The following is a 72,089-nucleotide window of genomic DNA, read 5'->3' as shown; positions in this document are numbered from 1 at the left end:
TGCAACACTCTTGGTGCATGAGCTGGTAAAAATGCTATGCATATCCCAGCCTCCCGACTCCTCCCAATCCTACTTATGTACTAAACAAAATCTACAGTTTAATTTATTAAAATACATTATATAGGCTGAACAAGTTACATGGAGATCACAACTGAAGTCCACTACTCATTCCAGTACTATGATGAGGAGCTGTCATTGTTGAGGGTGGTCACAAGTCATCTCGTTTACATTGTAACTGTTCAAAATCTACACGAGGGCACACATGTAGATTAAAGCCATGGTGTTTTGTTCATGTTATAGGTAGTAATAAGTAGGTTTAATTTCCTGAAACCCTCTACACCCCTGCTTACTGTGTGTTTGTTTTAAGAGGGTATTTAATAGTCTTTCTACTATATTAGTTGGTGGTGAAGAAGCTGCATGCCACAAATGCAGCATTACTGGTGTATACAATTCACAGGCTATACTTATGTTATTTGTACACTTAAGCAGTCAGGATTTTCATGTCAGAGGATGTATACTGACATAGGGCACATCCCCCAAATAGAACATATAGCTTCAATCCAGGCTATACTTTGAGATTTTAAACTAGCACAAATTGTTCTATTGAATGACTGCATTGTATTCAGTTACAAATCAGTAGCTATATACTTCATTATTTCATTGATGGTCATATGCTATTAACTTGATACAATTAAAGCTCATGCAGTGGCGTAGCCAGAAAAAAATTTTTACCGAGGCAAAGTTTATACATAGACATAATTGAGAGGGTCTGCTTGTGACTCAACTGATTCGCAAACACTTTCAATCATGGGTGGTACAGCATTTGCAGGTTGATTCTCTGGTTGGACGGAAGAAACTGTTTCAGAAGACTCTGAGCATTTTTCTACATGTCATGCTCCAGCTTAGTTAGTGCAACAATATACCATGCTTCAATTATTAGACTAGTTCAATTGTACTCAACACAAAAAAATCTTGACTTACTCCAGAGATATTTTGAGTGGTCAGGCCATCCATGGACTGCAACGGAGGTCATAGACATGCACACTATACTTTTTACTGATCTGATGGGATATTTAAGTCATCAGAGATATCTCTTTCATAAAATAGTCAACTGCATGTGTTAAGTATGTCAAGCTAGGGAGTCTGGGGGCATGCTCCCTCAAGGAAATACTGTATATGCTTTTAAATGGCATGTGGAGGTTATTTCATGATACACATGATCAATGGGCTCAATGCAATGCCATACAGTTGATTCATTGGAACACTTTTGAAAAGTAATTTAAAGACAATTAACAATGTAAATGGTTTAGATCAAGCAGTGTAAGAGCACTGGCTATAATTTACACTGAATGCTCCATTAGAGTATATTACGATGGCTGCTCTATTAGAGTATCTCGATCTGTTCCCGTATACAAATTCAAGTAGCTGAAAAGTGGTTCAGGACTGTGTCACCATGGGGTCCGGCCTGCTTAGTACTACAGCCATAGATTCTATTATGTGTGGTACAGTAATGCTGCATAGTAACGTTTGACTCTGAGTAGAATATTCGGGGTGCCAAAACTCAGGCCTGCGCAGCCTGAATTGTTGAGTATTTTTTACCGAGGAAGCTGCCTCAATGGTAGCTACGCCACTGAGCTCATGACAATGATAGCTATGCACATATTCCAGACCTGGCAGCTTTCTCCCAATCCCATTAGCTATACAAATGATACAAACACTAAGCAGGCAAGCAGGATTATGTGTTGAAGTAATTTCATAAGCAATTTTACAATATGGTTAGTAAACAAGTAGCTATAGTTACAAGGAAATCAAAATATTTTACATGTGGAGGTACATTAATTCCAAGTGTATCATATGTGCAAGGAGCTGCTGGATAGAGTCAAAATGCTGTCAGAGGGTTCAGGTCACGAGTCCTTCCTTTAAATTAAAGATCCTTCGTTAGCATTTGGTTTCTACAGTAATACATGAGGGCACACGTGCATGCTGGTCAGGTCAACTGAGCTATTTCATTCTCTGCCTAACCTTTAGTGTGTACTGGGGTCGTCTTTTCTGTTGTACCTTCAAAATGCTGTTGCTCAGCTGGTTTCGTTTCTACAGACGACACAAAAATGCTCTCAGTAGCTACATTCTACTCTTATGAACTCGGTAACTCACCCTCAGAAAGTACCACGATCTCAGTCAGCGAAGTAGCAGCCGTTGGCTGGCCTGTCACATCTCTTCGCGTTTTCCAAGCTGTGGCCTGCACGGCATTAGTAGCGACACTGCTTGATTGCTCTTCTCCTTCAGTCTTCCTATCCTCAGAGGATGACGTGCTGACAATCGAAGCAGGAAGGTCACTAGAGCAGAGTGAAGCTGTGTCTTCAGAGCGCTCGCCACAACATGTACAGCGATCCCAGAGCCCTCTCGATTGTCCTCCTTGAGCCATTTCTTCTCTTTCTCTCTTCGTTATCACCAACTAAGTTATGACTGCTACAAGACCATCCAGTGTTTTATAAAGGACGGCATCTCGACCTTGCGCATGCGCAGGATTTTAATTCTTTTAACACTTGTTCTGACACCTTTGTATTATGTAATGTTTACTTCTTCCAGTGGTGCCAGCCGGTTGGCAAACTGCAAAGTTTTCTTCCTTTCACTTCTCTCGTTCTCAGCATGATAGGAGTCATAGGACTCCACAATGTTTAATTTAGAAGATGTCAATCAATGTACAATGTAGTAGGGATGGGCAATACCCGGAATATTTGTTTTGTCATGGTATTGGTGAATATCAATATTGATACTGAGTACTCTTGATTTTTGTGCCAATTAGTGAACCTCACAGTGCTGAAACTTTCTCAGTGACAGACTGGTGGGTTGAATAAAAGTTTGCAATTTAGTACAGTAATGGCTGAAACATTCCATTTTTTAGTGTTTGCATCTGTAACACATATACAATGCAAGCAAAATATCACGTGATCACCAAGTATCGAATTTTCCGATTATTCATAAAAAGTACTTGATACCAAAGTATCGAACATTCTGGTATCGATATCAATATTTTATTACTTGTATCACCCACCCCTACAATGTAGTTATGCTGCAGCAGTGATGACGACCATTCCATCATTGCAGGATAATTATAATTGTAAATTTTGGATAGAGACATAGCCTGTACATCCAAATCATACAGTAGTTATACCTATTAAAAATCATACATTATATTACTATAGTGTCTGTCCAGCAGATTCTTAAATTGATTAGGATTGGACAGAATCTCTCCATAGATTGCAAATGATAAACCCTACCGTGTTCAACCGCCTGGTAATGAATGAGGTCTGACTAAAAATGATAGGCAGAGTGTTACTATAGGAACGTTCTACTGCTACTGTATATGTGCCATGGACATGAAATGATCAATCCCTATGTCACTTTAACATGTTTCAAGACTATAGGAGGGTATAACTGATTAATGATAAAGTAAATCAGTTAATTCATTTACACGTTATGATGCCCTTCACCATACAAAAGTGTTCACTTTCAATAGTAGACTAAATATATAGGACCATGGAGGGCATGGGCAATTGACCTGATTATCAAGGAGTATAGACATGTCCATCCCTGACTATTGTTTCTTCTGATCTACACAGGGTCAGTCAGGTCAACTAACCTGTTTGTTATTTCATATTCCATATTTGTAACATGTCATGTACTTGTGTGTAGAGTACACAGGTAGAATATTCAAATTGTTAACACTACATTATGACCTCCACTGTAACCCATGTAGCTCCTGGACTAGTATCTCCCTGCCATCTAGTGGTGATCCTTTACTACTCACTATCTCACTGATACTGTGTGACAGATCCACACATATTCTCAATGGGACATGATGGGTTCTTGTAAGTGTCCTTCACCATAACATATCAGCTAATGACACATCAAATTCCTTGTGAGATATACACTATATCTGATAATGAACATCAGCAAATTATAATTTAATGACAGTTATTATCATGTAATGTGTCTATACAAGGAAGGTCTGGGCAATGGTTAGTAAACTGAGGTGACTAAACCTTCAGTGACTATGCAACTGAATTTTCAAATTAACAATCACAATTATGCAAGTATTATACAAATAGTACCAGTGGGAAATAAAACAGCCAAGTTAGTATTTTAGCACATAGTAAGATTTTGGGAAAGAAAGGAGAAAGGCTGAATAGCTTGTGTTAATGCACCTATCAATGTCATGCCCCACCCCCACCTCTGGGTAGGGTGGGGGAATACAGGCGATTTGACAAAGTCTAGTGTCAAATTCCCTAGTACTGAGGCTAATAAGCTTGTCAAAACCCCACTATGTCCCCCACCTCGTTCTATAGGGGCTTTGATTTACCTATTTAAATAATTTTTGGTTCAACAAACTGCCACCGTCAAAAGCCCCAGGAGTGGGGCAAGTGTAGATGTTAAATACTCAGTAGGTGTATGAAGACACCCGGTGGTGGGGCTTGATATTGATAGGTGCATAATTGGTAGGAAGGTCATCGTTTTTGAAGCAATCATTTATGAAACCTACAAAATTGCTTAAGAGATATAAAAGCTGGGAGACCAACTCCATATAATACCTCTCAAATAGCATAGCTTGGATGACAGTAATCCACCCATCCAGCCCAACACTAATTCACTTCCTCTTTACTAACAGCTTGTTTGCAAAACTGTCCCAGTAATGTAGCACAATAAACAGTGAAAGGGAGACACAACACTCCTCAGTAGTGACTCTATTATATACTTACACCGCTTCATTTCAGTTCATTTTTTGATTGTTCTCAAAACATCAGAACAGTGACCCCAAACAATTGATCACAGAATATCTCAGTGTGATATAGCCACACAACTCAGACTCACAAAACAGATAGTATACTGAGGATTACCAACATCACCATGACACACAACTGATAAGGTCATGTATCACCTCTAATACATCAACAATGGGATACTGTCATAGACCAGATGAAGTGACACAACTTCATAGCAATTTCTGCTTACACAATTATTTGACAATTTGCCAAAATTATTCCTCATCAGTTTTGTTTTTCACACTACATGTAAATCATATACATCCATTGTAACACACAATTCACACCCCCTACATGTCAGTGTGACTTGTCAACAAATTCACCATAATACAGTGCAACACAACACTTTGCTTAGCAAACTGGTACAGTAATGTGACAATATATAGTATGGCACAGGAAAGGGACACTTTTGTAGTTGGATGAAAAAGTTTGACAACAGTCAGCACACCATATAAGGTTACATGGAATCATAACAATAAACATGTTACAGAAGTTAAATATTAAGATGGTGCAAGAAGTTACACAACTCTAATAGAACATACACACATGAAGTCATGATCAGAGGAACATGACATGTATCATACTGTTGGTAAAAAAGAAAGATATGTTTACAGGAATGTGTTGTGTTTGTTGTAGTAAACATGTGGCTTCCCTGTAATGGCCTCTTAACACGGATGTTTCTGTAAACAATTCAGTATTTTGTACATCTTCACCAAACACATGAAATTAAATGTCATTATCTTAGGAGAGTTCATCACAAGTACAGTAACACCTTCACTGGTCACTGATTTCACACACAACACTACATGTACCAGTCCACCATGAGCTGACAATGAACTTATAAAATTGTCTGGGATGTGATAATGAAGTACAAGTAACACATTCTCTGTACTTATTAGTTACCACCAATGACAGAGATTTATTGCCAGATAAAAATACCTTAACAATTTCTGCAGATTGTGTTAGGCTTGTATACACTTTGCAATGTGCTAGTCTAACACTAATACAAGTTTAGTCCTTGTTGGTTATGACTACAGATACTTATAAGTTCTTCAAAAACAATATATCACTTTCAAATGTTGGGATGTGCAGTAACTTGGTTTCCACTGACCAGTTCACCACACAACTCTTAAAGTACAATATCTACCTTAACAATATTATTTTGTGCTCCATTTGAAATCAATTAATTGTGTATACATGATCATAAAGACATTTAATAGTGACAAGTTTCCATATCAAAACACACACACTTGCACTTTTGTTTGAAAACATCAGATTTCAGACATATGTATTGGCTTCAATGAATATGACTATTTAAGGGTCATGATCAGCTTTGCAATTATTAGTGAAATATACAAGAAATTTATCGGGTGCACATTAGCATGTTGATCAATTGCTCTAATAAAACAGTCAGTAAACCTGATTAATATATTCTATTTGAGCAGTCACTTCATTGCAGTGAATTCCGGACTATAAATATTACCAGCTGGATAACATACACTAAGTGAGGTACTAATTCCTCACTATCAGGAGATACTTTTTTTTGTTGCCAATGTCACTTGTGTCATGTGATCATGGTCGTCGTGGTGATGGCACAAAAATCAATCCACAGTGGCAGAAGCTACGATATAATCGTGTGACCGATCCCCCTTCAGCTTGGTATCCTCGGAGTTCGCAAAAGGCAAAGCTAAGCGTCATTTTGCCATCACGTGATTACAAGTGTAATCTAGACAACTGAAGAGTCCTATAAGTAATTAATATGGAGCCAGCCCTGCACGTGAATAACACACTTATAGCTATGTACTACAACATAGCTACGTATACTTGCACAGACACAAAGTAAATGCAACACATTAATATTTTTGATGATAAAAAATAATAAAGCAGTGGCCTCCACAACAGTTAATACATATATAGTATACCCTCTGGAGGGCATACTATATATGACAAAACAGACCTATGATAATTGAATTGGTAGCTGAACCCTGGGAGCGAAGAGTAAGACTTGCCCTGCTAGGATTCTTTAGTGGATAAACAACCCCAAAGTAATAATCACCAAGGCGGCCGCAGATAGCAATGCATGTCTTAGTTACTTAGACAAAGGCTTCTGGAACTGGAATTTTGTTGGTAATTCACAAAGTATGCAATTTGTTTATCAAAGTTTATGGCTAGGTGTCTTACCCAGTAAGACACCTGTGTACAGGTCTTACCAGAATAAAATCCCTGCATGCTTTGCAAATATCCAAATGCCATTGTGTGAAGCTTGTGTTGAAGATGATCCAGTAGTGAAATTCTGTCCCAAGTGTGTGTTGTTCGTGTGTCGATCATGTGACAGTCACCACAAGTGTAGCAGGACCACTCAGCTTACCAACATGTCATCATACCACTAACTGATCTTCACTCCAAACAGCAAGACATCAAAGTGAAGTCAAAGAAGCAGGTTGTTGCATGTGTGCTCATGTTACCCATGCACAATTGAAGGTGGTCCTCTACCTCTGCAACTGGTATGTCCATCAAGTTTAGTCCTTGTAGGTTGAGACTATATATAACAATCATGCCAGTTCTTCAGACTGGAAGTTCCAAATTAAAGGTGAATTTAGGTAGGGAGGGAGTGCTGAGGTTTCAAGAAGTTGATCAATAGTAAAAGAGTTAATTTTTAATCATGTTTGATTTTGTTTTTGAGGTTTTTGCTAATTATTCCAAGCGCAATTGCCTAAATAGGTTCAAGCATGCAGAATAAACTATATAAATATTTGCTTGTGATAAAAGATCGATACACTCTAATACATCAATCAGTAACTCCAATAGAACAGTTAGCTATAGGTGTTTGAGAATTGACATGAATGTTTATTAGAGTATGCCAAACTGAATGTAACAATCATACTTTGAAACATTTCAGCTTCTCATGATCAATTGAAGTAATGTGCGTAGGAGATGTACTTGCATAAGGCTACAACTATTGATGAACGGCTCAAAATTTTAAGGACATGTATGCCAATGCTAGAATACATGTACAACTACAAATAATAATTCTAAACAGACCACCAACTGGGGCTTATTCTAAAACTTTATAAAATCAGTCAAGCATTGGCTTCCCTCATTATCATATCATCAGTCAACAATTATTTGGGTGAAAAGACAGCTATGCGCGTGCCTGTTACAACCTAAAATATACACAGGCTATAAACTCAGTTACAAAACAGGTAATATAATTGACAAACTTGGCCCATGTAATGACAAAAATAGAATGACTTACGAGTAATCAAAATATTATTTGATGCATCTACAAGAGATCTAACTACATAACAACAATATTAGTATAAGATCACACTCATTACCAATAATACATGTAGGACCCATGGCTATGTTCTTGTCAGTACATGCATGGATATGAAATTCAAAACTCCATGTCATTTCCCAACAAAAGAGCTGCATGCTGTTCTTACTTCAACTGATGTGTCAATACATGCATATTGACATTTGAATTAGCTATATTATAGACACCTCTATGGTCTGCTCGAGTATATCAAACTTTCTTCCAAGAGAGCTCGATCATTCCACGGAGTTTCATGTTACTAGCTACATAACCTGTAGTAGCTAGCTACTTTTAACCTTTAACAAACAGTGAAAATCATTTCATACAAGTGAGGTTTTGAGAAACCTTTTGGAACTTATTTCCCTGCTTACTATAGCTATGTGTTAATTTTCTCTAAGAGGGTATAAATAATTGTAGACCATCATAGGTTTAAGAAAAAAAAAAAAGTTTCACCCTAATAGAACAGTCATACTCTAATAGAGCCGTCATTTCCGTAGTTCGGTTAACTGAGAATCCGGATAACTGAGATTCCACTGTATGTCCCACTAGAATGTAGTGCACTCAAGTCACTGCATGTGACGTGGGTGCACACATGTAGACTTCAGTTTCAGTATAGCCAAAAGAAAATACCAGATCTACCCGTAATGTAACACTGTTGGTGCAAAGAGCTGGGTAATATGTCATTCACAATCCTGATTGTGTATACTAAGCCCCCCACTCCCAATTAGTTTACATTTACATGGAGGCTAACTTATACATGGTGCATGATCATAAAATATTGTACAAGTGAAGATCCACAGCATTACACATTCCAGGTGTATTGTCAGTACAAAGAGATCATTGTTGAGGGTGCATGGAGGTCATGAGTCCTTTCCTTCACTTAAAGATCCTTTGTTAGCATCTGGCGACTCTGAGGGCACACGTGCAGCATGTAAAGCTAATTCAATTCATTTTCTACCTAACTTTTAGAAATTGTCATATCCGCCTTGTCCGTTGTACCTCCAAAATGCTGTTGCTCAGCTGGTTTCGTTTCTACAGACGACACAAAAACGCTCAGTAGCTACGTTCTACTCCAGTAGTCTCGCGTGGCCAGACCACTTTTTTTTCCTTTTTCAGTTGAGTGATGCCGGTCGGCGGAAAATCACTCAAAAAATGGAAAAAAAATGTGGTCTGGCCACGCGAGACTATACTACTCCAGTAACTCACCCTCAGGCTGTGCCACGATCTCATCAGTTGGCGAAGTGGGACCAGAGTCAGTCGCTGGCTGGCCTGTTTCATCTCTTCGCTTTTGTGTTTTCTGAGCTGTGGCCTGCATGGTATCGGTAGCTACGCTGCTTGACTGCTCTTCTCCTTCAGTCTTCTTCATGCTACTATCCTCAGTGGATGACGCGCTCACAGTTTGGTAGTCTGAAGGAGGAACTTGAGGAGTAATGCCATAATCAGTAGAACTGCAATAAACGTCTTCGGATCGTGCGGGCTCCAAATCGCAGCAACGCCAGAGCCGCACACAGCAGCAATTCCAGAACTGCACATAGCAGCAATTCCAGAACCGTTGATAGCAGCAGCAGCAGAAACAGTATCCTGCTTGAGCAAAGAGGCAGTCTCCTCCTTGAGCCATTTCTTCTTTCTCTCTTCGTTATCACCAACTGAGTTGTGATCGCGACTGAGGCACCCAGCGGCTTATAAAGGACAGTATCTCAGTCTTGCGCATGCGCAATGACTCATTTCTTTACTTGTCACCTTTGTTCCATTGCACTCTTCCAGTGGTGCCAGCCGGCTGGCCTGGCAAACTGCGGATCTGCAAAGATCAAAATGTATTCCTTTTAACCACTTCCTCTCACTTTTCTCCCGTGTGTATATCCTGGGTGCTTGTGCATGTTTGTTGGTGCAGCTAGCCCAAGGTACAGCCATAGATTTATAAACCCCAGGGGTTTATAAATCTATAGTGCGGTGGATAACTAGGTTCCTGAGCCATGGAGCAGATAGAGACACAATTTTAAATTCAGATGTTGATGACCATTGTTGCAGGATTGTATTGGTAGAGCTTGCTCATTTGTCCATAGAATGGTAAAAGTAGGAATTTTCTAGTCCTATGTGACGTGGACATGATATCATCAATTTGTATGTCACTTTAATGTGTTCATGTGTTTCACAAACTAGTCTGACTGTGAAACTATAGGAGGGTGAACTAAATAATTTACACTTGATCATGCGCCCTTCATCATACACAGGTGTTCACATTCAATGGAGATCATCAAGGAGTAGACATGTCCTTATTAGGAATAGTTTCTTCTGAGCAGTCAGTCAGGTCACCTAACCTGTTTGTTATTTCATATTCCATATTTGTAACATGTCATGTAGTTGCGTGTAGAGTACACAAGTGGAATATTCAAGTTGTCAACACTCCATTATGACCTCCATGCACTGTAACCTGTGTAGCTCCTGGACTAGTCTCTCCCTGGCGTGACAGATCCATGTACACAAATTCTCAATGGGACATGATGGGTTCTTGAAAGTGTCCTTTACCAGCTGAATGGATGTCAATGACAACCATTCAATGACACATCAAATTCCTTGTGAGATATACACTATATCTGATAATGAACATCAGCAAATTATAATTTAATGACAGTTATTATCATGTAATGTGTCTATACAAGAAAGGTCTGGGCAATGGTTAGTAAAGATGGCTAACCCTTCCTTCAGTAATTGTAAAATATTTTCAAGCAATCACAATGATGGTTGGAATACTACATGCAACTGTAGTGTGTACAATTTATTGATTTTGAACAAAATAATTATCACAATACCAATTGGTACAACTTAGCACACAGTAAGATTATGGGATAGAACTTTTATGATGTGAACAGCTTGCATTAATTGGAAGGAAGAGCTTCTAGCGTTGTGTCTTATACAGTTCTTACTATAGGTCATCGGTTTTGAAACAATCCCTTATAAAACCTAGCAATTGGTTATAGAATTGCTAAGAGATCAGCAGGCGTAGACCAGCTCCGTATAATCCTCTTGACATAATTGGTGACAATAATCCCTTGATCCAGCCCAACACTATTTCATTTCCTCTTTACTAACAGCTTGTTTGCTAAAGTATGCAAAACTGTCCAGTGATACATGTACATAGCACAATAAACACAGTGAAATGAAGACACATACTCTTTGGTAGTGATTTATATACATACACCTCTTTTACACCTCACTTTGACTTTGACTGTTTTCCTCCTCAAAACATCAGAACAGTGACCCTAATCAATCAACATTGGTCACACGATCATTGATCACACAGAATATCTCAGTCTGATGTAGCCATACAATCCAGACTCACAAAACAGATAGTATAGGAGTACCAACATCACCATGACACACAACTGGTTCATGTATCACATCAAATCATCTAATATATCAACAATGGGATGTCATTTAACATAGACACATTAAATGTCATTAACTTAGGAGAATTCACTACAAGTACAGTAACACCTTCACTGGTCACTGATCTCACACACAACACTACATGTACCAGTCCATCATGAGCTGACAATGAACTCAGAACTTGTCTGGGATGTGATAATGTAAACAATTTACAGCCTATAAGTTACCACCAACAACAAGAGAGATTTATTGACACAGAAAATACTACAAGCAACATGATCTGCTTGTCTCACATTCACTGACATCTCCACAAGTGGTAACACAATGCACAAATAAGTGGGTCAACTCAATGATCAGTATTTGCAACACCCACCTCTGCAACAGGTAGCTGTTTAATCCTTGTATAGTGACTTGTAAATCTTCAAAAACAATATCACTTTCAAATGTTGAGATGTGCAGTAACTTGGTTTCCACTGACCATTTCACCTCACAACTCTTAAAATACAATATCTACCTTAACAATATTATACCAACTCTGTCGGTCTCCACACCATGACTACAGCTACTGTAGCAACACATTTCCATTCAGTCATATTTTATGGGATACTGTCTCCTCTTTTATGTTCCATTTGAAATCAATTAATTGTGTATACATGATCATAAAGACATTTAATAGTGACAAGTTTCCATATCAAAACACACTCATCTTGTGGATTAAAACTCTATCTTTGACTGATTCACTAAAGTCTATTGTATCCATGAAATTATTTCATTTTGTTTAATGCAAAATTAGCCCCTAGGCCTGTAAGATAAAAATGATCATAGATGACAAATATACTGTTATTGCAAGGTATATAATCTAAAAATTATATTCCTGGTCTACAACCACTCATGTTCTTTTCTGATATTAAAAAAATACTTGGCAAAACTAATGTAAGTGTTAGCTTATAAAACATCAGATTATACTGGCTGCAATGAGTATGACTATTTAGGTTCATAAGCAGCTTTACAATCTTCAATCATAAATATTATATACTACGGTGCATAGTATACGGGAAAAAAAAGAAATTCATCAGGTGTAAATCAATTACTCTAATAAAACAGTCAGTAAACCATTAAGATACTCTAATTGAGCAGCCACTTCATTGCACCAAATTCCACATTTACAGGACTATAAATATTACCAGTTGGAGTACTATAGTAACAAACACTAAGTGAGGTACTGCTTCCTCACTATCAGAAGATACTTGTTTGTCAACATCACTTGTGTCGCGTGATCAAGTTATTAAAAAGTGTCGTCGTGATGGCGCAAAACTCAATGTACAGTCTACGATAATCATCGTGATTGATCCTCCTTCAGCTTGGTGTCCTTGAAGTCCATGTTAAATGAAAGGCAAATCTGAGCATCATTTGAATATTTACAGTAATTAATTTCAGTGGAGCCCAGCATGTGAGTAGCATACAAGTACTACACACATACAGCTATGTAGCTACACAATTTACAATACAACAGCATAGCTAGCTAGCTACTTGCACTCACCCAGCACACAAAGCAAATGCAATGAATTTATGTTCTGATGATGACATTGAAAGTAAAACAGTTGATTTCCACAAAACCATAGATAATATACCCTCTGGAGGATATATTATCTATGACAAAACAGACCTACGATAATAGAAACCTTTTCCAAAATTGATCAATCACTGTATTTTGTATTTACATTAATACCATTTTTTTTAAATGAACAAGATCAACTGGTGAGGAAGACTGGCAGTCGTGGTGATGGGTGCTGGTCAGTTTAATAAATGATGATAATTTCTTGTATGTGGTGGATAGTTAAAACCACAATGTACAGAAAAATTTGACCTCACTGGTCACTACATTCACCAGTTTGGGAAAAAGGGATCAAGTGACAAGCAACTGCATAATCCAGCTGCCATCATAGTACATCATAAGGCGTACATTATATTACAGTATATTAAACAGACAGTACCTTCTGCTTCTCATTTGGATCACAAAGTGATGGACCTGGTCAGTTTTGCAAGCAACGGGATGTTGTTGTTGCTCCTGACAGGGTGGTCACTGTATCCAGTCATTTCAACTTCCTAATAAGGGTCAAATGAACTTTCCATCATCTTTCACTGTTTATCCTTGTGACAGAAGAAAACAACCACCGAGTGTCATTCTCTTTAAATTCACTCCATTGGCTCCATGTACAGGATAATCTTCAAGCATTAGTTATTGCCCCTAATGGAAATGTCTACATCAGTAACTGGTATAATAAGAGGATCACAACGTAAGCACCTTACATTAACAGTTTCGTCAGCTATTTTTACAGACACATCTTTTATACTTACATCCACTGAAGTGTTACATTCATATTAATAAGTTGTGATTATAACTAATGTTAACACTCTAAACTAATGTTAACACTACATTAATACGAAAAAACTTTCACTTTCACCTCAGGTTTTTAAAATCCCCAAAGATCCTTGTGGCTGGACTTAGGACATACTTTTACTTTGAAAGCACTATATTAAATAGTTTTCTATATGGAACGAGATGTACAGATATGTACATATACTCTCAGATTTTGTATAGCAATTGATAGTATGAAATGTGATTATCTTAGGAGAGTTCATTACAAGTACAGTAATACCTTCACTGGTCACTGCTCAGTATAAATGTGAAGTATCTGTTGCAATCCAGTGTAAGATTTGACTGAGAGAAGCGAACAAGACAACTATATATGGAAGATAAATTTATTACATTTAGAGCTTCTAATATAATTGCAAAAAGAGTATGGATGTGTTTTTAAGAACTAAGACAGGCCTGTAGCCAGGGGGGGTTCGGGAGGTTCTGAAGAACCGCCCTCTTGGAAAAAAGGTCCACAATTTCAGTAAAAATGTTCACAATTTTAGCAAAAAGGTCCATAATTTAACCAAAAAGGTCCACAATTTTAGTATATAAGTCCAAAGTTTCGGAAGCAAAAGTCCATTAGCTACAGTGTACCAGATATCACTAATGAGAAGTTAAATTCAGTGCTTGTATTAAATGCAATGAAAGATCGAGATACTCTAATAGAACAGTCACAATTACATTTTCTTTTAAAAGCTATTTGTAGATTGTCTAAACCAAGTTTTCATTAAAATATAAGATTATGGTTGACAAGCCCCTCTATCTATGCTTCAACTCCATGCAATATGTAAATTTCATTGTTTAAGACACCCTTTGTTCTGTTCCACTGCCCCACTGCCCCTGTTGATCATGGGAGAGTGCCCATTCTTATTCACTGTGACATTCCAATATATTATATTTAGACACATGCATGTGCAGATGGTATAGTTACAGTAGCAGTAGAGATATTTTTTCAGATATCATCCATACAGCTGGTCTTCAGCTTACCTAAAAAATTGCTATTTTTATTGACTGAAATGCCACTAAATTCAACCTTTTAGCATCTATTTTCAAAAAATTTCCTGGGGGGGGCATGCCCCCAGATCCCCCTAGTTTCAGCATGCTTCACATGCTGGGTGTGCACACCATAATATAATCTGAATCATGTCATATAAAAATAGGTCCACTCTTCTTCTAAAAGAACCTACCTAGATAAAAGTCTGGCTACGGCCCTGTAAAAAGGTGCAAACATGTAAATGTGCAACTAAATCAATACAGCTTTCCACTTTGTGTGGTCTACTCACAAATTGTTCCTATCCTTCATACATCCTGGTCTGCTCCATAGTATGTGTGTATATGCATGTTGTACATTCACAGGTAAAGGACAGTGACCAGCAGTTGGTCATGGAAAACTGCATCAGATTGGAATAACTTCTCCACTGTTGATGTCTATTAGTATATTCTCTTATATTTCTGTATCCATATTGGCAGTCTGTTTATACTTATCATCTCCTACAGGTGGTAACACATCCATTGATAAATGGGTTAACTTCATGTCACTCAGTATTTCCCATAATTGAAGGTAGTTCTCCACCTCTGTAATTGGTATGTCCATCAAGTTTAGTCTTTGAAGGTTGTAGCTAACGATCATGTCATTTCTTTAGTCTGCAAGTTACAGGAGTGGATTGGCTGAGGTAGATCAAGTCGTTACTTTTGAGGGATAACACAAACATATACAATGAGAAGTTCAAGACTTGTGGCTTGTAAAATCAGCAATTCAACATAAATGACTGGAACATGTATATATATGCAGGCCTTAGTCAAGCATTGGTCTCTCACATTGACAACAACACCACTCATTATACTGAGCAATAATTCAGTTGGAAATGATGAGATACTCTTGTTAATTGAACAGTTACTCAGTTACAGCAGCAAGTTTCAGCATTTGAAAATTTCTGCATATGCCCTTGCTTAAATCTCCTCCTACTTATAGAAGCACTCAAATGGTTATTTCCTCGTACTTTACTACTGTCGTCCATGCATGACTCCAACACAACAGGAAATCCCCCGTACATGACTAGTGTCCTTTACATTAGCATTGTGGTAAGATGAAAATCAGTCACCACAGTTTCTTGCGATTTGTACAGTATTATTACAGTTGAGAATATTTGTTCAATGTATAGCTGCTTGTTTCTCTGAACTCCAGCTGAAACACAGTAGTGCATGCAACAATGAAGAAGTTCTTTTGTACTCTGCTTTAATTGGAGCCACAGCATGCACATTAATTATAACCAGGTAGAAATCATTTGTGGATTTGAAAATCATCTACTTGCACAATATGGAGGATCAGTGTTTATTCTAGGGCTGTTAGGGGGGAACTTTCCCCCCCCTAAAATAAAATCTCAGACTCACCCCCTAAAATTGAAAGTGATTGCTACATTATTAAATGACACAAAAATGGTATTAGATTCAATCTCAGTGTGTATAATATGTAAAAATTTCCCAGGTTAAAAATTACAAATGCAACCTTAAAATGCTCTCAGATTCAGTATCAGATCATTTGATGTTTAAAAATCTCCTATCAGGGTATACAACTAACAAAATTATAATAGTGATGGCTATTTGATATAATTATGTGAGCCCAAGTTTACCTAGCTTCTTAGTTTTTTCTATTCTTAACTATCAAAAATCTCCTTAAATTCAATCTCAGAAAGTGTGACTTTGTAATAATTTCCAAGTCAGTTTACTTTCAAAATGGCATAGCTACAGCCAGCAAAAATACCCCCAAATTTAATTTCAGAAAGCCTGATTTTAAAAAATTTCCAAAAATAATATGGAAATATATCCTATTACTTTGAGTAACATTCAATTTTGTGGTATGTCAATACTCAGTTATCCAGCTCAAATAAATTGTTTATTCAACAGATTCTGAGATTCAATATATTTATGTAGTGCACTAATAGATTATTGTGCACATGAGGTGCACATAGATATAACATCATTATGTCATCACTACTATACACTCATGCATCAGTCAAGCTCTACTAACCATAGAATCTGGCTGCACCTATGATCATAAAATCAAATTCAACACTCATGACGCAGCCTTAAATGCTTAACTAGTTTCACAACTATACTTCAACTGTTTTACATTGTTGTGAACTCGGACAACTATATGTAGATTTTCACGTGCACCCCCAAATTCCTGATTCTCCCCAAAGTGAAAATCCCAGAATAAACACTGTGGAGGATATAGTATAATATTATATTGCCGACAGCATTTGCTTTTATTGGCTCTAGCAATGTTTCAAGTAATCTAATGCACCATCCTTGAAGATTCCACATTAGTTATAGCTTATGCAGTATATAATGCTGCATGCTTGTAGCTATTTGTGACTATTAGCTGTGCCAACTTTAGCCTACAAATTAAAGAGGTCGTGGTTTGATCTTGCCATACTATGACACTATAATTATAGGAATATGATTGTTGCCACAATACAATCTGCATAGAGCGCATACAAAATCTCATGGAATCACACACTATTGGCTTCAAAGGAATATAGTTAATACTTGGAATGATGCAATTATGGCTAACCAGCTTGTTCTCTCGCAAACTCATGACTGCTCTATTAGAGTATTTGTGCATGTAAAGTGACTGTTAGCTATTATCCACATGCATACAGTACAGAAAATGAAATAGTTCTGACAGCACAAGCCAGGCTCATGGAAAGCAACAACAAAATGCCATAATGCGAGTGCATATACTTTCCAGCCCTGCAAAATTGTCATCAGTACTTGTGTTGGCCAGCCAGCTGGATAAAACACCATGCATTTATGTCCCAGTGCCATGACAATTCCATTTGTTCAAACACACTTAATGTATTAAAAGAAATCAAATTTTTTACACACAATATAAGGAGAGATATGGCTAAAACCGGCATTTATATATTTAGATCATAAATTAGTGAGGAGGTCCATTGCACATTCCAGATGTATTGTATGATTTGTCATTCAGTGGTGAGGGTGGTCATGCGTCACTTTCTTCACTATCGTTGTATAGAGTCTCTGTAGGAACACACAGCAGCTGAGGTATACATGCATCTCAGGCACTCTACTAACCCGGAGTTATCACGCGTCTTGGGGTCACCTTTTCCACCATGACTGTGATTGTATCTCCTACTTGCTGTTCAGCTGGTTCCTCCGTCTCTGTAGACGAGACAGCGTATTTACGCCTTGACTATCGTTCTTGTCAGCTCAGTAACTTGAACTCACCTTGTGCCTTCCGAGTAGGCGAAGTACCTTCAGAGCTAGGCCCTTGCTGCCCTGTTTCATCCCTTTGTGCGGCTATCTGAGGTGCTTCTTCGCTACGCCACGGTGTCATCTGAGGAGTTGCTGGCATCGTATTGGTACTGACGCGCATCAAGTCGCTGAGGAATTGTTTCTCTTCTCCTACGCTCATCTTTCTGCTAACGCCGGATATCACACTGACGGATCCGCGGCTTGAGAGTTCTGACTCGCCACCACCACAGCAACCGCAGAACAAGCCCCATGGTCCTCCTTCAGCCATTTCTTCTCAGTTCTCTCGCTGTTACCACCAACTGAATTATGATAACGAGCAGGCCAGCCAGCGGTTTATATAGGACAACATAGCAGTGTTGCGCATGCGCACAGACATCATTGCTCGCCAGACCGACAAAAAAAGAAATTAAATTGAAAACTCACTGAAGAGTGTATGTTCTAGTCCTATTGCATGTCAGGGTAGAGATAATTGAGCACAGCCAAATCTGTATGTCCCTTGAACACACTGCAATTTAGCTACTCAAAAGTTAAACCAGTTTAGCTATCATATATTTGAACTTACATGTCATATACCTTTCACCGTAAACCACTTAGTGTACACAAATAGGGACATAGACAGTGTAGTTCCATGCACAAGTGTGTCCACTTTTCAAGGTATCTATCCTTTTCCTTCACTGTTACTGAACTAAGGGTCATGCAGTCAGGTCACTTTGCTGCCCTTACATTGTAGCTACTGCTTGTTTTTTTTTCATGTTCCATATATGTAAGGTGTTATGTACAACTTGTAGTTGTATGTAGAGTACACAGGTGGAATATTTCTAAACTGTCAACAATATCTCTGTAACCAAGCTCCTCCAGTGTTATGGTCCTTTATGCAGTAAGGCAGGGTCCACATAGCTACTTTTCAGTGGTATGTCAATGTCTTACATATCAGCTGAATGGAGTGTCAATGACAACCATTCAATGACACATCAAATTCCTTGTGAGATATACACTATATCTGATAATGAACATTAGCAAATTATAATTTAATGACAGTTATTATCATGTAATGTGTCTATACAAGGAAGGTCTATCTATGGCTACAATGCAATGGTCAGGAAAGGTGAAATAGTCAAACTTGTACTGGTAAGAAGAGCTTGTACATAGAATAGTAGTTGGTAAGTATACCCAATAGACCATATACTTATCAAACATGCATTCATGAATATTAAATCCACAAGATATACCAACAGGTGTAAAAACTAGGAGATACGTTCCATGCGATCCTCTCAGACATAATTGTGCATAGCTCAGATGTTATGATCCAGCCCAACACTTCACTATTGGTTTTCCCTCAACTAACAGACATAGCTTTCTTGTCAAACACTACAAAATGACCTTGTGCTCCAATGTACCACAACAAAGGAGCCACAATAGTTTAATGATCCTCAGCAGTGATCACGCATACTTACACTTCACTGAAGTAACTAGCTACTCCAAGACACAACAAAATGAGAAACATAAGCAGGGTCCTTATCAACAGGCCTATAGGTGTAGAGTCAAAACATCACGAAATTACTGCTGATTTGTGAGTGAAAAAATTCCCTGCCAGCTTACAATAACAAGATAAGTCGATAACACATGGTATTGTTATGTCAATTAAAATAATGTGACTTGCTAACAAGTACCACTACCTAGCTCTCTAGCATACAAGTTGTAATGTACCAACAGTATTGCACCCTCACACCTCTGTATTCTTATAAATTTGACATGACATAAACTTTAATGCTTAGACTAAAAATGTAATCTGTATAATCAAACCATGGCAGTACTATATTATACAATGCATGTTGGTCACTGGATGAAATTTTACACACAAAGGATTACGGAAGAAAATAGCTGCAACCCTTGCAAACTCTAGAATGAACTTATGTCATAAATTCTTAGCTATATCTGTAATATCATAATCAGATGAATATCGTACAATGTCAGATGACTTGATATTCACTATTTCAGTACAATTGATGTGTACCATTCAGCATTGGATTAGACGTGTTACGTACACCCTATGGCGTGTTATGTACACCCTATGGCATGTTATGTACACCCTATACAATGTGACACATGCACTGTCACGAGCAATAATTCATTAAAGATGACCAGAATTTCTTCAGTAAAAACTAGAACTGCCACACATTCAAAAGAAATTCAGTCTGTATACAGTGAGTCACACATTGCAATAGATACAACATTACAGTAGATAACACCCAACAATTGTAGTATTGACACTAAGGTAATGTCAGTATTAAATCACATGATGATAACTCTAATAGAACATACAGATAAAAGTTTCAGTCACAAAGATTATCTTACTATCAGAGTCATGATTTATATGTGGTATTGTTGTGTTTGTTGCAGTAAATGTGTGGCTTCCTTATAATCATCCACTTCAAACAGATGCTTTGGTAAACAATTTTTTTCCATTTAAATTTTGGAGAGTTCATCACAAGTACAGTAATACCTTCACTGGTCACTAGTCGCTGTATGTACTTTTGATAAAATTCTCCAAGATGTGACTCATGTGATGAGTTAAAGAGTTATAACATGCTGTAAACAACTTACAGCTGCTACAATAGGGTACACACATGGAGACTGGCAAAATACTTTACATTCATCAATATTAACATAAGTACTCAAAAATTTTGACCTCCCGATATCACTGCAAGTTATAGTGGACTGTTAGGCTGCTCACAATTGAGCAATATGATCTGCTTGCATTGTCTCACATTCATCATGGTAACAACATACACAAATGCATGGGTCAACTTCATGTCACTCAGTATTTCCCATAATTGAAGATGGTTCTCCACCTCTGTAATTGGTATGTTCATTGAGTTTAGTCCTTGTCATTGTGACAGTGACTAGCAATGGTAATGGACTGAAAATTAAAGTTGATCAAGCTTCCTAATGTTGTAGCATATATAGTTACCACTGACTATAGTTTACCTCACAAGTTTTCTTTGTACGGTTGCTTTAGCAACACATTTCTTTTCTGTAGATGCTCCTTTTTACATATGAAGAGGTTTTACATGGAACGGACATAATTTGACTTAATCACAGAACACTGTAATTTTCGCAAACTAACCTGCAGAACTAATTCATAGTGCTTTTGTTTCATTGTAACACTAATGAAGTGAAGGTTAATGGTTGTCAAGACATCGAAATACCTCGTAGCATTCCCTTCCAAATATCCTCCATTCAATTCGCCATAGAAAATGTAAGTGATTTTCAACCTTAAAATGACGCGCTTAAATTTCCTCTGATTTCCTTCTGCTATAGCTCATCTTAATCAATATTCACTGCTCTTTCCAAATCTGGTTCGGAATCTGAGGTATCTATCACGTGTCGCGGGTTATTACGCCTTTTATTGCAGGCCCCCGAAACACCCAATACAAAATGTATGGGGAAATTTGCTACACCCGATCGGTTTAGGCCATTTTGACGCACCTAAATTTCTGTGAATTGGACTTTTTTTGGTATCACTGTACTCGCAGAGAGTTTCTCTACATGTATCAAATTCGGAAAGTTGCTAAACAGACTCGAGGTAGGCGGTACATGATAATTAATTTAATTTTTAATGGTTTTTCAATCAAAATGTATTGGACATGCCTGTTCCAGCTGGCATTTTTGCCATGGACAAAAGTATAGCAAATGTCCGCAAACTTCTTCATGAGTAGCTAACAAGTTTTATTTTTTCATCAAACATGCAGCAATGCCTACATGTTAAGTGTATTTCAGTATAACAACTATTCATCCAGTGATCAAGTGTATGTTGAGGTTGTACCACAAAACTGGTACGGATGTGTCTCATTACAACACAAGGGATAAGGATCTTGTATATACATTCTTATTAATGAGCTCCGCTATTGTCCTATCCCATGCATATGCCCCTACAGTACCACATTTCGTCTCCCTTTGATAGTAAAAGAATTGCAGTAACTTTCAAGTATACTCAGCTTTACTTTAGCTACCTCTCTTGTGCAGTGATGGAGAGTTTGTATACACCCACAATGCATAGCTATACATATGCCTTGGTTAAAGTTTGTACTGGCTACATTGTACGTACCTCAATGCAATCGTTTTGCACACCTACAACACTAATATTTGCGTGTACAGTGACAAAGTTAGGTATTACTTAACGTACCACTTACTTGTACACAATTTGTTTGGTCGCTGCATTCGAATTCATCAATTTCATCTCTAGCTTCACTAGTATCACGTGATCAGGGACTTGAATCAGTATGACCATGCACCGGCATCATCTTTATAATGACACAAAACTCGTTCTACAGTGACAATGCCAATCATCGTGACCGATTTCAGGGTCTCTTTCACTTTGCATTAAAAAAAGGGGCGGGCGTCACTTCGGACGTCACTTCCTTATTGCGTGATCCTGCACCTCACGTGCTGATCTGAGCCCTATAAATTCGCCACCTTGACTCGACCCGCCACCAGAATACGGTAAGGTCGCTGATTCCACTTTGAGTGTAATTGGTAGCAACCGTACGCCTATTGGAAAGGACCTCGCCAGGTTTGACGTTGAGTGAATCCGTTTCATCCGGCTGAGTGCGACGTTTCCAAGTATTAGACTCGTCTGTGGCCAGTGGGTGAGTATCTATCTTAACTGTTGTATGTACGCGGCATGTGCAGTCCTTAAGGCCAGAATGGCTTAACAAAACCCGGCTTCTATGTCTTGTAGTCAGTCTACTGTCGATATGACATGGCTCAAACGCTGGACTAGCCGCACTTCATGTCAGAATCGTTAAGGTCGGCGTAGAACCATGCTAGAAGGTGCATGCATGTTCACGGCTAGATAAAATAGTAGTCAATGCCGTCTGCCTCATGATTCAAGGTGTCTTCAGTGCCATTTATAGCAGCTCACAGCCAGTGTCATTCGGCTACTATAAGCTCAGTAGAATGTTGTATTAGCTTAAGCGGACTGCGCTGTAGCTATCAGTGAAAAATTAGCTGATGTATGCATGTTGTTTATGAAAACGTGAAAGGTCACTGTTGTTTGTTGTGACAATTGGAACGTGTTGGTTATCAACAACAATCTTTAGACATTAAGAATACTTTAGGCTAGGGACCCGCCGATTATGCTGGCATAATTATGAGCATAATAGGTACCTGAAAGCATTGAGCATAATGCTAGCATAATAGGTAGAATATTTTGTAACAGTACGAATCCTTGCTTATAAAAATAGCCATCACAGAAAGATTGATATACTCTAATAGAACAGTCAGTAACTCTAATAGAACAATCACATAGCTGACTATTCTATTAGAGTATTTCGATCTTTTCTGTGATATGCACTTTGACAAGTAAGTTTGTGCTGCAGCCACTTATTATTTATGGAAATTATTAGCAGAGCATGAGAACTGAGGCATAAATAATTGGGCATAATTTGAGCATAATAGGTAAGTATTGAGCATAAATTTAAGCATAATAGGTAAATTTTTGAGCAGTGCAGCATAGCATAATAGGTAAAATTATGAGCATAATCGGCGGGTCCCTACTTTAGGCGACTCCAAATAAATTCTCTGTTTCCCGTCCACCGCCCGCATCTGGTTACTGTCAGCCCATTATTCCGTACTTCTTCCATATTTTCTGGTTATTCTTGCATACTGACAGGCTCAGAAAAGCCATCTTGAAACAGTGTCAGCTCACGTGTCAGCAGTGCTATCAAGTTGACACAAACTTCACGTTTGTACTATTTTTGCAACTTGAAAAGGAAGGAACAAGCTTAAGCATGCTCTTATGTAGCTTTCATGGTTGTGCCAGGTAAATAATGGCTTTAAAAGCTGCCAAACTTATAATGAAATAATGGAAATGGACCGCCCGCCCACATGCAAATATGCTTGACTCCAGGACGGGAAACAGAGAATTTATTTGGAGTGGCCTTAGGGTACCCCACATCAACTCGTCAGTCTTTTGTGAACCATCATGACTATCTAGAGGTTACTACAGTACTACGTACATATTATAATGTGATTATATTGTTTATAGGAATGTCCAGATCCCCATCGCCCACAGGAACTGGTGCAGACGGCAGTAGCCGTGCACCTGATCCCACTGGTGAGTTAAATCTAATGTGTGTGTGTGTGTGTGTGTGTGATAGTTAATTGTATTGTGGGACAAGCATATCAAGAAGTTTGCGGACATTTGCTACACTTTTGTTGATGACAAAAATGCCAGCTGGAACAGGCATGCCCAATGCATTTCGATTGAAGAATCGTTAAGAATTAAATTTATTATTGTGTATCACCTACCTCAAGTCTGTTAGTAACTTTCCTAGCTTAATACGTGTAGAACAACTCACTGCAAGTACAATAATGCCAAAGAAGTCCGTTTCACAGAAATTTGGCACGTAAAAATGGCCTAAACTGACCCGGTGTAGCAAGTTTCCCCATAAATTTTGTGTTGGGCGTTTCGGGAGCATGCAATAAAGGGCTTAATAACCTGTGACACATGATAGATACCTCAGATTCTGAACCAGATTTAGAAAGAGCAGTGAACAGTGATTAAGATGAGCTATAGCAAAAGGAATTCAGAGGAAATTTAAGCGTGTCATGTTAAGGTTAATTGAAAAGAACTCAACTTTTTCTATGGCAAATTGTATGGCAGATATTTGGAAGGGAATGTTCTGACCTATTTCAATGTCTTGAAAGCCATTAACCTTCACTACATAATATTACAATGAAACAAAAGCACTGTGAATTAGTTCTGCAGGTTAGTTTGTGAAAATTACAGTGTTTTGTGATTAAGCAAAATAGTGTCCGTGCCATGTAACAAACTTCTTTATATGTAATTTTTTGAACCACATTTCAATTAGAAGCAACTAAGTGGGATTAATCTCTACATGTTAATACAGACAGAATATGGCTTTTAAAGTTGTGCTCAAAGTTAAGTTGTGTTCAAATTTCTTATAATATTAATTGTCATTTTGGTAATATACGTATGTACTGTTTTACTATGTAGCCCCCACTGTGACACGTAGTGCCACCAGTGGTAAGTTGATAAGCTTTACCTATAATGTACTGTAAGGATATATTTTCACCATCATAGGATCGATGACGTCGTCATCAGGCAGTGGGATCCATGGTATGTTTAAATGTTTTCTCTGTCCTGTATTTGTTGTGTGTACATGTACATGTGTTTGTGTATGCATGTGTGTGTCCTTCCTTATATGTGGATGTTTATTTATAATGTGTTGCTTTACTATGTTGTACTTTGAATGGGAAAGTCTCAAAGTGTGCTATTATTACACTTTGGGTTATAGACATGTCCAAAGTTTAGGAATAGGGATTGCTGAATAAATCCACAGATCAAAAAGAGATGGCTGGAAAGATCAACAAGTATTGTGGTTATATCAAGTAAACCCAATATTTAACTTTGCCAGCATATGTACTTTGGTACTTTTGATGACACATGATCCTTGTTGGTTTATGAATTTTTCAGTTTCATAATTGTTACCTGCTGAGCAAAACCAGCCGTTTTCTTTTATTGCTTCTCTGTTAGCTATAGTAACAAAAGAGTGGACAAACAAAGTTTCAGCTTTTAGTGATGAATAGTTTTGCGAGTTATAGTGCTAGACAGTTGGAATAGGAATAGGCTTGATTTGTACAACACAGTATGGCAAATAAATTGCAGGAACTCATTTAATTGATCATAATTAACTCAAGACTGAAACAAGCTACAAAAATGGGGTTTGGCTTGGTATGTTCCCCATGAACTGGCACATCGGTCAAGGTAAGTGTTTTTCCTGTACATTTACATGGAGACAAAGAAGAAGGCTGTTTCAACAAGTAAATGTGACCGGATTTGCGAAAAGGTACCTTTTTTACACACAAAATTTGACCCATTTTTTTGGACTTTAAATCTTCATAATTTTTGATCATGGCATATAATTGCTTGAAATTTTCAATGAATGTAACTACAGTATTTGGCTACATTTTGATACTAAAAGCAAGTTAATTGGTATGAGGAGTTAAATGTTACATCATTTAGTTTGCTGGTATGTCAAATGTGTGGAAAAGGTACCTTTTTGCAAATCCGGTCACAAATAATGATGGTAAACTTTTTACTACCACATCATAAACAAGCACCCATAACTCACACACTGTGCACTGTGTATGAGCAAGAATTAAAAATAAAGATTTTCTTACTCCCAACAAACAGGGGATTCTGGTGGCATGTAGGTTTTATTCATTTGAGCTTTGTTTCAGTGCATATAACGAAGCTATTGAAAGTGAGTAAAATTTTATGTAACATACGTATTTTTACCCAGTTTATTTCAATGCTTTTTAATAGCAAAATAGAAGTTTGCAAAAACGGCAGTTTTTGCTCAGCGGTTCATATTTTCTAATATATATGACCAGATTTGTGAAAAGGGGTCTTCCACACACATACATTTCTATGAGCTTCAAAAGTCATAACTTAGCGTTTAATAAACATATAAACCTGAAATTTATCCCATTCACAAAGCAATGTTGGAGCTTACCACTGAACAAATTTTAAGTTAATAGCAGCTTTCAGTCTGAAGGTTTGAGTTGTCAAAGTTGGCATATTGGATGTGTGTGGAAGACCCCTTTTCACAAATCCAGTCACATATGTCTATATTGTTTGCATTAATGGATAAACTTGTTAGACACTTAGCTTAGTATAGACTTCAATTTCTAATGAAAACATTAGGTTGAAGATGTGCAATTATACAAGTGCAAGAAAAAATTTGGGATTAAAGTAGGGATTAAAATGTAGTCATTCAGTTGTGTTTTGTCTCAGCGGCTTGTTTCAGTGCTTTTTATTGCTGCAGTCCCTACTCATATGGAAAATTCCTATTTTTTTCTTGTACTTGTTTGTGTACTTTTTTGTTGTAAATTTTTATTGAATAACAGTATTTAGTAATTCCCCCCCTCTGCAATTCTCAAAATACACAGCTAAACATTCCTAAGGATGCGGATTTTTAACAAACCGCTTTAAACAACACATTACCCACAGAAGTATCTTTTCAACTGTTTTATAGTGTGTCTACAGTATTATTTTCCACTAATTCTCTCAACAAAGCCTCAGGGCTGTTCTTACTTTTAGTTCGTGTAAGTACGGGTCACGCCCACTTTCTAGATGATGAGATACACGATACTATGGTGTTTTTCAGTTGTAGTACGCCTGAAAAGTGCTCTGGGAAAGCTACCCATAGAGTCTGTAGAGAGGCACCATATACAACCTGTTTTTAAACTCAGAAAAGAAACCACCTTCAAGCCAAAGCAAACACTCTAATCCTTACGTGTGTAGTGGCAATGTTGAACAGGCAGCAGCATATCCCGAGGTGTATCCCAACATTAAATCACGTGCTTGCTACATTATACTACACGTTTATTCCAATATGTTGGGGCACTGTGGTGTGCGTGTTTTGATGGAAGCCGTACCCATGAGAGATGGCCACGATAAAGAAGGATCAAAGATAAAACAGTAAGACAGTAGCGCACACATTGTAGGTATTTAATATTGTGAAAGGTTTTTCTCCACAAAATTTGAAGTGTTTCCGCCAAAGAAGCAAGGCTGTAGCTGTGGGTTAACAATTTGCATACCAAACTTGTCTGGTTTGCTTTTGGTAGATGGTTTTTTCAGATGGCCTGTATAACCACGCAAGACTTCTGTGTAGGTCTGGAACGTGGTGTCAAGGGCTCAAACACACTGAAAATGAGCAGGTAGCTTGAGTGTGCTTTGTGAGAGATTTCAGCTTACGGTATCTGCCTCTTGACTGGGTGTTTTGTGGTCAGGTGGTGCCTTCAATTATCATGTTGTAGTCAATCTGTTGCCCATCTTGCCCCTTATTGAGCACTCGTGATACAGCAGCACTGGTGAAAAGCTGGCTCATAAGCTCCAGTATGTACACATCATTAGCTGGTCCTCAGTAAACTCAGAGCAACAATTGCACACTATCAGCATTATGTCTGGATCATGTGATCTCACACAAGACCTATCTTGTCTATTGTATGTTAGCAAAATCATGCAACCATATCCCAAACTGAGATGACACCAGCATGAGGTTGTTGCATTATCAGGCTAATAATTCACATCAAACTTGCCTTCTGGTCTGCTTTTCTATGTAACCACTCCAAATGTTTGTGCAAGACTATGAACACCAGGAATATGGTGTAGAGGATTCCAACACTATGGAAGATGAACAATTAGCTGAACAGCCTATTTCCTGTTTCTGACAGGCTGTTTTGTGGTATGGTGCCTTCAATTATCATCCTTGTCCATTATGTACGTAGTCTAGCTATCTTTTGTCCACCCCCTTGAGGAGCAACGCTCTACAAGGATAAACTCGCTTCATCGATACATGTAGCTACCAGGACTGGTGAGTTAAAACATTAAAATACCTTTTTCTATGAATCAGCACTGCAAACATGGGAAATGTTCCAAAATTAGCATCCCTGTTGTGAAATAATAGTGCAAATGTGGTGGCGTGTCAATGATTTATAGTGTACTGTCAAAATTATACATTTAATTATTTTCTGCCTCGTTGTATTATTGTGCTTCTATCATACAGTACAGTGGGTCCTCAGTTATCCAAACAGCTTTGTTGTTATAGTTGGCCAAAAGTGTTCAGATAAGTGGAATTGTTTGGATAACTGAAGCAAGTGAAATTGTTCAAATGTTCACTGTGTTGCATTAAAATTATGATAACACATTTACTTAATCAACTATTAATTATTTAGATTAATGATTATGATATGTGTTGTGTATGTACAGCCACCACCTCAGCAATGCCAGTCCAGTTTGTAACATCTAGTAGGGCTGGTGAGCGCCGTCTTGCGGGTACGTTCAATATTACTTTAGTAATTTTACAAGTATTGTTTGACCTATGCAAGTACAATTACATATGCATGGATTATTATATTTGTATTTATCATAACAGACTGCTTCAGGTCGACTAGAGAGCTGCGTAGAACACCACCTGGTACGTTTATTTACTCTTGTTAGTATGTACACAAAAGTAGGGATTTTCAACTAAAGTAGGAACCTGGAACTTTGATTTTTAAAAAAGTACCCAAGCTGGAGTGGTGCACGTGTTATTTCCTTACTGTGCTCAAGAAATGCACCGTGGGGATATAACACTTATTGTTTTACTGCTTTTTTCAGTACTTTTTTATCAATGTACTATGGTTTCTACCAAGAGTTAAAAATAAGAGAGGGGAGTGTCTAATGCTGTATAGTGCTGTAATAGATGATTGTGCAGAAGTTAAATGGCTTCGTTTCCGTGTATCGTATAGGCTTCTAGTATTTGTTCGTTTCCTTACCGCAATTAGTTTAGCCGCACCGTGATGAATCCTTGAGAATATTCGAAGACTGAACTAAAGACTGAGCTGTATGTACAGGGAACAGTGCTCCTTCTATTCAAGAATGCTCAAAGGTAGGGTAACATGGCGACGCAGTGAAAATCCAAAGTGATACTCCACTTTTGGTTCAGTGTTTATTGGTTCTCAGACGCTCTCCCCCAGAGTTATCTTCGAGGTTAACAACCACACTTCTTTACGCAACAGAGCAATGCTCTTCGTGGTGAACTGGAACATCCGAGTTGAACACACGCCCTTGTGTCTGGGATAGCCTTTGTGGTTAAATGCGATAGTATACTAGCCAGTCTGTACGTTACGTGGAAAAGAAGCCATTTAACTTCTGCGCAATCATCTATTACAGGACCATACAGCATTAGACACTCTCCTCTCTTATTATTAACTCTTGTTTCTAGTTTAGTTGAAAATTCCTATTTTTGTGTACTTGTTTATTAACTTTTTTTGTAAAATAGAATTATTGTGACTGGTGAACCCATGCTTACTCATCAAAAGAACAGTGTTGCGTGTCCTTGCTACCAATTATTGTCAGAAAAGTGAAGCATCTATTACGCTTCGCTGTCAGCCATGTTCAACCTGTTACACAGCATTACAAATCAAGAACTGTTAGAAAAGCACCTCTGCAATCAATGGAAAAAATACTATCCTCCTTTATGCGCCTCATTCATCTTTGCTGGCAGCGAAAAGTGTAGATTTGGCAGTAGCACTTGATGGCTTTCCTTTGTAATAGAAATCATCCGACATGGGATATATGAAGATGACATTGCATGTACATGTACTGTGGTATGCCAAAAGGCACCTCTCGAGCCGAAGCGATGTCGAACAATGAAAGAATCTGAAAGCTTGTTTGGGCTTAGTTTTACCTAACCAATACTGCCTCACTGTTGTCAGGGAAAGTTGAGGCTGGCTTTTGGATGATGTTTTTCATGGGTCATGCCTACTTCTTTGTGGCCCCTACCATACAGTACGATATACTATGCAGTGCTATCATACTGTATGATATCCATTTATATTGCACAAGCATTATCACCAAATTTTAAGGCTTTTTGATAATTTGGGATATGTACCATTGTAGTGTAGACAACATTACAAAACATTCCTTTTAATATTCTATGTCAATTCGCCATTGCACAATGTAATGTCTATATGTGGAAGGTTTGGATTTTTCTGGCCACTAAAATCACCCTATAACCGGTCTCATGCACCTTCATGGTGCCTTAGCAGTAATGGTTCGGTATAACCATAGATATACGACTCTTAATAGGGATTGGAAACGGTGTCACACACCCAGTATACCACCTGTACAATTGATGTCACTCTTTACTGTAGACTATCAGTGTAGGTTTAGCAGAATATGAAAGTTCTCTAAGGTTGAGCGATACAGGTTGCTTTGGTGGAAGTCATTGAATCGCCTTTCCCACAAAAGAACTCATCATATCGTGCCATTTGGTATTGCTTTGTACACCAAGATATGTTTCTGTTCCTATAGCAGCTGTGTACACCTTCTGGTATAGACGATACGTGGCTTTTTAGTACCTCTTTATAGTCATTAGAGTTGAACAGTATGGTTTGTAAGCCACGCCTCTATTTTAAACGCTGCATATTTCCTTGGTTACAACTTAACTAGGTCTGTCGTGTTTCTGTTCTCCTAACTCTGCACAACTGCTGTCTAGCGTAACCGTTTGTCTTTCAAGCTTTAATCTAATGCCAAATCTGTGGAACAAAGCTAGCGGGATGGTAGCACACTTCGCTCTTAGATTCTAAATCACTCTCGCAAAACCTTTAAAACTTTATTAGGGGCTAATTAAATTAGTATATGATACAAATTATGGAAACCGCCTGTAACATTCGAAACAAGCCTATTTCTGATGCATGACGCCATTTCCAATCCCTACTAGGAGTCGTATATCTATGGCATAACCAAGCACAAAAGTACTTTCAGTATGACCTGAAATGTTTCCAATAAATAGCTACAATTTTTTAAAGAATGACTCAGTGCATAGAACCTTTAGATAAACAAAACCATAATTTGATAACAGCTAAGGCTATGCGCTTGATTTTTCCACTCTTCGGTGTCACTTCACCCTGATTTGTGACCGAGTCTGGCTAAAATAAAAGGAAATTCACAGCAGAGGTAATTATTCAACACCACGGATCTATACAGCCATCCCCAGGCTGACCAGAGCTCCACTAAGGTCCTATACCGCACGTACTGATCACCACTGGACTTGGGAAAAGCAGCCAGCAAAACCAGACCACTTACATCTAGCTGATTTTGATTGAAATTAGATAGTTTGTTCATGTAGCTCTGTGTTCTGAGTGAAAAATCGAATCTGCTGACATGGGTGATAAGACCGGTTTCCCAGGCTGGGCCACATTTATGGGTTTACTCAATGTAGCCACGATCCTTCTTGGTTTACTCCAGTGATCCCTTAATTTTATTTTATTTTATATTACTTACATTTTAGAGCCCATTAAGGATAAACTTGCTCACTTAGCTTAGTAGTTGTCTATAGACTTTAATTTCTATTGAAGTCATCTACAAGATGTTATAGATACAAGCCATGCAATTACATAATGGTGTTCAAGCAGGCATGCAGTCAGCTGTTTACCACCATATACTAGCTCTTCAAACCAACTAAGTGATGTTTTCTGACTAGTGTAACTTTTTTATGGATGATACTAGGGGCTTGCTTTAATTGTCCTAAAGTTTCTTTTTGCAAGGTGCATGCATGTTAACAGCTAGATAAGATAGTCAATGCCATCTGCTTGATGATTCAAGGATTTATAGCAGCTCAGCCAATGTCATCCTGCTACAAAGCTCACTTAGACTACTGTATCAGTGAATAATTAGCTGATGCTTGCATATTGTTTATGAAAACATGAAAGGTCACCTCAGTGTTTGTGACAATTTGAACATGTTGGTTAACAACAACAACAACAACTGAGCAATCCTTTGACATTACGAACTTTAGGGGAAAATTTTACCTTGCATCAATCAACTCCTCAGTTTGTTGTGAACCAACATGGCCATCTAGAGGTTACTACAGTAGCTACTACATATCATAATGTGATATATTATTTATAGGAGCCACCACTAGTGCAGACGGCAGGAGCCATGCACCTGATCCCACTGGTGAGTTAAATCTAATGTGTGTAGTAGTTAATTGTATTATAATTTTTTGAACCACGTTTATACAATCAGTAGCAACATACTTTTAAACTTGTGCCCAAAGCTAAGTTGTGTTCAGATTTCTTTTGTTATAGCCTTACTATTGTACTTATAATGTTAATTATTATTTATGTACTGTTTTACTATGTAGCCCCCACCGTGACATGTAGTGCCACAAGTAGTGGTAAGTTGATAAGCTTTGCCTATAATGTACTGTAAATATATTTTCATCATCATAGGATCGATGACGTCGTCATCAGGCAGTGGGATCCATGGTATGTTTAAATGTTTTCTCTGTCCTGTATTTGTTGTGTGTACATGTGTGTGTGAATGCATGTGTGTGTGTCCTTCCTTATATGTGAATGTTTATTTATAATGTGTTGTACTATGTTGTACTTTAAATGGGAAAAGTCCCAAAGTGTGCTATTATTACACTTCAGGTTATAGACATGTCAAAAGTTTGATCTGACAAGTGTGACTTATGACTTATTTGCGACTTCATGAATTTTGAAAAATCTCCTATATGTTTACATCATTGATTCATAGAAAAAATTAATGTTTTAACTCACCAGTCCTGTTTGATCCACCTTGCATTAATACATTATTTACATCAACTATTAATCATTTAGATTAATGATCATGATGTGTTTCCTATAGGTATACCAATGACTCAAGCAGCCAGGTTCATTCATTCTGGTGGGAGCCGTTTGGCAGGTACGTTTAGTATTACTTTTTTATATAGTAGTTGCACAATGAGTACTGCATTGGGTTAAAAGCTGTTCATATGGGTAGAAAAGATTATTAATGACTTGGTCAAAGGGTGATTTCCCTATTACAATCTCTTGTGAATCTTCAGGCCTGAATTAGGTGTCGTTCTAATTACTACAAAGGTGGCCTTAATGGTAGCTATAAGCCATGCAAAAGATACTTGTTTATGTGGAGCAGTAATTTTATATTGGCCTTTGCAAGTATAATTACATATTATATTGTACTTTGCGTGGGAGGATCAAAGCAATGCCGCATATCGTATTGTCCATATGGTACTGATCAACTGCATAACTGTACTGTATGAGTCATACAGTACAGTTATGCAACTAATTGGGCAAATACAGCACACTTTGGCAAATACAGTACAGCTATGCAGAGAATTTATTTAAAGAATTTTATGTAAACAACACACTGTAAATCGCCAAAACCAGGCAAAGTAATTCTATGAGTTCATTCTATGGCTAGGAATAGATTGTATAAACACTTACTGATCGTCTGATCACGAAGCTTTTTAAACCCTAAGACAGCATGATTGATCACGTGCATGATGTTGTAAATTGCTACAACTAGCCAAATTAATCCTACTAGTTGTTCTACAACTAGAAATAGAGTAAACACTTAATGATATCCTGATCACCAAAAATTTCAGCAGTTTGAGTACTAGAGAAAGTCACTCCAAGCCAGATGACCAGGAAGTACAACATAGCAGTTAAAGCACCGCCTAAACTTGTGTGCAAGAAAAATACAACACTTGGGGTACAGCACTTGGGGGTGCAAATACAGCACTTGGGGGTGCAAATACAGTACTTGGGGGTGCAAATACAGCACTTGGGGGTGCAAATACAGCACTTGGGGGTGCAAATACAGCACTTGGGGGTGCAAATACAGCACTCGGCTTTGCCTCGTGCTGTATTAGCCTCTCAACTAGCCCCCTCGTGCTGTAATTTCCGTACATTTATGTGGCGGTTCTTTGACTATAAGTATCAATCTTTGTATTTGTATTTTTCATGACAGATTGCTTTATCTCACAACACGAGCTGCAAAGGACACCTGTTACAGGTATGTTAGTATGTATATATAATTATGCAATATCCGTTAGTACTAGTATGTATGTAACAGTTGTATCATGTACCCGAGTGATCTGCCTGATGGCCCTTGAGCTTGGGTGTACATGTTAGGCAAATCACGAGGGGATGTGATACAACTGATATGATACAACTTATATGTGCCATGCCAATGCAGGCGCCTGCAGGCGACTCAAACCAATATGAAACCATTAGACCAACTTGTGAAATTGTATTATGGGACAGCAGAAGCTAACGTTGTGACTACATTTGTTAACATGAAGGGGAAAAGTCATATATAACAGTATCACCGAAATTTTCAATTAAGCGATTTTACAAGTATTTTAAACTCACTGCATGATTTTACAGATTACTACATTTACTAGGGGTAAGCTTTGCTGTAGAGTGTTTATCTCGTGTTACTTGAAAAGTGGGCCTCTCTGTATTCAAAATGTGGCAAATCACTTATGAATATGCTAAAATACTAGTTCTCACCTTAAACCAACGTTTTTCAACTCATAGGATGGCAAGTGTGACAAATCGCTTCCATTTGAGTGCTGTAGGATGCAAAATCAAAGCATGGTTTTCATCACATGACCAATAATAAATTCCTACAATTAATTTCGGCTTGAGTTCACAAAGAATTTGGTGGTACTGCTCAAGGCCATGGTACATGTAAAATATACCATCGCCAGCCATGGTTTACAAGAGATGTATCCTGAAATTTGCCTTTGAAGGTAGGTGGCTTCATGGTACATAGCAATGATAAGAGTTGTACACACTAGTTTAACAATAGCCTTTTGTGCTTCAATATATCATTGTTTTTACATATGTCTAGGTGTTGCAACAACCGTTGCAACAACCTATGCTGATGCAGTGAGAGGCATATCTGGTAAGCATACATGTATTGTTATAAATGTATTGATTACATGTGAAATATATGAGTACATACACTCCTGCACAGGGAGTGTATAAGACTAATCATGCATGCATGCATTGTACAGGAGTATAATCATATAATATTTACATGGTATACTGTATACCTGTAGTACTAAAATAGTAGGAATTGCAAAGATTTATGTTTCTCTCCCCACAAAAAAAAGAAAAGGAGCCAACTTCATGGCATGTAGAGCATATCCAGCTAAGGTGGTTTCCAGACTGTGTAGTGAGTGCAGGTTTGTAGTAGGGATGCCACGATAGTCGTGACATACAGCATGTCATGACATAAAGTTCCATGGTGTGATAGGACATTGGCTTCTTTATTTTGTGGCACAATTGTCTCCTAATAATGCACACTTTTCCATTCATTTTGATCAAATTTGATGCAATAAATATGAAGAAATTTGACAAATAAATATGAGCAATTGTTGGTTGTTGATGTCATATCATACTTAATATTACTGATGTTTAAATTCATATTTTTGCATGTTTAATAAAAATAAATTATATAAGTAACAGCTTCAGTTTTGAAACTTAAGAAATGCTTATGTCGTGAAATACGACATGTGACATAAACATTTCTATGTCATGGCATCCCTAGTGCGTAGCCGGGGCATCCACAGCAGTTAAGATAGTAAAATTTGAGAGGGTTCTGGAACTGGCACAGTACAGTATCATGAATTGAATACAATAAATCCAAACACATCTCAATGAGATATTTTATAGATGTAGTTGTAACATGGGAACGACTGATTTGCTTGATATGTGTGCCTAAATCCCAAGGGCTGTGGGTATACATATCAGGCAAATCAGGAGTGCCCATGATTCAGCTATCATGAACCACGATAGTGGGTTCATAATAGGAATCGCAGAAGAATTTTGAAAATCCTAATAGAGCAGTCACCTAAAACCAGCCTTAGAAAGCAGACTCGGGCATAAAACAAAACACTCAGATGGCTTATTATCAGACACTGAACTCAGACAAATGGTGATATAGCAGTAAAAATGGCCTAAACGAAATTTGGAGACATTCAAAAATTGCGAATTTTACGTGAATTGTTCATATTATTATTCATAATATTATTATTATTATTATTCCTAGGACCATGTCACATACAACCAAGTACATACCCCAACACGACAGCCCCCCGGTGAGGCTATTAGGTGGTGAAGGCACGATCCCCAAATCATCTCAATACGTATGTCACAGTAGTGACAGATATAACACAATAGTGGCATCGTAACTAAAGGCCACCAGTAGCTAAGTGCCAGTACATCATTGGTGTGGTAATGGCACAGTGATGTGTACACAGTATATGTATACAAAACATACAGGAGAGTACTATACATTATTGCAGTATTGTATGCAGCAATGCATTATAGGCAACATCACCAGATCAGTAAAAATTATTAGCCAATATACAGCACAGTATATCAACATCAACTAGAGCTACATAGGGTTCATCAGTGGTATAGCAATGGCACAGTGATGGGTGACACACTATAATTATGCATACACAATTTGCAGGAGATAGCTACACAATACTGTAGGAGTATGCAAGCCAGATGAACCAGGTAAAGGAAGACAGCCAAGCTAGCCATAACCTAGTAGCTAAGCCAGGTGAAGGCAAAAAGGATTAAAGGGACAATGTGCTGTTTACAACATCTGATTATTTTGGGGCCCAATAAAATCATGTGATGCTTGTACTTTACCACCTGCAACATGAACTTGACAAGATAACAATGCAACCAGCTGGTCTTGGACAAGGGTTTAGTGGCTTAGCTTCCATACATCAAAACACAGCATGTAAACAGCTCATTGTCCCTTTAAGCATGTATTTAATTGCCTGACACCAACACAAAAGGAAGTTTGCCATGCCAGCTGCACAAGACAAGATTGTTTACTTGTATTTCATACTGTAAAGAACGTGGCATGTGTTTTAATGTTTTCTTGTATTGTTAATTAATTAGCTAAATATTTTATGTGACTGGCAGCTGGCATGGAGACTTGAGATGTTACAAACAGAAAAACTTACTTGTAATCTTCTTGTTTATGTGTAAAGTGGCCTCACCCTCTCCTGAAATCGTTTCACAGACATTCGCTAATCTTCTCGTTTGCGCATTCTGTAATTAAGCAAGGGTGTAGTACTGGGCATTATATAGAATTATACGTATGGTCAAGTCATCAGCACGAACAGGCGCAATGATTATACGTTTGTGCCTTCATTCACAGGTGAATCGATCCCCAGTTAGTTCATGTCTCTAGGCCTCGTAGTTTTCTCAAACATTAATTATTTATTTATTTAGGACGTAATTTTAACCGCGTTTCATATTATTCTTAGTACTTGGTTGTATAATTATTTTGTTTCACTCGTGTACAGCCCAAGGCTTCCATTTTTCGCGATAAAAACACAGCCTTACTCACTGAGTCCTACAGATTGCTAACCGGCCTCCACCTTGATAAATTTCTAAGTTCTTTGCCATTGCCTGCTGTTCCATATAAGGAAGAAGCCATAGAAGAACAAAATTACAGGATCTTGTGTGCTCTGGGATGCATATTGTTCAACTATAGCCTTTATAATGTTAATAGATGGCAGATCGAAGTTGTGCAGCACTCTTTTACCTTACAAGATTGCCATAATAGGGTCTCTAGTGAGCTGCTACGAGAAGCCATTCAAGTGTACATGCAAGGTATCCAGTTTATTCTTCTTCCTGGCCATCACAGTGAGTGCTTTGTTTGTCCATTATAGGTGGAAGATAAATGGTAGTGCTGATATCATGGCTACTTTTCACACGCAAAAAAGGTTGGGTGGGGTGTTTATTACAACCCTACCACTTAAAAATATTTTGTGGTCTAACCACATATCATCAACAACCCTCCCATATGGTACCGTATAGCCTAAATATTTTGAGGGGGGAAATTTTCGATGATTTCAAGGTTTTGGGGGTTATCAGCAAAAATTTTAGCCTTGAAATATTTAGACCTCCATATAGTCTAAAACATTTTGGGAGCATTTGCAAATCCATGAAAATTTTATTCTTAGCAACACTGCTCAACCTCGAAATATTTGCCCCTTGAAATATTTAGGCTATACAGTATCCATGTCAAACAACTTACAGTGTGCTTATGTCACTGTAACTAGCTACCGTGTACTTATTCTAGCACATTCTCCGATCAGCTAGTGACATTGACAGTTGCAAACATTTAGCTATGACCACATGCTAACCAGACTTTGCTGACTATACCTATGGTGTTCCACTTTTTGACACACTGTTGTTAGCAGGCTACACCTAGGCTTTCCAGGGCTAGAGCCCAGTTAAGTCCCTGCAATTGGAACTCAATATGCCAGTTTAAAGTACTCCTGCATGCATGGGTAATGACTGCCAAATCCCTGGTAATCATGCATGTAAGACTGGCTACGCCACTGGCCACTAGTAGTGACATTGTGATTTGTACATGCAGACACCGGCATAGGAAGACTTTTCGGCCAAGCCTAGCCATCTCCTATTTAGCTTGATTAATACCAACTCACGTGGTTGCTGCTGCATTCAGCATTGTTCACACATGCATTTATACAAAGGTGTTGTAAAGCGTCATCGCTACAATAATAGCACTACAGCTACAATGTATAGCTATCTCTTCACTACCTATTCTGCTACACAACTCTACACCTATAATGCACGTGCTTGATGTATGCATTGTTATATCACGTGAAAATTTATCTTCTCTTTTGAAAAAAAAGTGAACTCTACAGGAATTATAACACTAACAGTTACCATTCTTAAAACTTGTATCGTAGAGTTTCATTCTTGTCCTTCTGTTAGAATAAACACCTAAGACATCTTGTTCTTCTTCAAGTCTCCTGTGCTGTCATCAACACTGTCTCCTGTATGATAGGTGCACAATCAGTAATTCTTCTGACAGGTAGGTAGCTCATATAGCAGTGTGTTTTCAGCAATGGCACCAAGTGTGACGATGATGATGACTCAAACACTGAGTGTAGACTAGGAATTAATGTATCCTGCCTTATATTTTGTGTGTGTACAAATCAGGATGAAAATATAGTCTTTATCATAGATTACAAAATTAATATTACATTAAGATATCTAATGAGTTAGCCTTTTAAACTAAGGAATCTCTGTTAGCTTACTACAATATAATGTGTCAGTTAACTTATAATCCGTAAATGGATTTGGAATAAAGTACACAAACTAGACATATTAAAATTTCGCTGGGATGGTAATGTAAACCACAAATCCCTATTTGACTCTCTATAAATACAAAATTAATAATACGTTAAGATATCTAGTTATTAGTGTTGCACCGATAATCGGTTGAATTATCGGTAACAGCCAATATTAGCTAATTTTACAAGTATCAGTATCGGCTACAAAGCAGAAATAATTTGCCGATTAACCGAAACCCACAATCAATCGTTAAATTTATGGCAATGAATAGGTGAAAGTAAAGAAGGTGGTGAATATAGCAGTAAGTGGTTTGCTGTAAATAGTTTGTAACTGTTTTGGCTTGTTTGTTTGCACAGGTATGGTTGCAAGGCTATAGAAAGCTGTGTATATTTATCGGCCGCCCACGCAATTAGTTGATCACTCTTCACAAAGGGTCTGTAGTCCCACTAAAAACACTGTTTGATAAGCTGGCTTAACTGTTTTATAACTACTTGGCTTCCTTTTCCATGAAAGGAGATAGCAGCAAAACCGTAGAAAACATTGTAAAAGTTGGCTGCCCACGCAATTAATTACATTATCGTTACAAATGCAGTTTATACACATAAACTTTAGGTGATTTTCTGCTCCTCCTCCACTGTTCTGAAGAATTGAAGAATATTGGTAAATATCAGCATATCGGTTACAAGAATAGGCAAATAATTGGTATCGGTAAATGCGAAAAAATGCATATCAGTGTAACACTACTAGTTATTGAGTTAACCTTTTAAACTGAGTTAGCTTACTGCATTAATGTGTCAATTAACTCATAATCCATAAATGGATTTGGAATAAGTACACAAACTAGACATATTAAAAGAGCAGAGTCAAAATAGGGATTTGTGGTTTACATTACCACCCCTTCTTGTTTCGTGGCTTTTTTCAGTGATCCCTATTTCTTATTTTAAATTTTTAATATGTCTAGTTATATAACACTTAAATTCAGACTGATAGCCTTTATGCCAATACGAGTGTAACCACTGGATTGTTTTATCTGCTTGTCTGAAAGATTCAATTATGGTTAGGCGGCAAGTAACATTGTAGCTAGGATTGTTATAACAAACACATGAGTCCTATGGATATCATGGAAAAGTCAAGTAGGGCAAATTTCAGAGAATTTACAAGTGTTTTAATGCTTTCATGTTGTTTAAAGGCCAATCACAATGCATATATACTAAAGATCTAAAGGGGTAAGCTTTGTTAAGAGTGGCTAACTCGTGTCATCCGTAATGTGGGTGTGTCTGTATTCAAAAACATGTGGAAATGCTTGTGAATGCACTGAAATCACTTTTAAGTAATGTTTCCCAACTTGTAAAATGACAAGGATACTGAAAGACCTTCATTTGAGTGCTTCCTGTGGCAACACTTCAATTTGTGGTAAAAGTCATGAGAGCATTAATTTATTCCCACAATTGATTTCAGTCTGAGCTTGTATAAAGTGAACAGAGGGCAGTACCATTACCTCATCCACATCAGGACCATACTTGTTTTGATGAAGTGGCTTGCTCTTTAGAACTGGAACCACTTTCTGGGATACATGTTGATGTACACTGGTTTAGCTACATTTAGATGTCTCAGGTATACATGGCAAATGTATCCTCTGGAATTTTTTTGATCTGAGATGTCTACATTTACTTGTGGATAACTAGTGTGTGACTAATGAAGTACTGTATGACACACAGAGGATCTTATACCGTATATCAATTAAATTTGGCGAATTGGCGATTCGTCACTAATCCGCCAAATTTAAATTTCGTCAATATATATATATATTTAAACTCGTTGATGATTTTTTTTTCACATAAACAAACACATTAAATAGATACAAATAAACCTTGGGCCAAGCAGTTGTTGAAGTAGGTCTTTTTACAAACCTTCGTGGATACTGCTGAAACTGGTAAATTAGCGTGTTTCCATGCATGCAAATGGGTGTGGCTTACTGACTAGACTAAAAATCATACTCGATTAGTGGGCGTGGCCCCCCGTAAGGTTGCAGACAGCAGCAGACATGAATTCGTGTGCAGCCATTGATAAATGGGCGAGTATGCCTACAGACATCAAATAATCCTGCAAGTGGGTGCGACTACAAAATAAATTGGCCAGTACAGCATCGTGCTTACGTCATTCGCCAATTTTTCAGTGAGTGTCTGTAGGCATACTCGCCCATTTATCAATGGCTGCACACGAATTCATGTCTGCTGCTGTCTGCAACCTTACGGGGGGCCACGCCCACTAATCGAGTATGATTTTTAGTCTAGTCAGTAAGCCACACCCATTTGCATGCGTGGAAACACGCCAAATTAAAATTTCGCCAACTGCAATTTTATAGCAAATCGCCAAATATTAGCTTCACCAATATTTGTTGTCATATGGTATTTGAATTGCATTTACAGTATATATATCTTACTGTACATAGGTCGTAGTCCACCACCAATCCCATCGTTAATGACCGGTGCCTCTAGTGGTAAGTATATGTATCACTTGACGGGTACATGCAATATAATATTTTGTGGTTATAAAGTAAAACATCTTATAAATTTTATGCATGATTTATGTATGTTTTTTATTTGTCCCAACCGATGAACCGACTGCCCAGTATGTTGGTGCCATGCAATATAGCTGTATACACACAGCTATATGCATTTTCTACCTAACCAGAAGCCTTGGTTCTAGTGGTTCCCCCTGCTGTTGGAATGGGGGCATTTCGAACCTCTAGCATTACCGAATTATGTATGTTTCAGATGGCTTGGTCTTGCACACTGTGTGTCAATGGGGTATGCCTTCTCAAACAGGTAAACTGTAGCTTTCATGCACCTCTATTGCATAACAAAATTCCACTGTCATACCCATAACTCAGCCCTTTTCTTAGCTTGAGCATGTATCACATCTCATGGCAAAATTGATCAATTTCATCAGGGGAAATTGAAGAAGGATAACTTAATACATGAGGTGACTATTACCAAGAGTATATAATAGAGCCAAGAGTGTCGAACGGTGTATTAATGATTGTGTAAAGTGACACGGATATTTCAGTAATTGTTTGTTTACGCAAAATGGTAATTTGAACTCAACGGGTCTTTGTATGCTAGTTTTCCATGTTATTCAACCAAGAGTTATTTACAAGGAAAGTGTAGAAGGACCCAAGATAACCCCAGCTCACTAAAACAACGATTGCACAAACGAGCATGTTGCCAGGCCTTCAGGGATCAGCTTGGCAGTGCCAGAACTTTGACATTAGCCAATTCCCTTTTATGCTGTCATGTTTAATACAGCTACCCTTAGTGGCAATAGAAACCGTGTTACTTTACGCAGTCATTAATCACAGGGTATTACATCCATTCGATACTCTTGGTTACCATTATATACTCTTGCTATTACTCACTGTCATTTTTGAAGCAGAACAACTAACCATCACTTAAAGCAAAGGAGCTTGTAAGTACTGTAGGACCACAACGAATGTCAAGTTTAGCATCCAGATATTTGGACGTCTTAACCAAACTATGCCAAAGTGCTAGAATTCAGCCACATACGTACATGGCCACTTTCTCTCTGAAATATATGCAAAGTGGTTGTCCTGATAATCAATTTTAAATGGCAAAGCAGTCCATCTTGTAGAAAAATAGCTGCATGGTCACCAACACCATTTCAACTGTAAACACTTATAATTAACAGATAAACGTAAGATTGGATAAATCGAATAATACAGTACTTGTTGCAGCCCTACTTGTACAGTAGTTTAACTTGGTGGGTAATTAAAACTTCCATTTTAAAACAAGTACCAATTAAGCTTTTATGCATGCTTTGTGCTTTTCATTCAGTAATTCCGCTGACCGCAAGTGCAATTGCTCCATCAACATTGCCTGATATGTTGGTTTTATGAAATGTACAGTAGATATATTTGTAAAATTGATATTTTTATTAATTTAGTCCCATTATATATACGTATACCTGTTTACTAAGAATAAGTTTAATATTTTGCTGGCCAGAATCCCAAGTGTTAGCATCAAGTTTGGGAAGCAGTTTGACATCTCCTAGTCAAAGATTGTTCTCTTCAGCCAACTACCTTACTGATTTGGTAACCTGTAAATTATTAAATATGTTCTTGGACCTCATTATTTTGTACACTGTAGTTTGTGCCATGTTTCTGTTTGATTTACATAATTTTGATGTTTCCCGAAATCTTTCCCTTGCAGTAATTTCATAGAATAGGCATACATTCACTACCGACTTTCAGGTTTATTTACTTACATTTATATTACAGGTCTGCCATTGTTACCATCATTGACTGTACACAGCTCTCCTGGTAAGTTTAAAAACTGTGTATTGGAATCACAAAGGTTAACCAAACAAGAAACCGACCCCTATCATGGGATGGAGTTGAAAACTTCCAATTAGTGTAGATATTTTCACTGTAGATTACTTATAATTCACTAACCAGCTTATATACTATTGTATTTGTGACCCACTGAGCAACCCAACTAGATTGCACTTACTTGAACTTCATTCCATTGGGCTGGTAAAGCCTGGTGAGTACTGTTTTGGAGTTGTAACAATAGACAAAAAAAGCAAAATAATTGACTTGGTCAGTGCCTATATGAAAATTAATCATACATACTGTATGACACTAATGCAACAGTGTATGGAGTTAAGACTTGTCCACTCGTGTCACAACCACTTGTAGCCAGAGCCATTTATAAGTTAAAGATCAGCCTCACCAATAGTAAAATTTGTAACTGTAGCTACAGCCAGGTACTGCTGAGGCCGTGGAGGTACCATAATTACTTTTTAAAATCTCAATAGGGCTATATGTAATCACATGTTTAAAAGCTTGTGGACATTTACAATAACTGTTATGTTTTCGATACCATCTGTAGCTGCTATGCCACCAGCAGCATTAACAACGACAACAACAACAACAAGGACATCATCGAGGATATCACCTAGGACGTTGCCGAGATCCACCAGGGGTTCTCCTTATAGTGGTAAGCTAATCTGTAGTAACTGTAACATGAACCAGGGTGATTTATATGATGCAAGGTGATTTATATGAATGCCAGTCTAGTGGTGGGCAACTAAGATACGTACCTTGGAATTAACAAAGTTATCCACATAATACTCTTATACTGTAATTTACACTTTGAAATACTAAACATCTGCTAGTCAATACCTAAGCCATTCCACTTCCATGAATCAGCACTTTGGGCTGTCAGGAAAAAGGAGTGGGACACAAAAGAGAATACATGCATTGTACATATTGCGGTATGTAAAAAGGCATATCTCAGGATAAAGCAATGCCAAACAGTGAAAAATCAAACCCATAGCCATAGAGTTTATTGAGTTATGCTTGTCTGCAGGCATCGGTCAGACAATCCATCAGTCAGGCGGTAGAATATTACACCGATTAATTGTGGTTGCTGTTTTTTTTTAAAAATTCCGTAGCAAGTTTTTGGAAGCATTTCAGGTCATACTGAAGGCACTTCTTGGCTTGGTTATGCCTACCAAGGCACCATGAAGCTGGTTTTAGGGTGATACTTTTGGTCAGAAAAGCCCAAACCTTCATGATCCCTAGTATACAGTACACTGTAGATTGACTTTCTATATTGTACAGTGTTTACTATTATATTTATCTCTAGGCGGTAGTCCACTTAGGACATCTGATGGTGTTCCAAGGAGTTCCCCTGGTAAGTACAACGAATCATGGTTGCAAGCTCAAGTACCCAACTGCAAAATAAAATACCCAATTTGACCTTTGAGTAGCTTGAGCATATGTTATTAATGCACATAACTTCACCTTCTTCATATAGTATAGTTCTAATTAAATAGCCTATAATAATTTAGTCTTCTGATGATGTAAATGTGCTGACTCTGATTTGGCTGCTTACAGAGTTTGGATTAAACTGATTCCCATACCCTTTGTCTCATACTTCTCTACTTGTATAGTTGCCAATAGGACGTAAGCTTCTGATCTTTTAACTGTTATATATTTTTTGCATTAGGTGGTGTGCCATCTGTGGCAACGCCTAGGTCCTCAAGGAGGCTTCCTAGTGGTAAGTAACTGTGTAGTACAATGGAACCCCCTCTAAGAGGATATCCCCTGGATTGTAGACAACCTTTTTATAATTGACATTTTTTTGTCCAGGTACCAAATAAACAGTACTAGTAATTTGTACATGGACACTTCTTTATAAAGATCAGAAATTATTCCTTATAGAGGTCAGATGTTAATTCCCTAATAATGTCCATCTTAGAAGGGTTCCACGGTAATTGTAATATGAGCCAGGGTGCACACTATATGTACTATGCACCCTGTATGTATATGTAATATGCAGCGTTCTATTGCTGGCTAATAGCCAGTGTTGAGTGACCAATCACCTAATGCAACTGTAACCATTGCATATAAGGACATGTCTTAAATATTCCTAATAAATGTTCAGTTTAGTGATTTCACAAGTACATGTTTTAACAACAGGCTGCCCTTTTGTGAATGGTATGTGCCTCTTTGAAGTCAACTAGTAATAATAGCTTAATTTCACCACTTTTAAAAACTTTTTTTGATATGTGTATTCTAATAGATTTGTGCTACCATTACAGCTACATAATGCAGTTAGATTACTACAATTGATTGTGTATGCATTATACAAGTAGTTTAATTCAGTTTCCTACAATGTCCATGTTACCAATTTTTGTCTATGCAAATTTTTAACCTTCTAAGTTGTTAAGAAAGCTACTGAAGCTTCATGCTTAACCTTCTCACTGCCACTTAGATTGTGAACGCCTGTAGCATTACATTCTAAGCACTCTGTAACTTTAGTTGAGCATTTTAGTAGCCACTGTCCTTATCCTGTAGTGGGCATGCCCTTAAGTGAACGGGAACAGGGATAACCAGTCTCTTGTGCACTGTCACGCAGTTAGATGATGCAATCGCATACTTTCAGAATGTCGATAACAAGCATTGTAGAGAATTCTCCAAAGACTACTAATAAAGAGAAACAGTAAGGAGAGGGATTATATAGGTTGGAGTGGCGTGTTAAACAGCGTTAGCCTGTAAAGGTGTGAAAATTCATGTTTGGTTTCACTTAGATCAATTTTTGCATTCAATGGTTATATAATGGCTTTGTGGTTGCTCCTGTGTAATTAGCAACTCAATAAATGAATTCCTTGTTCTATAGCAAGTAATTTGATATACAAGTGGAACAAAAAATTAGGAATTTTCAATATGAGTAGGGATCAAAGTAATAAAAAGTACTGAAACAAGAGAGATTATCTACCACCTGAAGTCATGCTAGTACACACGTAATCGCTACTTCAGTTGCCAAGATTTAAGATATAATGGCACTGAAGTAGGGATTACGTGTGTACTAGCATGACTTCAGGTGGTAGATAATCTCTCTTGTTTCAGTACTTTTTATTACTTTGATCCCTACTCATATTGAAAATTCCTAATTTTTTGTTCCACTTGTTTGTGTACTTTTTACAAACATTGCATGAATCTTATCTTTTATGTGCATGCAGTTTCTATTACACAGGACACTAAAGTTACTATTTCTTCAATGTCCATGCATGGTTTGCTAGCTATGTTATAGACAACATTACCTGTGTTTAGATTCTTTGCACAGTTTCTCAATATTAGAAAAGTAGTACTTGCTGGTTGAGGATCTAGTAGCAGCACAGGATTTGGCAACATCCTTGCGGTAATGTTCTTTAGTGCTCTCTGCAGAATCCACACGAGACTTTTCCAAGTCTTGATGGTAGTGTTCCATTTTCTTTTTTGCAACTTCAGTGCGAGACTTTTCCAAGTCTTGATGGTAGTATTCCCTTTGCCTTTCCGCTGACTCAATGCGAGACTTTGCCAAATCTTTGTTAAATGATGTTTTAGTGACTTCAGCTGATTTCTCACGCGACACTGTTACATTTTTGTAGTACTCATTAGCATGACGCTGTGATCGGCATTCACTGCTGTACTTGTCCTTTCTCTCTGAGAGTATAGACTCTCTATGAGCTTCATAGTACGCCCTGTTATTCTCCTTCTTTCTACTCTTCCGCGCCGCTTCCTTCGAAGGCATTGCCGCACCAAATATTGCCTCAGAGAAAACACACAAAGCAATAATAACCAAAATACCCTTAGCTAACGCTATTTTGCTACGAATTATTTCTAATATCGCTCAAATACTTGAGGTAGATACGTTGTTTACAGCAAAGAAATGCGTTTACAAACGCAAGCAATATTAATTTTGCCGGTTAACTTTGCCAGAAACAAAAGAGATAAGTCGCTAAATATATTCACTTACACGTACAAAGCTTCCCGATTGTGAACAGCTCGCTCTTCCTGCTCAAAATCAACTTCGAACTTTCAACCACGTTTATTCGAATATTTTACCGTGAAGATTATGATTACTCTATTTAGCGAGCACTCTTATTGAAACGGGTGGCGCCGTACATTGAAGCCATTTTGTGGAGTTATTAACACTACCTGTAGTGAATCCAGGACGATGGCGACATTAAAGAACGATGAAAGGTAAGACCCTAGCGCAAGGATTGTATTTCTATCGGTGTAGGAAAGGTTTAATCTATAGGCAAAGCGAGCCGTTTTCATGCAAGAAGTAGGACTGTAGCTGTTGCCATCTTCCCGCTAGGCCTGGCTGAAGGCATCAGTTAGGGAGTCAGTCACTAGAAAATTCGATCAGATAGAATTTTTTTTAAATTCGTGGAAACTCATAGGATGCATTTCGTGCCGTTTTGAAGGCGGAATCGTGCTTCACTTTTGTAATACAATACTGCTGAATCGCCGAGATGGTTTTGCAAGTCTGCTTTTGGTGCGTAATTTTTTGGTGGGAAATCGTGAACCTTGACGATCCCTACCATTAAGTACTACCGTACTTAATGATAGGTTTATAGGATTATATAATATGATAAGTTACAGCAGTTTAGAAGCAGTAGATTGGAGCCTCTACAAATTTGATGGTGAGGGGTTTTAATTAATTATGTTATGTGTTAGTAATTACTTTGATACAACCGTAGTACTGGCTGTAGTAGCACAACTGCATACATGAATGAATCAAAATTTACCAAGGTTAGTTGCATGCTTCCTGGAAGCACATGATCTCCCTACTGATATATACACCTGTAACAACGCTATAGAGTGTAGCCATCAAATAATAGTCAGTGTTGAAGCCGTGTACCTCTCCTTCAGTCGGCAAAACATTGTATGCATGATGGATGTTCATGGGTTTAAATATTTGTACAAAATTCTCGTGAGTGTGTAATATTGTTTCATTTTACTATATAGCTACCGTAACAACAACAGTATCATCCTCTGCTGGTATGTTCATGTATGTGTATATTTTAAAATGTTTACATGCTACTAAATGATTTCATACAAATTCATGTGTGATATTGTTTGTTTACACTACTATAGGTGACCAAGTACCACCTACGGTCACCAGCTACAATTCTCAAGCAGGTATGTGTGTCAGAAGTGTCTTCTTAACTGTATAGTTTGTCTATCGTGTTTTCATATGCAAATTCTCTACACAAAGCTTCATGGCTGCTCTACATCTTTGCTCACATAGAAAAGGGATATGCCCCCTTTTACCACGAGATGATACACCAGTTCAGTCATTATATACCTGTTGCAGCATTTAGACTAGCCTCTAGTGAACTGTTTCAAATTGCTGGCTATAACCACCACTTACTACACACTATTACAACACTGCATTATAACTATGGGTTTAATAGCATGTTTAGCCATAACTCAGTAAGGAATTTACTTAACCCATTAAACCTATAGTTATAATGCGGTGTTGTCAAACAGGAAAAGTACAACATTTCATTGGTTGCTACAGCTAGAAATTTACAGTAAAAAGGTAAACAGTGGTGGCAGAAGAAAAGTGTATTTTGAGCTATAGAAAATAAACCTTCATTCAATGAATGAAGGACTGTATTAATATTTAACTTTCTGTTTTCATCGTGTTTTCTCAAAGGGGATGTAGCTGGTAACTGAAACCAGTTCAACAAGCCATGCATTCCGCTACTATTTACGGAGAACAATACATGGCTTCCCTACAGTATGTTATTTTCTGTAGTCCTGGAGAGGAAATTCTAACACTGAATTCTTCGTTTGTAATGCTGTGTAACGAGCTGAACATTGCTCAAAGTGAAACGTAATGGCCGCTGCTCTTCAAGGCAATAATTGATAGTGAACAATACTGTATTTATAATGTGTCAATGTTTACGAAATAAGAAACGTAACAACAAATCTACACATACATGTACTGGTAGGAATGGTGCATGCTAGTGACCGATGGCGGTGGCTGTTCTTGGTCACCTATAGTAGTCTAAAGCAAAACAGTATCATACTTGTTAATTTTGTACAGTACGATACAAACATTTAAAACATACACATACATGTGCAAAATTATCACGAGTGTGTAATATGATTTGTTTTCACTACTGTAGACCAATCATCAACTCAACCACAGCCATCCAATCCTGCTGGTATGTACATGTATATGTATATTTTTAAACTGATTGCATCTTACTGTACAAAATTTGCAAGTGTGATATTGTGTTGTTTTCAATTACTATAGGTGACCAAGTACCACCACAACCACCTCCACAACCACCACCACAACCACCACCGACACCATCGGTCACCAGCAGTGGTACGTGTATATTTTAGTACTTGATCATATGGCCTTTATAGTCCTCTTATTATGTTTCTTATGTGACCTGCTAAGCAAAACCCCGACTAGTTTGTGTATTTCTGTTTTTGAGAAAAACCGCATTGAAATACATTGGGTAAAAAACGTGTACTAGTAAAACAATTTACGTGCATTTTAATTGCTTCAGTAAACAGTGAAACAGGGCTCAAATCAAGATAACCAAGTTACCAACGGGTTCACCTATTCATAGTGAGTAAGAATATCTTTGTTTCGTTTTAGTGACATGAAGTAAACATGAGTTGGTTTACGTTGCAGTAAAATATTGTATAAACATTGCCATTTCTAAATTTAAACAGCCTTTTTGATTAAATGCATGGGTGTATATAAGGCAAAACCGTACCTTGCTGAATGTCCCAATTCATTGTAAAGACAATGAGCCAAGTCCCATCTCCATAACTATGAGTTATGATTGATTAAACAAGCGCCTGTAATTTTTTCCTCATATAGTCACTGTACAAATTGATTGTTTTGTACTTTCTGCTATCTATCACTAAAACTCCACAACTATTTACCAGATAAGGCTAAAACTTTTACAGCCCATTGGTTTTTATTGCTCTGGATAACAAAGAAGTTATAAAAAGAAGTTTGATAAAAATGCAAACTAGTCAGGTTAATGCAAACTAGTCAGATTTCTCTCAGTGGATCACATATATGTACTTAAACAATGACAGTATATTACCAAGAGTTAATAATAGAGAGGAGAGTGTCTAACACAATACAGAGCCTCTGCAAATGATTCAGCATGATTCAAAGGGATTCTCTCAGACGTGTTAACAAGTGCACACTGCCAGAAAAAAGAAATGTGATAATTGCACATGGGAAAAACAAAGAAATGCGATGATTAAAACAATCTTCACATATAGAATATACTACAAATCACAGAATTTTACAGAGGAATCCCTTTGAATCACGCTGAATCATTTGTAGAGGCTCTGTATTGTGTTGGACACTCTCCTCTCTATTATTAACTCTTGATATTACCTTTTAATATTATATCAAGACACATGGTAATATGTCATGTGGCCCAAAAAGCTGGCACGCAACACCATGAGTATATTGACAGGAAAAAGAAACATGACATTCACGCATTATAAAGTACCTGGTAAAGGCAGAGCCTGTAAACCAGAAGGCCTTATAAAGGCCTAAGATGTTTATATTAACTGTACTAAGTATGGCATGTGTAGCTCCGTGATCTCTTATGCAATTGGTTGCTACAAGAAGTGCCTGTAAAATAAGGGAGTCTACTTATGAAATTTGAAGAAAATTGCTGCAGCCATTTCTGAGATACGAGTGGCCAAGGTTTTGTTTCTTCTACTTCTTTTCGCACACTTTGCAAAATCTGCCATAAAATACAAATGCATACTCTGATCAAGCTAAAAATTGGCACATAAAGGGCTCATTAAAACAGTACCAAGTTTGGAGGGAACCCCATAAAGAATCATGGAGTTATGACTGATTATTTGTGTAAAATAGGATCGGACTTATGAGGAATGAGCTAATGGCACTTTGTTAACTTATAATATGCAGCAGTTGAAGTGGTAACAACAAATTCATACAGCTTCACAAGCAACTACAGTAACCCTCAGTGCTCCAAGGGTTAATTTATTAGGAATTTAGTGATCAAATAAGTAAAAAGTAGTGAAAAAAGGCAGCAGGTTTCCTTCACCTGAAGGACATTTAATCCAGAGCACTTTTGTTTATACACTGTGTAACGGACTGAAATGGGAGGTGAAAGTATAGAGTAGTTGGGGCTCTTGAATCGTCCATATTTTTTGTGGTGACTGGATTGATTGTGCAGGTGCTTTTCCTACTGTTCTTTGTTTATACGTATAACAGGGTGAACATAGCTGATAGCAAAGCATAATGGTTATTTCACTTTTCAGGTCAATAGTTGATACCTGGGGTACACATTCAGATGAAATTAACTGTGATTCTTTGATGCTGTATGTGTGTGTTCCCCAGTCATAATGTGAGGTAGCTCGCACTCGTAATTGTAGTAAGAGATATTATATCAGTGATTATAACAGCAATGAGCAGACACAGCACTACAACATTTACAATTCTAAAAGAGACCTATCCTATCACTACCTTCTAGTGTTAATTAACTATTGTTCTGCATGGCTGTCTGTCTTACAATAATAATGTTATATATATATATAACAATGTTACAAAAAAGCAAACAAACAAGTACAGTATATGGAAAATTAGAAATTTTAAGTTTGATTAGGGATTATAGAAATAAAATGTAGTGAAGCAATGAAGGTCAGCTACACCTGCAGATATACTAGTGGACATTTATTCCACAGTTTGGTCAAATTATACTAGTGGACGTTGTTAACCCCTACTTTAGCCTATACCCATGACTAAATTAGGAATTAAATGTCCACTAGTACTGTATCTTCAGGTGTAGGCAACCTCCCTTGTTTCTATTAGGCTTGCGTACATTATGCCGGAATAATTTTTGGAATAATCGGTGATAAAAAGAATCAGGAATAATTCCGGAATAATAGGATGATCTTCTAGAATACTTAATTAGAATTCACATATTTTTCAAGTAGTATTGCAGAAAAATTCTCATGAGTGTGTAATATGGTTTGTTTTCACTATTGTAGATCAATCCTCAACACCACCAGCATCAACAGCTGGTACGTATGTACATGTATGTGTATACTTGAAAGTGTTTGTATCCTACTATACAAAACTCACAAGTGTAATATTCTTTTGTTTTCAACTACTATAGGTGACCATGACCAAGTACCACCACTACCACCACCACTATCGGTCACCAGCAATGGTACGTGACATAGCAATGTTCAGCTCATTCCTTCAAGGGGTTTACCCTGTGGGCATGACATAAGTTTGACCTTATTTTACACAAATAACCAGTCATAACTCTGTGATTCTTTATTGGGTTCCCACCAAACATGGTACCGTTGTAATGAGCCCTTAAAGTGTGCCAAGTTTTAGCTTGATCAGGGTATGCATTTGTATCTTATTGCAGATTTTGCAAAGTGTGCGAAAAGAAGTAGAAGGAAAAACTGAAAAAAAAATTTTGGCCACTCGTATCACGGAAATGGCTGGGGAAATTTTCTTATGTATACTCCCCTACTGCACAGGCACTTGTTGTAGCAAATATAACTGTAGATGGAGTAGACATCATAGGAGTTAAATTTTAGAGTAAATTTTAATGAAAGTTAGAGCACAATTTACTATGTAGCCTAGCCAGTCTGTTTTAAAGCTACTTTTGTATCTTATACTAATGCAAAATTCTCACAAGTGTGTAATATAGTTTGTTTTCACCACTGTAGATCAACCACCATCACCAGCTGACTCCACAGGTATGTGCATACTGTAGTTTAATAATTTTACATCTTACTGACTGAAAGATTTTGTACACAATTTACAAGTGTGCAATCATACAGACCAAAAGGATCATGAACTTTCTGGCTAAAAATATCACCCTAAAACCAGCCTCACAATACCTGCATGGAACCTTAGCAGTATTAACACAAGAAAAAATATTCAGTGAAATTTTCTACTGACCGACTGCCTGACTGATTGATTCCTTCAGACAAGTGTAAGTTGATATCGGTTAAGACTATGGGCTTGATTTTTTTCACTATATGACGTTGCTTCAGCCTGTTGATATACCGCAGAACATACACCTGTACAATGCAATGCTTCATGGACTTACCTGTGTCCTCCGGCCTTTATGTCCCAATTATCTTTGCTGATAGCACAAGTTGTCAATTTGCAGTAGTACTGCAGGATTGTTTCCCCACACACTTGTAACAGAATTTGTCCGAGTTTTCTGTTGTGACTGGATTGATTACAGATGTCTTTCTCGTAGTGTTCTTAATTTGTTTGTAACACTGTGTAATGGCCCTACTATCAAGTATTATTCAGTGGTTGTTAATCGTTAAAATATTTGTACAATATTCTCATGAGTGTGTAATATGGTTTGTATAGATCAACCACCAACACTACCACCATCAGCAGCTGGTACGTGTGTACATGTATGTGTATATACTTTATTTAAAGTGTTTGTATCCTACTGTACAAAACTCACAAGTATAATACTGTTTTGTTTTCAACTACTATAGGTGACCAAGTACCACCAACAACACCATCGGTCACCAGCACTGGTATGTGTTTAGTACCTGATTATGTCTTTTATAGTCCTCTTAGAGTATTTCTTATAATATATGCTTAAACAATGACATATGTGACCTGGTCTGACAAAACTGGGCTTATCACCTATTTATAAGTATTGCAGTTTGCTGGTTTTAAGTTTTCAAAGTGTTGTAGCTCGCCAATGGCTTTAATTATGTGTACAAATTTTTTCACCAATTGCTTACCTTTAGTACCATCCAGTGAACAAGTAGCCAGCCAACAGGCAAGTTTTCCACCATTTTAGATAGATTTTTTAAAGAGGTTGACCATGGCTCAGCTGTATCAGGCAAGCATTGCAATGGGCAGTGGCAGGGGCGGTGGCAGGGGCGGTGGCAGGGGCGGTGGGTGGGTAAGGGGTTAATGAAAGAAAATGGAAGAGGAAGGCGAAAGGATGAATAAGACCAAGTTATGGGCCATTCAGGGCTCAAACCTTACTAAAATGAAAGTAAATGAACAGTACTAGTCTTCATTCAACACCACAGAGTTGTACAGCCACACATAGCCATCTACTTGTTAGCCAGAGCTCCATTTAGGCCCAAGACTGCTCGTACAGCTCACCACTGGGCTTGGAAAAAGCAGCCACATAAGCAGACCAGTTTATACCCAGGCTGGTTGTGATAGTGAAATCTGATAATGTGTTCATGGTAGCTTTGTGTTTGTGACAAAAAAATCTAACCCGTTATTGTGGGCGATAAGGCAGACTGAGTCACATATATTACCCTGTATAAGACACATGGTATTATATCATGTGGCCCAAGAAGCCGGCACACAACACTGTGAATATATTGACAAGATTAATGCAGACTCAACAGTGGCATAGCTAAGGTGGGTACTGGCAGGGCACTGGCCCAACCAATCAGTTCCAGTACCATACCAACTCAGGTACTCAACTTACGTAGCTAGTTAGCTATAGCTAAATTGTGCGATATGCTGAGGTACAATATGCATGAAGCTACATAATTATTATGTAAACAAAACGTACGTACAGCTAGTGTCCTACTAGAGATGACAAATTTTAACTGTAAATGCCACCAAATTGAATCTCAGCATGTAATTTTCAAAAGTTTTCCTGGGGGGGGCATGCCCCCAGACCCCCCTAGCTGCATTTGCATGCTGGTTGCTGCAGGTTGTACATATACAATGGTGCCCAACCAATCCTTCTGGGCTAGCTACTCCACTGAGACTCAACTTCCTTAGTAATAGTAAACATTTAATGGAAGTTAGAGCACAATTTACTAGGTAGCCCAGCCAGTCTGTTTTAAAGCTACTTTTGTATCTTATTTTACTAATACAAAGTTCTCACAAGTGTGTAATATATTTTGTTTTCACCACTGTAGATCAACCACCACCAACAGCCAACTCCACAGGTATGTGCATATAGTTTAATAATTTTACATCCTATTGAAAGATTTTGTACACAATTTACAAATGTGTGATTATACAGATCAATAGAATCATGAATCGTTCTGGCTAAGAATATCACCCTAAAACCACCTGCATGAGACCTTTGCAGTATTGGATAGGTATAACACAACAATATTATTCAGTGGAATTTTCTTCTGACTGACTGATGCCTTCAGATAAGTGTAACGTGATATTGCATGGCTAAATTACAGGCTTGGTTGTTTCACTGCTTAATGTTGCTTCAGCCTGTTGACATACTACAATACATACAATGCAAGTTTCATGGACTTGCCTGTGTCCTCCTTTGTGTCCCAATTATATTTGTATAAGGTGTTTATCTCACTTTAATCAAAGCAGACTAGTTATTGATCTAGCCATGACTTTGAGTATCTTTTTATGATGGTATCTGCAACACAAGCACATCACCATTGGTGGTGGCCAGGAAATTGGTAATGAATGGTAAATGGCTGAGTAGGTCATATGGTGTCTCCAGCGTTGGCTCTCAAGATCACTTGTGCTACTGAAAATGAAATAAATTTATGCAAAAAAAAGACATTCGGATACTGTCCATGTCATAGGTGGAGGAAGAGGGGGTGCTGAGGGTGCTCCAGCACCCCCTCCCCCCACTATATTACTGGGGGTGCTCCAGCACCCCCCTACCCCCCCAACTATATTACTGGGGTGCTGAACACCCCCAACTCAAAGCTGTATTGTGCAACAGTTGTCACTTGAACTTCCAGAAACTTGTCAATCACAATCGAAATACTCTAATAGAGCAGTCACCCTAATGCATGTATTAAAAATAAAAGTAATAATACTAGCAAGAGTGCATATTAAAAATAGGGAGGGAGAGTGTCTAACTGCCAATGCAACCTGTACAAAATCACTGTGTATTATTGAATAGACAATGATCTTTGAACAAATGAACACCTTTACTGACGATAGAGATCTGTTGATAGGTGTTGAGTTCTGTTGATAGGTGCTGAATAAGGTAAAGCTTGTGTTCTACCAATGTGTGGATGCTCTATACTACACAGTGATTTTGACTCTCCCTCTTGGTACTAGTGTTTGATTAACAACTAAAACCACCAAAAATGCCTCCAAATATTCAATCTCCTGACATCTAATTTTCAAAAATTTTCTGGGGGCTATGCCCCCTCCTAGAATTAGCATGCTTGGTGTGCTTTGTACACCTACTACTACCACCATATATAAATTTTGGGCACCCCCAAACTGTAGCATCCTCTTCCTATGCATGTGTCTAGGTTCTGGCCAGTGACATTTTAATGTACTAGAGTATTCCCAGTGGCTGGCACATGTCTCTAGAAATCCACTGCAAATCAGTGACATGGCTGTGGCATAAACGTGTTACTACTGTAGTGTATTGATGGTGAACTAGCTTTACTGTGTGTATAAATTGATTAAAGATTATCAAAAATTTGTTTGTTCTAAATAGGGGTACAAGCATCACAGCCACCATCATCTCCCCAACATATTGGTGAGTTTCTGATTGGCTAATATTCATTCATTGAATGTTTTGCAGATTTTAAATTCCTATTGTTTTTTGAAAATAGGACTGGTACTAATGCTGTGCATATGTATATAACAACCAACTAAGCTGCAATAATAAATATTGCAGGCCTACAAAATGAAGTGTAGGTTAGAGACCTAGCTACTGTACATCTTCATGGATTTTAAAAACCGGGCAAAACAAGGTTTTTAAAATCCACAAAGATCTGAGGGTGTGGTACGTCTCACAGACTTAGAAAATGTATGCATTTTATATGGGCATGTAAAATGGAGTTGTGGGATTGGGTATATGTTGTACTGAAATTTAAAATAATCACGGAAGACTGAATGTGCTGTTGTTGAAGTGTTGAAATAATCGAATCTCGCACTGCTTCCTTTCACAAGGTAGACTTGAATCTGGCACAGTTGGGAAATGGCAGTGATCGATAATGTCGAGCTGCCAGTGCCTATGATGTCACAGCAGTCTAAAGAAAGCGTGTGTTGAAGAAGTAACTTGTGTGGATTTATACAATTGGAACAAGTTTATTGTCACAAGGTGTGCCTTCAGTGGTGCCATAGTAGACTGAATAGTACGAAGGTTTTGAGTGTGGATTGCACCTACATTACACGTAGTGTAAAATAAAGTTTCTACAAGGAAGCTTACCCATTTAGGTCTTAGTAAGGTTCATTCATAGTTCAATAGGAGACCAAAACAGCCTTAAAACACTCTAAAAACAGATGGGCACTACACAGAATTTTTATGATATTTCTGGACTTCTCTTTTCATCGTAACAAATGTACGTGCTGTGTTAGATTATACTTATCGTATTTGAATTCTTTTAGGCATATGCTTACAAAATGAATGGAGTGGTTAACCACATTTTAGCCTGGATGACTGGCCACCCACTGCAGGGAACCTGATAGTAGATCTCCTAGTGGATTTTAAAGCATCATGCTCCAAAAATCAAATGCGTACCATTTTCTAATAGTACCAGGTCTACATAGCTACTCAGTGCTTGATAGTCGGACAACTGCTATAATTTATTACTCTAGGGTTCTACAATTTATACACTTGAATGTGCATAATTCAACAAAATTTGTGCTTGCAAAGCTACACAGTACACATGCCACAAGTCAAAGCTACCAATCAGACAGGTGGGCTTGTGCTTCAACCATCACTGTTTGTCTAGGATTTGCTCGTGGTCACCACAAGCCATAAACAAATTACCTACATGCCAGAGCCTTTGACACCAGCCCTAGCTGAATAGCTAGCCACAAGTCATTACTACTGATCAGTACTTTTATCGATGTGTTATGGTCCCTACTCTAGTTGAATAAAATTCCAAATTTTTTGTGTACTTGTATCAAATAGCTTTGTTACAGTCACTCACTCTTCTGTTAAGGTAATTATATCGTACTCATGCATTTTGATGACCATAGAGTGACAGTTTTCTCTCCTTAAGCTATGTTGTATTACAGTCTGAAGTGTATTTATTTGGAAGCAATAAAAAGCTGTAGAGAGTCATGACTCCTGTATTTCAAGCAGCCTCAGTGCAAAGCTTACCTTTGTGGAAGTTTACTACAAGCTTAGCACAGTTTCTATATATGTGACCCGCTGAACAAAATCCCAACTAGTTTGCATAGCTAATTCTGTTTTTGAGAAATACCTCATTGAAATACATTGGGTAAAAAATGCGTACTACAAAAATAATTTAGTGTGTGTTCTAATCACTTCAGCAAACAGTGAAACAAGGCTTGAATCGAGACAACTAAGTGACCAACGGATTCGTCTGTTAATGGCAAGTAGGAATATCTTTCATGTCAGTGCCATGAAGCAAACATGAGTTATGGGCATTTGTTTACGTTGCAGTAAAATATTATGTAAACATTACCATTTTAAAGTTTAAACAGCCTTTTAGCTTAAATGCATGAATGTATGTAGGGAAAAAACTGCACCTTGCTGAATAGACAATGAGCCAAGTCCCATCTCCATAGCTTGTTTTCTTCATGAGTTATGATAGATTAAATGAGCGCCTGTAATGTTTCCCCGTATAGTCACTGTAAAAATCAATTGTTTTGCACTTCCTATTGTCTATCGCTATAACTCCACAACTATTCACCAGTCTTTGACAGCCCATTGGTTTTTCCCTCTGGATAACAAAGAAGTTATAAAAAGAAGTTTGATAAAAATGCAGGTTTTTGCTCAGTGGGTCACATATTCTCATATACTGTTTGTTTAATGTTTCTGCTCATACCGATGTATGCTGACAAGCATACATAAAGTACACACGTGGACACATGTTTTAGGAAGAAGAATTTTGGAAGGTTGTGATTTACAACTGCGTTTTAGTGTAATAGAATAGGGTACAAAATTTACTTCAAAATGTTATGATTGCCTGCAGACTTTTTAGCAGACACCAAGCATTACAAGGTGGTGGCACTCCAATATATCCTGTACTCTGATCTTCGTCCTCGGTCAAAACGAAAGTCAAAAGTCAAGCAAGAAATTTGCAATACAGTGTAGGTCAAAAGACAAGTTTGATTGTAAAGTGAATGCCACAACTAATACTTAACATAACTATAATTTTTTTTACGAAAATGTACAAAAATTTGGTCAAGAGTCGAGCATGGATTTTAATGTAAGTCAAGGATCAAGGCTTATTTTTCAAGTTTGACAACATTGACCGAGGATGAAGATGGGAGTACAGGGTATATTGGAGTGCCACCCCTTACACTACAGCATGCACTCTTTCTGTATGGGAGAGTACACCATCAAAATATTCCTGTAATGAGTGCAGCATGATATTTTTATTATTCATCCTCTTTTTTAAGTTTGAACATACATAATGTTAAGTGTGTGCAATTATTTTATTAGGGGAGGCTGATGAGGCACCTGCAGGCTCTTCTAGTTCCACTGCTGGTATGATTAGTTATATAAATATATCCAATAAAATGATCATGGTTTGTTTACTAGGTGGCCAGCCACCACTTGTGGCCACCAACATCCCAACTACCGGTATGTAATGAATACTAAATAGTGGTAGACCTCTCTATTAGAGTAGTGATTGTTCTATTTATGATAACTTCTTTGTGTAATTATTGAGTGTACCTTTTTACTAGGCTCACCAGAAAGAACTGGGGTGCCAGCCAATTCTGATGCAGGTATGTCACATGTAGTTATAAAATATATCTAATAAAATGATCGTGGTTTGTTTACTAGGTGGCCAGCCACCACTTGTGGCCACCAACATCCCAACTACCGGTATGTAATGAATACTAAATAGTGGTAGACCTCTCTATTAGAGTAGTGATTGTTCTATTTATGATAACTTCTTTGTGTAATTATTGAGTGTACCTTTTTACTAGGCTCACCAGAAAGAACTGGGGTGCCAGCCAATTCTGATGCAGGTATGTCACATGTAGTTATAAAATATATCTAATAAAATGATCGTGGTTTGTTTACTAGGTGGCCAGCCACCACTTGTGGCCACCAGCATCCCAACTACCGGTATGTAATGAATACTAAATAGTGGTAGACCTCTCTATTAGAGTAGTGATTGTTCTATTTATGATAACTTCTTTGTGTAATTATTGAGTGTACCTTTTTACTAGGCTCACCAGAAAGAACTGGAGTGCCAGCCAATTCTGATGCAGGTATGTCACATGTAGTTATAAAATATATCTAATAAAATGATCGTGGTTTGTTTACTAGGTGGCCAGCCACCACCTGTGGCCACCAACATCCCAACTACCGGTATGTAATGAATACTAAATAGTAGTAGACCTCTCTATTAGAGTAGTGATTGTTCTATTTATGATAACTTCTTTGTGTATTTATTGAGTGTACCTTTTTACTAGGCTCACCAGAAAGAACTGGAGTGCCAGCCAATTCTGATGCAGGTATGTCACATGTAGTTATAAAATATATCTAATAAAATGATCGTGGTTTGTTTACTAGGTGGCCAGCCACCACTTGTGGCCACCAGCATCCCAACTACCGGTATGTAATGAATACTAAATAGTAGTAGACCTCTCTATTAGAGTAGTGATTGTTCTATTTATGATAACTTCTTTGTGTAATTATTGAGTGTACCTTTTTACTAGGCTCACCAGAAAGAACTGGAGTGCCAGCCAATTCTGATGCAGGTATGTCACATGTAGTTATAAAATATATCTAATAAAATGATCATGGTTTGTTTACTAGGTGGCCAGCCACCACTTGTGGCCACCAACATCCCAACTACCGGTATGTAATGAATACTAAATAGTGGTAGACCTCTCTATTAGAGTAGTGATTGTTCTATTTATGATAACTTCTTTGTGTAATTATTGAGTGTACCTTTTTACTAGGCTCACCAGAAAGAACTGGAGTGCCAGCCAATTCTGATGCAGGTATGTCACATGTAGTTATAAAATATATCTAATAAAATGATCGTGGTTTGTTTACTAGGTGGCCAGCCACCACTTGTGGCCACCAGCATCCCAACTACCGGTATGTAATGAATACTAAATAGTGGTAGACCTCTCTATTAGAGTAGTGATTGTTCTATTTATGATAACTTCTTTGTGTAATTATTGAGTGTACCTTTTTACTAGGCTCACCAGAAAGAATTGGGGCGCCAGCCAATTCTGATGCAGGTATGTCACATGTAGTTATAAAATATATCTAATAAAATGATCATGGTTTGTTTACTAGGTGGCCAGCCACCACTTGTGGCCACCAACACCCAAACTACCGGTATGTAATGAATACTAAATAGTGGTAGACCTCTCTATTAGAGTAGTAATTGTTCTATTTATGATAACTTCTTTGTGTAATTATTGAGTGTACCTTTTTACTAGGCTCACCAGAAAGAACTGGGGTGCCAGCCAATTCTGATGCAGGTATGTCACATGTAGTTATAAAATATATCTAATAAAATGATCGTGGTTTGTTTACTAGGTGGCCAGCCACCACTTGTGGCCACCAACATCCCAACTACCGGTATGTAATGAATACTAAATAGTGGTAGACCTCTCTATTAGAGTAGTGATTGTTCTATTTATGATAACTTCTTTGTGTAATTATTGAGTGTACCTTTTTACTAGGCTCACCAGAAAGAACTGGAGTGCCAGCCAATTCTGATGCAGGTATGTCACATGTAGTTATAAAATATATCTAATAAAATGATCGTGGTTTGTTTACTAGGTGGCCAGCCACCACTTGTGGCCACCAGCATCCCAACTACCGGTATGTAATGAATACTAAATAGTGGTAGACCTCTCTATTAGAGTAGTGATTGTTCTATTTATGATAACTTCTTTGTGTAATTATTGAGTGTACCTTTTTACTAGGCTCACCAGAAAGAACTGGGGTGCCAGCCAATTCTGATGCAGGTATGTCACATGTAGTTATAAAATATATCTAATAAAATGATCGTGGTTTGTTTACTAGATGGCCAGCCACCACTTGTGGCCACCAACACCCAAACTACTGGTATGTACATTTGTGAATACTAAATAGTGTAGACCAATTGATTAAAAGGTACCTGGCAGACTAAAGTGATATCTAACTAAAAAGGCATAGGTATATATTATATATTTTGCTGGCTGCTTTTCCCAAGCACAGTGACGATCCATATGAACGATCTGGGGCCCAAATAGAGCTCTGGCCAGCTTGGGGATGACTGTGTGGCTATACAGCTTTGTGGTGTTGAATAAAAAGTCTCTGCTGTAAATTTCCTTTCATTTCAGCCAGTTTTGATCCCTGAATACAGTAGCTCATAATTTGGCCTAATTCATCCCTACGTTTTCCTCTTAAAATGTTAAGTAGTCCCTTGCCTGGCTCCCACCTCCCACCCTTTTTGGAGCTTGCCTTGTAGAGCCACATTGAGTCAAAAAGCTATCTAATATGGCAGGAAATTTAAGAGTTGGCTACTTCTACTGTGGATGCCTTCGAAGGCATTGGTGTGAAACATGTGAAAATTTAGTACACATAGCTTCTACCATTGATGAGCTACAACACACTGAATACTTACACCGGCATTTCTCAATACTTTAAATAGGCGATAAGACCGGTTTTCCCAGCCCGGGTCACATATAGCCTAGGCAGTTACACTTGTCTGAAAGTATCAGACAGGCAGTTAGTCAGTCAGTAAAAAAATTTTGTTTTATAGCAACTTATTAGAAACATTTTTTTGGCTACTCTGAGGACACTTTTGAGCTTGATTCTACCTAACCAACACAACACTACTTACAGTTGGTGCAATGAAGGTATTATCAATATCTTCTGTGAGGAAGTGCGAACCTCCAGCCTCTTCATATGAAAATGTACTCAATTACTGAAAAAAAAAAAGTGGCCATTACGCTGCATTTTCAGCTCTGTTCAACCTGTTACATAGCATTACAAATGAAGAACATTATGAGAAGCATTTCTGTAATCCATCTAGTTGTTACAGAAAAATGGATGATTCCATTACAAATGTAGGGAATTCACTGTGCTCTACCACAAATCAACACCTTGTGCTGTCAACGAGAACAAATGCAACACAGAAGAAGGTATGATCCATGCACTGTGTTATGCCAAAAAGCACCTGAAGCAATTTCATAGTCATTTAGGCAAGCCAGACAAGGAGTACAAGATATATGTTAAATCTTTTGTAATTTCATAGCAGCTTATTGTAAGCATTCTTGGCCACTCTAGAGATGCTTTGGGGCTTGATTCCTAACTTAATCTGCCAAGGTACAATATAGGTCTGGGCTCTGGTCACTATTCATTGTGAAAAAGTGCAAACCTCCATTATCCCTAATATACAATACTATCATAATATGTATGATACTGTATATGTTATTTTGTGACTACATTGCTAAGGGAAAACATGAACAATAGTAGATTTTTAGTGATATTTGTGGACTGATTAACTGACTAACTAACTACCTGACTGACTAATGACCGTACCAACGTCTTCATGCAAACACAAACTTTAGTGGTACAGTCTCAATTCTTTTACTGTTAAACTTCACTTCAGCCTGACACATGCCATTAGTACATGCATCGTGAAATTGTTCTTTACAACATTCCATTTCTTTTTGGATTGTTCTTTATGTGTATGGCTATATGTAACAAACAGAATGTAACCAATAACCTGGTAAAATGACTACTTCACTTATTAGAGAACCGATGTCTTCATGCAAACATACAGTTTAGATTCATTTACATCACTTCAGTCCGACACATGTGTTTTGAGTAGATAAGATACATATATGCATGTTCCCTTTACTGTATGTTTTGTTTGTTTTCATTTTGCGGTATGAAGGAGTCGATTTTTCAGATAGATCATCAATGGCTTTGTGTTGCCTGTAGTGTAAGCACAAACAAACATGAATTGTCCATTGTACCATGATAAACAATCAAAGTTTAGTAAGCAGATAGATTCTAGAACAGCTTCACACAAAGTTTGGCTGTGTATGCAGACATCAATTAAATACTATATTCTTTCCATTTCATAGAAAGCAGAAAAAGATCAAAAAGAGCTCGAATTATGGACTCTGATGAGGATGATGGTTAGTAATATCTTCATTGTTACTAAGCATGAGACCACATAAAGCTAAAGAGAACTATTCTTGGTTTGCATGACTATGTGATGAACAGACAGAACAAAGCATAGCGACCACTTCATTTTTCAGTAACTGATAGTCAGGGCCGACATTCTTTGTTTCATTATTTTTTATTTTATGAGTTTAAATTCCATAATATTTTTAAACTAGGCGCACACTCACAGCCAACTAAAGGTCAGCAGTTCCTGGTTTACTGAAAGCAAATATACAAGTCAATATGTCTGTTCAACACCCACATGAGCAAACAAGCTTGGGAGAAAATTAAAAAAGCTTGAAAATAAAGCTTCATTTGAACAAATGCTGTCATTGAAAGTAAATTTTCTGTTTTCATTGTGTTTATTTGAAAAGGGCGTGTCTGGTCACTGAAACCACTTGTGGGCCTGGCTAGCAAGTTTTACACTATCCAAAACCGAACAGTTCTATGTCTGAGCTTTGCTTATGTATTACTGTGTGCGCACATGATGCAGCTACACCGGTGAAATAACTTATCCACAATTGTAAGGATTTTTACACTGTATGATATATTCTTGTTAATTTTGTTTAAACTGGTTACCATAAGCATCACAAGACTTGGCTTGCAATACTTATGAGGGCTCCTGGTTGTGATAAGCACTACTCGAAACACTTTGAATACAGGTTATTATGTAATGTGTTACATGTTCGCTTGTGTATTATATTACATCTCCCTTGTTGTTTGAGTATGTGATCATACATGTACAACCAATATGTGCATTACGTTGCATATGCATGATGAATTCAATGGTATGCCTTGATGGGTACTCTGTGATCATCAAAATGATACAAGGGATAACGTGGTAATGCTTTAGTTTACTGGCCTCTCTTCCTCAATAGTGTCAACATCACTAGTGATGCTAACATCCTCTAACCGGTCATCATAACCCTGGTCAGCTTGATTATGCTGTACATTCAGACTACGAGGTGCTGGTTTATACTGGCATCAATTCTGACTGTAGGTTTGTCCTCGCTCCGTTGTGAATAATATTCTGGCTCCCATTTCATGTTTGTTCTCATCAACAGTGGGGTTCTCCCACTGTTGATGGATGGTCTTAGAGGTACTGTCAGGGCTCAACCCAGAATATTAAGTCAGGGGGCAAAGTGAGCCGCTTCGGATTCTAGGGGGGTCTGGGGGAATGCTCCCCAGGAAAATTTTGAAAACCTACAGAAGGTGTAAATATACTCAATTTTGGTGATATTTTATTGTGATGCCATTGAATATTGGTCATTTGAGTATACAATTTTGGGATCAATTAAGCCTTTCCGTTTCTCAAGGCTTTAGGTATAAACCTAGGGGGAGGGGTATAAACCTAGGGGGAGGGGGAAATAGCTAACCCTGTCAGGTATAGTGGTGGACTGCTCGAGTAAGCTACACGTGTTTGCACTCAGTAAGCCTGTCTTAATGTGTTAGAAGCACACATGCACACATATCTATATAGCAATGGCAATTACACCAATAATAATAAATGTCTGTCAGTCAATACTTGAGGGGGGGTGAGGGAGTGGATCCACTGCTGCACTCTTTGATGTCCTTGTGGGTGGCTTGGCGAACTGGTCGTTGAGGTAGTTGGGTTGGTGTTGTTGCTGTCTCTCCCGTACTGTTCATAGTGGACTGTTCTGCTGCCTTGACCTACGAAGGGTATAGTTTGGTGATTGGCCAATTAGTCTTCCCAAGTGGATGTTTTCACATTGGCCGAGCGGATGTGTCCGTCTTCTTCCTTATTGATATCTTCAATGATGGCCAACTTCCATTGTATCCTGGGGGTGTCGTCATGAATCAATATGACATCTCCCACCTTCACCTTCTGCATGTTGGAGCCTGTTGTTCGATGAAACTCACGTAGCACAGTGAGGTACTCTGTCTTCCATCTATTCCAATAATGTGAGAGTAGTAAAGCCTGGGCTTTCACACTTCTCCTCAAGTCTGTGGTCTCACCATATGTCGGGTCATCCAGTTCATCATCTTGGACATTTTGGTGTGGCAAGGTAACTATTGGTCCACCATGCAGCAGATGAGCAGGGGTAATTGGTCCAATATCATTGGCATCTGATGATACATATGTGAGTGGCTGGTTATTGAGTACTGCTTCCATTTCAGTTGTCATGGTTTGGAGGCTCTCCAAGGTGGTGTACGTTCGGCCTAGTACCTTCTTCAGTGTCAACTTGGTGAGTCCGATGAGCCGTTCCCAAAATCCTCCAAACCACGGGACTCTTTTGGGAATAAAGCGCCACTCAACACCTCGTCTGGCTAAGTCTTCTGTCAGTGCTGCAGATGTGAATAACTTCTGCAGCTCCTCCGCCGCTGCTTGATAGGTGGCTGCGTTATCTGACAGCATCAGTCGTGGGGTTGATCTCCGGCTGGTGAATCTGTGAAATGCCTGTAAAAAACACTGCAGGGTTAGATCAACAACAACTTCTAAATGTATTGCTCTGGATACCGCACAGGTGAAGAGGCAAATGTAAACCTTATGTTCTCCAGTGCCACTACGGATATACAGGGCCCCTGTAAAATCCACACCAGTAACTTCAAAGGGGCATGTGGCATTCACCTGATCCTTGACTAGTGGAGGTGGGTCTAGAGCAGCATAAGGTTTACCTGCAACTCTCTTGCAGATGACACACTTGCTGATGAGTGATCGCACTCGTTGTCTGCCTGAGGGTATCCAGTAATGTTGGCATAGCAATGTTAGTGTTGCGTTGACACCACTGTGATGTAGTTATGTGTGTGCTTGTAGTATCACCCAATTAAGTTAGTGAAGTGGTGCTTCGATGGCAGAAGGTATGGAAACCTCGCCAACTCAGACAACGGGGCATTTTGTATTCGCCCACCGCACCTAAGTAGCATGTCCTTGTCCAAGAACAACCTCAACTGTCGTACTAATGGCAGCCTCTGTGATTGTGACTGCAGGTTCTGAACTTCTGCTGGGAAATGATCATGTTGAACAGCATGGATCCACTTCACTGTAGCTACTGCAAGTTCTGTTGGTGATAAAAGTGTGTCTGTTGTAATGGGGGATGTGCGTCTGGCATTAATGGCAAGCCGCAGTGTGTATGCAGTGACCACTAGCAGCTTGGTTAGTTTGCTGTAATTGTTGATGTTGATAATCCTTGCCACTGACGCTGGGGGATTATGGTCGGTTTTAGTGTGGTCACTGTGTACCTGGTCAATGCATTCTAATTCTAGACAGGTGAGCAGAACCTCTGCAGGGTCCCAGTTTGGCCAGGCAGACTGTGTAGGCAATCATGTTGGACCATGTACCCAGAGATCTGACGATCTGAGCTGCTCAGCAGTAATGCCTCTAGTCAAGAGATCAGCTGGGTTGTCTGCTGAGGGACAGTACTTCCAGCAGGTAGATATTGAGTGAATCTCTTCAACTCTATTGGTAACGAATGCTCGTAGTGGCTTGTGACTGGCTATCCAGTGCAGGACAATCTGACTGTCTGACCACAGTTGCACAGTACAGTCAAGGTTTAAGGATGTCTTGACAGAGGAGCTAAGTTTAGCTGCAAGCACAGCAGCCTTCAACTCAAGCCTTGGCAATGTTAGTTGCTTAAGTGGAGCAGCCCTTGACTTTGACATGATGAATGAAGGTAAGCCTTGGTCCTGCTGGATGTATGCCACAGCTCCGTAAGCTTTAAGGCTGGCATCAGCAAACACATGTAGATAAGTGTGCGTACTCTGAGGTCTCAATAGTGAGGCAGCATACTTGCAGGGAAACGGTAGCGTAGTAGCATTTGTATCTGAAATAACTTTCCACCTGGCAAGAAGATCGTCATTCAATGTGGTGTCCCAGCTAATGTACTCCTGCCATAGTTGCTGAAGGAATAGTTTGGCAGAAATTGTGACTGGTGATATCAAGCCAAGTAGATCAAACACAGTCGAGGACCATCGCAAGATTGCTTGTTTGGTAAGCAGTAATCTCTGATATGCTACAGCTTTCTCTGATATGCTACCAGACTGTGGATATTGTGGACTTGTTGTTTGGTGCTAGCTCAGGCTAATCTATAGTCTCGTGTGAACTGTTCAGTCTGTCTGGAACTCCATGTCTAGAAAGTGTGATTTACAGCATGTGACAATTTGTTTACTGGTGGTGCCGTTTTGGAACAAGTTGATCTCAATAAAGCCTGAGAAATAATTATCTATGACCAGGTACTTTTGGTTGTTGATCTCAACTAGGTTGGTACCAACTTGTGACTCCTTTGCATTGTTTCATTGATAGGTGCTACAGATGTGGCAGTTTACTACTGTGTCTTGAATATGAGCAGCCATGCCTGACGAGAATGATGCAATGTCTCTTGCTCTTTTCCACTCCTAAACATGCTACACATAAAGAACAATGTTGATATTATGGTATAAAATTTTTGGGTCATTCCTTCTTTGGTGTATTAGAAATATAGTGCAAGTTATGTTAATGGACAGAAATGTTATTAAATGCATAACCAAATTTCATACACAACACAACAGTAAATTCCATATCGTTCTTTGCATTTGGTTTCTTTGCAGTTGAATTTTCACCTGAAAGATACCATTTAGTCAACAATGGAAACAGAGACATCATTAATATACTGTGTAACATAATGCACACATGTGCACATGTAACACACACATGATATAATAAACTGTATTCGAAGTCTTTTGAGTATTGCTTATCTCATGGACAAACTAACACCACTAGATTCATTAGACGTAGATTGCAGCAATGTTTCTTGATGTGTGGAGAAAGTGGAAACAACACTTTGAACTCTTTCCACTCCCAAGTGCCTCAGCATGAAAGAAGAGAAAATTCAGATGGCGACCTTAGCATTGTTGAGTGTCTGTAAGGACTCTTGAAACATATGCAATTGGCTGATCATATTGCCAAAGAACGGCACTCAAACCCTTGCAGCTTGCATCTACTGAGAGTTTAACTGGGTGGCTAGGGTTAAAGTAAGCAAGTACAGGAGCACTGCTGGCTAACCGTTTTAATGCTGAAAAGCTTTGCTGATGTTCCTGATGCTACTGCCATTCTGTATTTTTTTAGCAGCCTTTGATCAGTCTGGAATCATGTTCATCCTCATTTGTTCTCCAGACAAGAATGTCTTGGAACATTTCTGTCCTTACCTTTTGGAAATGTTTTGTGTAGCTGACAAGCCAAATGCATATACTGTAACAGCCAAATGGGCTGTTAAATGTGCAAAGCTTTGCACTTTTTGTCAAGGTATGATTTTCCATTAGCCTAAGTTAGCATCAAGAACTGAGAAGTAGGTAGCATTTGGCATCGTGTTGTTACTTCTTTGCTAGTTACATGGGATAGCACTCATGTTGAATAAGTTACATGGGTCAATACATGCAGGCTGAAAACCAAGTGAGATAGCTACTTATTTTACTTTGCTATAGTTTAGGGCATGAGTTTATTCATCGCATGTGGAAATATTAAATAAAAAAAATTACTAAACTACATATTCAAAAAGCTGTTTTCATAGTTTTGTACACAATGTAAAATTGATGCGGTTGCATGAACATGTGCATTTTAAGATTTTTGTGATGTTCACCTTCTAGAATAATTTTATCACATGTAAATCAATGCATGTGCATGTTACAACAGCATTAGGTGTACACACCTTACAATGATGGTAACCAAAAATGGATGTCTGTAAGAAAGCAGTCAAAGCACGACATCCACACTATATACCTATAAGAAGTACTGTACTACTACACTTCAACTTGTTTGTATACTCTTTCTTTCTATTTCATTCTAGGAAAGAAAAAGAAGTCAGCACCCAAGTCAGGTAATTACTTCGTTGTTAAAGAGACACTCCATCGGTATCAAAGCCATTCAACCACATATTATTTCACATCCTGTGAAATAATCACATAACGTAATTATATGCACTTTTACAGCAAGTGGACAAGAAATGACAGGATTTTGGGTTTGTACATCAATAGTTAGGCAGGTGAGATACAGCCTAACATGTTTCCCAGCTGCACCAATCGCTGTGTGCTTTGTAAACCAGGATGGTCACTCCCCAACCATCCAACTAGTTGTAATACATGGCTCAAGTTGTTGTATAGCATTTATTACATGCGGCTATATCTCGCTGTCCCTTCATAGTTGTACAAGTAAAATATTATAGCATGTCTTAGAAACATTTGAGCACTACTTATTAATTTTAGGTCATCAACTAAGTAATTTCAACTAAGTAATTTTGCATCATAAACTTAAAACAGCTTCACGATGTAAACAATACTGATGGAGTGTTCCTTTAAAATCAGTTATGTACACAATGTAAATGTGATTGCAACTTGTTTGTATACTCTTTCTTTCTATTTCATTCTAGGAAAAAAGAAGAAAAAGTCACCAAAGTCAGGTAATTATGATGGGTTTAACCAAAAAGGCATGGCACTATATTACATCATTTTTGTGCAATGTAATCTGGATATGTGTAGAGCAAAATATTGGAAAAATCAATGTAGAGCAATTTTTTTCGAACTGTTTCTGAGCGTCATAATACTGCATCAAGTAATCACTACCTAACATACAAACCTTGTAGTCATATGTACTTTACCAGTACTCAGAGTTTGCTGAAAATGAATCTTTTCCGTACAGCTGGTTTATGAACGTAAATTTTAAAATTTCTCCTAAAAACTTTCTTTAAAGTCTGAGAGGTAACTTACTGTATTTTACCATGCCTGAGTTTATTAATCATTTTAGTCCTCAAACTACGTACCTGTTTCTATTGTTGCTTGATTGATAAATTCCAATTGACAATGCATTTATTTTGCCCTACAAAAATGGTTGGTAATTTTCACAAAAGGTGTATTTTATGACCACACCCCTTCATTACACATGTCTATAGAATTAAATCAACTTATTGCTACTGAACAGTGTATACCTAAGAAG

The 72,089-nt window shown here is 38.0% G+C and overlaps 5 protein-coding genes across 5 annotated transcripts in view; 1 reads left to right on the top strand and 4 right to left on the bottom strand.

Annotated features, from left to right (window-relative positions):
* Positions 1 to 1,735: 1,735 nt before the first annotated feature.
* LOC136236530 (uncharacterized) lies at positions 1,736 to 2,472 on the bottom strand. Its single transcript, XM_066026709.1, has 3 exons — positions 2,155 to 2,472; positions 2,023 to 2,091; positions 1,736 to 1,952 (listed from the first exon to the last, which is right to left on the bottom strand). The coding sequence occupies exons 1-3, from the start codon at positions 2,423 to 2,425 to the stop codon at positions 1,939 to 1,941; spliced, it is 354 nt and encodes a 117-aa protein (XP_065882781.1). The 5' UTR covers positions 2,426 to 2,472; the 3' UTR covers positions 1,736 to 1,938.
* Positions 2,473 to 8,886: 6,414 nt separating this feature from the next.
* LOC136269083 (uncharacterized) lies at positions 8,887 to 9,807 on the bottom strand. Its single transcript, XM_066064544.1, has 3 exons — positions 9,346 to 9,807; positions 9,103 to 9,171; positions 8,887 to 9,049 (listed from the first exon to the last, which is right to left on the bottom strand). Exons 1-3 carry the CDS (start codon positions 9,755 to 9,757, stop codon positions 9,000 to 9,002), a joined length of 531 nt encoding a protein of 176 aa, XP_065920616.1. The 5' UTR covers positions 9,758 to 9,807; the 3' UTR covers positions 8,887 to 8,999.
* A 7,971-nt stretch (positions 9,808 to 17,778) lies between these two features.
* LOC136236298 (uncharacterized) lies at positions 17,779 to 18,526 on the bottom strand. Its single transcript, XM_066026435.1, has 3 exons — positions 18,197 to 18,526; positions 18,044 to 18,130; positions 17,779 to 17,989 (listed from the first exon to the last, which is right to left on the bottom strand). Exons 1-3 carry the CDS (start codon positions 18,489 to 18,491, stop codon positions 17,952 to 17,954), a joined length of 420 nt encoding a protein of 139 aa, XP_065882507.1. The 5' UTR covers positions 18,492 to 18,526; the 3' UTR covers positions 17,779 to 17,951.
* A 5,508-nt stretch (positions 18,527 to 24,034) lies between these two features.
* On the top strand, positions 24,035 to 63,096 carry LOC136236743 (uncharacterized). Its single transcript, XM_066026987.1, has 40 exons — positions 24,035 to 24,047; positions 24,273 to 24,341; positions 29,025 to 29,090; positions 32,712 to 32,759; positions 32,947 to 32,979; positions 33,035 to 33,070; positions 33,453 to 33,509; positions 35,466 to 35,519; positions 42,207 to 42,254; positions 45,424 to 45,471; positions 49,206 to 49,250; positions 50,246 to 50,284; positions 50,377 to 50,451; positions 53,124 to 53,156; positions 53,252 to 53,305; positions 53,820 to 53,849; positions 54,481 to 54,513; positions 56,022 to 56,051; positions 60,473 to 60,517; positions 60,572 to 60,613; positions 60,718 to 60,759; positions 60,818 to 60,859; positions 60,964 to 61,005; positions 61,064 to 61,105; positions 61,210 to 61,251; positions 61,310 to 61,351; positions 61,456 to 61,497; positions 61,556 to 61,597; positions 61,702 to 61,743; positions 61,802 to 61,843; positions 61,948 to 61,989; positions 62,048 to 62,089; positions 62,194 to 62,235; positions 62,294 to 62,335; positions 62,440 to 62,481; positions 62,540 to 62,581; positions 62,686 to 62,727; positions 62,786 to 62,827; positions 62,932 to 62,973; positions 63,032 to 63,096. The coding sequence occupies exons 1-40, from the start codon at positions 24,035 to 24,037 to the stop codon at positions 63,094 to 63,096; spliced, it is 1,761 nt and encodes a 586-aa protein (XP_065883059.1).
* A 3,773-nt stretch (positions 63,097 to 66,869) lies between these two features.
* The window catches only part of LOC136236742 (uncharacterized), a 6,904-nt gene continuing 1,684 nt past the window's right edge, over positions 66,870 to 72,089 (bottom strand). The window contains exons 2-5 of the mRNA XM_066026986.1: positions 69,455 to 69,520; positions 68,468 to 69,166; positions 68,038 to 68,437; positions 66,870 to 67,861 (exon numbers count right to left, since the gene is read on the bottom strand). Coding sequence (XP_065883058.1) covers positions 66,870 to 67,861; positions 68,038 to 68,437; positions 68,468 to 69,166; positions 69,455 to 69,520 — 2,157 coding nt within the window. The remainder of the gene's footprint in view (positions 67,862 to 68,037; positions 68,438 to 68,467; positions 69,167 to 69,454; positions 69,521 to 72,089) is intronic.

This window comes from Dysidea avara, chromosome 10 (assembly GCF_963678975.1).
Source record: "Dysidea avara chromosome 10, odDysAvar1.4, whole genome shotgun sequence".
Taxonomy (NCBI): Eukaryota; Metazoa; Porifera; class Demospongiae; order Dictyoceratida; family Dysideidae; genus Dysidea; species Dysidea avara.
This window is presented reverse-complemented; position numbering and strand designations above follow the sequence as displayed.

Bases quoted from the DNA above. Each gene is read 5' to 3' on its own strand.
- LOC136236530 (XM_066026709.1), bottom strand. From the start codon at position 2,425: ATGGCTCAAGGAGGACAATCGAGAGGGCTCTGGGATCGCTGTACATGT. The intron at 2,092-2,154 runs GTGAGTTACCGA...TGTCGTCTGTAG, and splicing joins GATCGTGGTACTTTCTGAGG to AAACGAAACCAGCTGAGCAA.
- LOC136269083 (XM_066064544.1), bottom strand. From the start codon at position 9,757: ATGGCTCAAGGAGGAGACTGCCTCTTTGCTCAAGCAGGATACTGTTTC. The intron at 9,172-9,345 runs GTGAGTTACTGG...TGTCGTCTGTAG, and splicing joins GATCGTGGCACAGCCTGAGG to AAACGAAACCAGCTGAGCAA. The intron at 9,050-9,102 runs GTTAGGTAGAAA...GTGTGCCCTCAG, and splicing joins GGATATGACAATTTCTAAAA to AGTCGCCAGATGCTAACAAA.
- LOC136236298 (XM_066026435.1), bottom strand. From the start codon at position 18,491: ATGGCTGAAGGAGGACCATGGGGCTTGTTCTGCGGTTGCTGTGGTGGT. The intron at 18,131-18,196 runs GTGAGTTCAAGT...TCTCGTCTACAG, and splicing joins GCCTACTCGGAAGGCACAAG to AGACGGAGGAACCAGCTGAA. The intron at 17,990-18,043 runs GTTAGTAGAGTG...GTGTTCCTACAG, and splicing joins AAGACGCGTGATAACTCCGG to AGACTCTATACAACGATAGT.
- LOC136236743 (XM_066026987.1), top strand. The intron at 33,071-33,452 runs GTATGTTTAAAT...TGTTTCCTATAG, and splicing joins ATCAGGCAGTGGGATCCATG to GTATACCAATGACTCAAGCA. The intron at 62,482-62,539 runs GTATGTCACATG...TTTGTTTACTAG, and splicing joins GCCAGCCAATTCTGATGCAG to GTGGCCAGCCACCACTTGTG.